General features: G+C 40.0%; 1 protein-coding gene across 5 annotated transcripts; it reads right to left on the bottom strand.

Annotated features, from left to right (window-relative positions):
- Positions 1–13,998: 13,998 nt before the first annotated feature.
- On the bottom strand, positions 13,999–47,669 carry HMGN3 (high mobility group nucleosomal binding domain 3). 5 transcript variants are annotated; one of them, XM_036317099.1, is made up of 7 exons: positions 47,475–47,669; positions 28,512–28,562; positions 21,139–21,168; positions 16,272–16,322; positions 15,009–15,122; positions 14,791–14,890; positions 13,999–14,476 (listed from the first exon to the last, which is right to left on the bottom strand). In XM_036317099.1, exons 1-7 carry the CDS (start codon positions 47,487–47,489, stop codon positions 14,463–14,465), a joined length of 375 nt encoding a protein of 124 aa, XP_036172992.1. In that variant the 5' UTR covers positions 47,490–47,669; the 3' UTR covers positions 13,999–14,462. The 5 variants fall into 5 exon arrangements, with proteins under 5 accessions (XP_036172992.1, XP_036172990.1, XP_036172991.1 ...); XM_036317097.1 differs by having other exon boundaries at positions 14,798–14,890; XM_036317098.1 differs by having other exon boundaries at positions 14,804–14,890; positions 47,475–47,668.
- Between the last annotated feature and the right edge of the window lie 4,128 nt (positions 47,670–51,797).

Here is a 51,797-nt window from a genome sequence, read left to right as displayed (position 1 = left end):
TGGCCCAAGGAGATGACTGGTTCTTGGAAGTCAAAGAGGTAGAGTTTCCTTCCAAAGTGACTTTTATCCCATTAGGGTGTGACCCAACTAATCCTGGGGAATAGGAATCCTGACTCCCTCAGAACTGCCCTTGACTACCTGACTTGACTTTTCACTTTACCTTAAACTGTTTCTTTGTGATCAGGCTCTTCAGTGCTCTTCCAGATAAACAGCAGTACAAGCTGATTGTTAAAGTTCTTCCCTCTGCTGTCATTGCTGAGATTTAAGACACTGGTAGCCATACATCTCAACTTTTACTCCAGAAAGAGCCTAGGAATTCCCCAACTAGGGCTCTCCCACTCAGGGTTAGAGTATGTGATGCTGGAGATTACAACATAGGAGTTAGGAATAAATAATAAACAAAATCCTCCTTTTGTTGAAAAAAAAAATGTCCTCTTTGCCTTTTGACATTTCCCAATTAAAAAAAACTTCATTGAGATATAACTAACATATCATGAAACAGTCTCATTTTAAGTGTACAAGTCAATGATTTTTTAATAAATTTACCAAGTTTTGCAACCATCGCTAAAATCCAGTTTTAGAACATTTAGGACTGTTCATTGCTAGTATATAGAAATACAATATAATTTTTTATATTGGTCCTATATCCTGAGATCTTGCTGAATTTTTTATTTTTAGTTCTAATAGTTTTTGCATGTGGTTCTTAAGCTTTTCTATATACGGGATCTTGTTGTCTATGAATGAAGACAGTTTTACTTCTCTTGAAATTTTTAATCCAATAATAGATATCAAATCTAGTCTCCTTATGAGAAAGAGAGATGCTGGGAGGAGGTACATATAACTTTTGGAAGGTGTCTGTGTGGCAAGTGATAAAACCAAGAACCTAGTTCTTGGTTTCAAGAATAGGCTACCACTTCACAGTTTTTTATTTACTAGAGTCCCGGTGCACAAATTCATGCACCAGTGGGGTCCCTTGGCCTGACCTGCGGGATCAGGCTGAAACTGGCTCTCTGACATCCCCCTAGGGCTCCTGGATTGCAAGAGAGTGAAGGCCAGGCCAAGGGACCCCACCCTTGTATGATCAGGGCCGGGGAGAGACATGAGAGGTAGGCCAGCCAGGGAGGGACCGTGGGAGGGCTCCAGGGTGTGTCTGGACCAACTTGCTCAGTCCAAGCTAACCTACTGATTGACTGTCTGCTCCCTGGTGGTCAGTGCACATCATAGCGAGCTGTTGAGTGGCTTTAGCAGATCATTAGCATATTATACTTTGGTTGAATGGACGACTGGGCACTTAGCATATTAGGCTTTTATTATATAGGATAAAGGTGATTATTATTATTCTATCTAATAATAGACAAAGATTGAAATTGACCATACCTTTGCTACGCCTCCCATTGGCTAATCAGTGAGATATGCCAATTAACCGCCAACAAAGATGGCGGTTAATTTGCATACATAGGCTCGAAGTGGTGGAGCGAAGACTGAAGGTGGCTCTGGCCGGAGCAGTGAGGGCTGTGAAGGCGGCTCTGGCTGGAGCGGCACCGGTTTTCCTCCGGCACCCGGGACCCAGGCCTATTGCACGAATCTCTTTGTGCAACAGGCCTCTAGTATATTATATTTATGTATGTATTTATAATTGTGGCTATTTACAGAGTTGATGATGGTTTTTTCCTTCTTAGGTTAAAAAAGAAAAGAAATGCAAGACTGGCCATTCAAATATGTTTTGATGGTATTTATGGATATAATTTCTAACAGGAGTTCATTGCCATTACTTCTTCCTCAACTGGACAATGTAATTGTTCCCCCTCCTCCCCAAAACAAAACAAAACAAATCAAATCAAAACAAAACTGCCTACTCTTTCTTTTTCTTCATAATTTTTCAATAGCACTTTATTTGATAACTTCATAAACTCCTGCCAGGGTTGACTGGCAGACCCTGGACGATGGATGAATGATTACTCTAACACACGTTTCTGTGAAAGAGAGGGCTAAGGCACTACTTGGCTATCGCCGCCAAGTAGCCCTGTTCGCCTGCCTCCTTAGGTTTTTATTGTCATAACAGCTTGAACTAAAATTAAGCTCTAGATACAATTAGCAGGTTAAGTATCCTTGAGAAAGCACATGCTTCTACAAGGTCAGGTCTTTAAAGACTAAACATATAGAGATTCTTGTTTGGAAAAGTCAAAAGTAGGGGCTGCCGCCTTTGGCAAGGTCCTCTCAGAGGCCCCCATCCTTTCAGAGAATCCTCCTTACAGACATTCCAACCAAGTCCTGTGCTTCCCCACAAACTCCCTTCAACTTCATATCCATTACTAATTTATTGCTAAATCCTACTCTTTCTCTTACCATATTGCTGCTGAAGGCTTATCTCTTTACATTGTTCCTCTTTTTCTCCTTGACCACCTAGAAAACCAGAAATAGTTTCTCTGATGTTAAGCTATTCAACATTCTTCCAGATAAAATATCAATCCACACATTTACAATTTCCCCATCACCATTAATATAAACTGCTGTTGGCCTTACTCATAAGTCACTTCCATTTACTGAAAATCATTTTCCATCTTTGTTTTTGCCAGAACACACCTCTACTGGCCTCCTCTTTTGTTAACTCCATTCCCCCCTCAAGATCTCCACTACCTTATGAATTTAGTTTGTCTTTCATGTGTATCTGTTTCAGTCTATTCCCGCTAATCTTTTAAGTTTTAATGTGCAAAGCAAGGCAAATCTGAGAGGACTTTGGTCTCTGTGTAGCTATCCTCCTGAAATCATTGCTCCTCTACCCATTTCGGAGAGTAGCACTCATGCATTCTCATGGTTACCAAACAGGAGGCTTGGACACCAGCGAATGTGTTCTGTCCAGTCGCCTGTGCATCCCCAGCACTTAGCACAAAGATGCCTCTTCACTGTCCTGGATGACTAGCACCTTCCATGTGCCTGATGACCTGCGGGCTCTAGAGATAGAAAGTAGAGCCTGGCCAGGGCTTTAATGAATCAGCTCACGATCCAACTTCAGGCAGCACGAAGAGAACAACTTACAATTCATCGTGAATAGTCCCATAGATACATTTGTTATTGAAGCAAGATTGAAAAAAGTATTTTCAGAACAAATATTATAGACTTGAATCCTGTCTTTGCTATTTTACCATGTGTTCTTATGCACATTACTTATCTATGTTCCTATTTCCAATGTTTGTTTGTTTTTTAAATATATTTTAAAATATATTTATATTGGTTTCAGAGAAAAGGGAGGGGGAGAGAGAGAAACATATGAAAGGAATTTTAGAGATAGGACAGGCAGTCAGGAAATAAAGAGGTTCCATGGGAGAGGAATGCATATGTGGAAGGCAGGAATAGCTGCAAGACACTTTTATGCTTTCACAGAGATATAAAGAAAAGTCACAGGATACCAGGAAGAAGGAAACATATTTTCACAGAGGACAGGGGAATGTTGCAAGATGAGGGGAGAGAAAGACAGGGGCACCATGTGGGCTTTGGACTTTGAAACTGATACCATGTAGCAGAGTGACCAATGAGGAAAGCACAGGGGTCCTAAATCAAGAGGAAGGGTCCAATTAGAAAGGGTCATGTTCAGACAAAGAGCTACAGCCTATATAAACCCGAGACAAAGGGACAAGAGACAGATTTTGTATTTTTTTCCCCATTAGAGAGAGAGCAGTCTTTTCCCATTTTGGGGGGCCCTCCCAGGGGGTTCTCTTTGGGGATCCCTCCCCAGGGAGAGTTTGTATATGCTTACAATAAACTTCTGCATTTTTACTAAAGAAATCTTTTAGTCCACAAATTTCCTCTTCAACTTCGCCAGACAAGGACCCACGAGAAGAAAAGCCTGTACCCTGAACCCCACGTTTCATATAAATGATGACAGAGAATCATTGATCGGCTACCTCCTGCACTCCCCAAACTGAGGATGGAGCCCACAACCTGGGCATGTGCCCTGACAGGGAATCCAACTGTGACCTCCTGGTTCATAGGTCAACACTCAACCAATGAGCCATGCTGGCCGGGCTAAAGTGATATTTCTTAATGGGGGTTGCACTAGGCCCTCAGAGGCTGTTCTGGCTTTCTGTGGAGTCATTAGTTGTCAAAATGACCAGAAGTGGGGAGGTGGGTGAGGAAGGTCTGGAGGTGATTACTGGGTTTTCCTGGGCAGAAGCAGGGATGCTAGACATCCTGCAGGGTGTGAACAGTCCCACACAATGTAGCATTGCCTTACTTTTCTCAGGGTTCTCACCTGTCCCACTGGTGAAAAATCATGCAGATTTTTCAGAAATCCTATTTATACATTTCCAAGCCTAGAATCTAATTCTGTTTTAACATATACACACTGAATACTCTGAATACTTTCTGCATAGTTTTAAATATTGTGCTTAGTTTGCAACTTTAACAAGTGGTGTGCTCCATTTCAGAAAGTCACATCACCAGCAACAGTGTAGTCTATAGTCTTTGAGCCTTCCCTACAACTATGGCGGTTGATCACAGTGTTTCCATGCAAACCTACAAACATATTTATCCCCTATTTTAAACTTTAAAGTATACAGAATGTTGATAATTCACCGAATGTCTTATTTTTCTTAAATCTAAACTTATTTTGTGCATCTATCCACTCCATTATGTCTTCTTGTAAAGTCACGCCCAAACATTCACACATTGAAATAGTTTGTTATAAATTACTTTAAAAAAATTATTCTTCATTTTGCAGTTAGAACAGTATGTTGAATTTCTGAAACTATCTATGAGCTTTAGTTCAGGAAAGTAAAAGGGATGGTAACAAATATTTGTTATACAAGGTGGGTGAATCTGATGGGGTCCAGTACAACTGCTTTAAGGCCTGGAAGTTTTTCTTTGACCTGGATCCCTCCTGTCGCTGCAAAATGTTGTTTTTATTTCCCCCTTTTCTTTGCAGACAGAAAAGAGCTATTCAGACCACCTTAACATTTTCTTCATCTTTTCAAGTCCCAAGCGTACATGATGTGATATCTTGAGCTCACCAGGTTTGGTATTCCAAAGCCTTCTGGCTATAAATATAATTTTGCATGGCTCAAAGTTAAAATCTACAGTCCTATGGAATCAGCCAAAAGATGGCAGCAGCTCTTCTGCAGTCTTTTCACTGTGGCCTCTCGAGTGCCCCTGACCAGCTGTAGGACTGGTCCTGCTTCAGGATCTGTGGGGCCTCATGTGTCTCTACCCCCAGAACTGGGGCCTGCTGCACTCTGCATTCCAGCCGTCACACTAATTCACCAAACTAATTAGGCTAAAGGTCCATAAAGGCAGAAATCTGTTGGAGTTTAGTCTCATTCATTTCTTTCAGAAAAACTTGCAAGGAAGCTCCTGTCTGCTTTTGGAACGGGGACAGAATCTCAAAGGCTTGGCATGAAAAACAGTTGAAGGCGCCAACCTTCCAGGCCAAAGATTCTAGTCACAAAGACTCCCAATTCAACCTTTTCCCTTGAGGCAAACTTCAAAGTATGCAGGACCCAAAAAAACCCCTCATCTAATGAAAATAAACCAAGGGATAACACACTTAGCTGAGACTTGCTGAAAACACTTTTCTCCCACCATACCTCAATTCTCTCTGCCTCCAGACTACCTCATGGCACTTAATTACTTGTAAGGAGGACAAAGGCAGGTTTTCTAATGCTTACTTGCTTCATTCCACTTGGACCTGCAATGTTTTTTGTTTTGTTTTTTACTTGTGTTTAAAAAAAGTTGTTAAAACAAAGCTATAGCTTACTATGTGCCAGACTCTGTTCTAAGCACTTTAAAATATTAATTCATTTAATTCTAATAACAACCTTGAGAGGCACTTTTCTTATTCTTATTTCACAGATGAGGAACTGAGCAAACACTGTTGCCTATTTTCCTTGAGTGGTGGTTTTTCCCCTTTGTTTTATTTTATTTGGTTCCCTTCCCTTCCTTCCCTTCCCTTCCCTTCCCTTCCCTTCCCTTCCCTTCCCTTCCCTTCCCTTCCCTTCCCTTCCCTTCCCTTCCCTTCCCTTCCCTTCCCTTCCTCCCTCCCCTCCCCTCCCCTCCCCTCCCCTCCCCTCCCCTCCCCTCCCCTCCCCCTTCCCTCCCCTCCCCTCCCCTCCCCTTTTCTTTGTCTCTCTCTCTTTCTACATAAGGTCCTAGGAGAGTGCATAATTATGTTTCAGAAACATTTTTAATGATTGAAAAAAATCAGAAAATGATTATAGTAGAGATCAGAAGAAAGCATAATCTCAAGACACAATGTTTGGAGTTGTCTTTTTTTCTTTTTTGTTTTAGGTGAAATATAAGCCACTTAGGGAAGTCCATAGAATGACACAAATAATACCTCTTAGAGATCCTTTTGGCCATTAGGCTTAATTTAGCAGAATAAAGCAGCTAAATAAACCAGAGGTTTGATCTCTTAGGTTTCTCTTGTTTTTATATGCTCTTGGCATTGCCTATCCCTCACACTGTACCCCCCCCCCCCCACTCCCGCAACCCCCCTCCCCCCCTCCATTGCTTACCTCCAGGCTTTTTGGGAGTGGCAAGAATAGCATCCTCACTACCTGTGTAAGGGCATTGTTCACACCTCAATGCACACACTCAAAGAGCAAGTGCCCAAATTTGGTGACTACCGCAGAGCACCATTCACACGTTTTGCTTGCACTTATACAGTACCATTTATCTGGAAGCTTTTGTGATATTTTGATTAAAATTTAATGTATATTCAGCTAATTGGTTTAGAAAATGACCAAAGTGCTTGCAAAATCTTGAAATTAGTGGCCTGTTAAAATTAGAACTTTCCTATAGGAGCATTTTGAATTTTGCAAAAGGAGAGTATAGAGGAGGAGCCCTTGTTACACAGATCTCCCCTTAAATAATTTCTTTAGGGTATTGAGATTTTCACCAGTTTTATTTTAGAATTCTGAAGCACATGTTATTAGGTTTGGATTATTGTCAATTATCAATTAGTGGCGAGAGGTGTGGGACTGCTCTCTCTCTCTGAAAGCATTTTTTCCATGCCACTGGAATTGTACAGCAGCCTCCTATTAACAGGGGATGTGGTGGTCTTGTTACTTGGATAAGGGAAAAGTTGATGAGAAAGCCCTTTCTGTCAGAACTCTTGGACTTCTTTATAAAATTAATTAGTCCGCTTAATGGCCTTAGAAAATGAAGTGTGAAAAGGAGGACCCATGTAAAACTTTCAACAATAAAAATTTTTAAAAATTAAAAAAAGAAAACAAATTGTGGAGTATCCAACATCACTGAATCTTTCAGGGCACTGTGTCTTCTTTTGCCTCAGGGTCTTGATTCGAAAGTTTCATTATTATTGTGCAGAGCGGCAGTTAGAGAATGAGGGAGACAAGACGCAGCCTACATTGCTCCCTGAACGACTTACCCTGGGATTCTTTTCATTGTATATCCCTGATACAAGCTGGCTTTCTTATCAGCACGATGCACAAGCTCTGGGGCAGTCTGCCAGCGTTTAAATTCTACTCACTGTATCACCTTGGGCAAGTTCGCTATCTATCTGTTCTGGAGTTTCCTTATCTGTAAAACAGGCAAAATGGTAGGTCCCACCCAACTCATGAGTATTAAATATGCATGCAAAAGGAGAATGACATACTTGGTGTTAGCCAACTGCAAAGTCTAAGGGCACAGTCCCCAAGACTGTCATCATTTCTGACATCAATCACAAGTTCAGGGAGTTCTCAAAATCAACCCCAGGTTTGATAATGCCATAAAATTGGAAGGAGTCACAGACCTCACTGAAAGCTATTACATGTGTGGGTAAGTACAGGGAAAGGATACATATGAGAACACACTAAAGGAAGAGAGACATGGGGCAGAGTCTAGGAGGATTCCAAAGGAAAGCTTCCATTGTCCTCAGGACGAGTCATCCTTCTGGTAGGAATGTGTGACAATACCCATGGACTACTGCCAACCTGGGATGTGCATCAGAGTTTTGGAGTCCAGAGTATTTTTACTGGGTCTTCATTACATAGGTGTGATTGATTGAGTGATTGCCCAGGGGTTTGAACAAAGTCTCCAGTACATCTCCCGCAACCCCTACATTCCACCTCTGTCCAGAATTGAATAACATGAATAACAAAGACACTCTTATCACTTGGGAAATTCCAAGGGTTTAAAGATTACTTTTCAGGAGCTAGGGCCTTTTGAGCTCGGCGTGTCAGCATTTTGAAAAACCCTAACTTAACTCTGGTGCCGTGTCACATATAGAAATTTTTTGATATTTGCAACCATAGTAAAACAAAGATTTATATTTTTGATATTTATTTTATATATTTAAATGCCATTTAACAAAGAAAAATCAACCAAAAAAATGAGTTCGCTTGTCACCTCTGACACGCGTGTCATAGGTTCGCCATCACTGAGCTAGGGACAAAGCCTGGGTCAGGCCAAATTCTTTACTACACAGCCTGGCACAGGGTAAGTACGCTCCTGATGTGTATGACTATCATCATTAATTGTCCTCTTGCTCTGATAAGAGGATTAAAGAACAAACATTTCCCCCACTTCTTTTCTAACCTTTTCTTATGAAAATATACAAGCATACAGAAAAGTATAAGGAACCCTTGTATACCTACCACAAGATCTAACAATTAACATTTTGCCATATTTTCTTTATGCCGATGGTATATGTGCACATATGTTGCATATATGTTATGTATATAATTATTTGAAAGTAAGTTCCAGCTATCAAAACCCTTCACTCCTAAAAAAAACTTCAGCACACATTTCCTAAAAATAACCATAATTACATCTTAGAAAAACTAACAATAGTTCTCTAATATGCAATATCCAGACTATATTCTAATTAAAGGGACTATATAGGTTGATTGAGAGATCCAGTTAGCTGCCAGGCTCCTCTTCCCTAGACATCATGACCATCCTGCCTCTTCCCTAGGGAAAAAAAATCTAGGGAGGCTCCATGTTTCTTGCTGAGTTAAGTACAAATACTGGTGACCAGCACTCAAGGCTTCCTGAGCACGTGGATCTCTCATTCCTAGCCTACAACATCACATCCCCACAGGCATTTACATGACATTCTCCAGTGCTGACTGTGCTAGGCATGGTCCTGAGTCTTAGATGTTCCCAGTCCATTCCCCTGCTTCCCACCATCAACTTTTTACTCCAGCCATGGTGTCCCTGTCTTTCTGCACAAACTGTGCACATTGATGGTTGGGCAGAGTCATCATGCCACTCAGGCCTTTAGATATCCGGATTCACTGGCCTTCACATTGTGTTCTGTTGGTCCAGCCAATGAGCCTTAGGAATGGCCTCAAAGGGTGAAGTCATGGCCAAGAAAGTGTGTCATCCGCACCCTGGAGGCCCCACCAAGAAAGAATGATTGGTATCCTATGGCTTTAAAAACAATGGTTTCAACAGCCATTATCAAAATCCAACCCAATCATTTTACAAAAGAAATGGAAGCAGGAGACAGTGAATGGATTTGCTCAGGTATCTAAAACACGGTTCTGCGCGATGAACCTACTCCAGGAATGTTTCACTCCACATACTTCCTCCGGCCTTTATAAAGGCCGTTACTTGTCTGAAGGATCCTTCAGCTCCTTTCTGACTCGCTCATACCTCCTTCAAAAACGGGAGTACTATGCTTTCACCACCATTAAATCTCTCCCCTGCTGCTCAAGATGGTTCTCTTCTCTGGTCTCCTGGAGTCTTTTGTCTGAACTTATCACATTTAACACTTAATTTTGTACCCTGGAGTTTTCTGTTCCTTTTTTATATATTTTAGTTTTGCCTCCCTCAGAGATCAGTAATACTTTGAAAGTTGGGAGAACAACGTGGACTTACAATTAGTTCATCTAAACATTCCATAAACATTCATTGAGTAACTACTAAGTACCAGGCACCAGGTAAGTACATTGAAGATTATAAGGAAGAAACTCCCTGCCTGAAGAGGCTCAAATTCTACTTGAGGAAATAAAAAAGAAACATTGTTTTACAGATTCGGACAGAATGAAATAAGTACAAAATTTAGGTCAAGAAAAGTGCTGTGTGAATGCAAGAGGAAAAGCAACTCATCGTGTCAGAGAAGATCAGTGAAATTCTCATTTGCTTCTCTCCACCATGGGGAACAATGTAGACACTCAAGGATTTTACTGTCTCAGTTTTGATGAATCAGTATTAAACTTTCTATTTAAAAAATCTGGAAGTGCATATGGCCAAAGGCCTGCCTCATCTCATAAGAACAAAGCCCAAAATGACATCTTTTCTTGGGGTTACTATTACTTCTCCAGCAAAGTGCTCAGAACACAGTAGCTGGTTAACAGTCGCTAGTTAAATGCAGCTGTGGGACTTAGTATGTGCTGAATAAACCGGTTTTAAAACCATTTCTCAAATTGAATTCCATCAAAAAGAGTGAATGCATATTTTTAAATCATCTTATCCTGATTTAAAGCCTACTATTAGAAAACCTTGAAAATTTCCCAGGGGGAAAAAATACACCAATTCTTTTGGAATTCAAAGGAGACTCACCTCTAAGAAGGAAAGGACATCAGATACTCACAAAGATCTATCCCAGTTCTGTGATCCCCAACTCTGAGACCCCCTTCCTCCCATCCTCTACTCCCCTCAAATTCTGTTTTACCTGCCAAGTCATTCAAATTCCTCAGGTCATTTTGTGACAGACTGGACTCTTCTAGTCAAAAAGACAGCTGTGTAAGAGCCACAGAAAATACTCAGAACCAATTATTTCCTGGAAGTACAACTGAACTTTCTTTATACCAAGTCCAAATTGTCATTTGTTGGTACTCTATAACAACCAAGTGAATAATACTTAAAAAGCCATTCAATAAGTTAAGTTATTTAGTTTCTTGTGGGTTTGTGGCTAAGATCTTTCTAAAATGGACTCCATTAGAGGTACAAGAAGGATTTACTGTGGAAGAGGTTAGGCTTCAGAAACAGCTCTTATACATTTGAGAAGTTGAGACAACCTCCCATGCCTGCTAGGGCTGACAACCTAAGGAACAGCACTGTTCCTCTAATCAAGAGTGAAGTCCTTGCCTAGCCAGTGTGGCCCAGTGGTTGAGCATTGACCTATGAACCAGGAGGTCACGGTATGATTCCTGGTCAGGGCACATGCCCAGGTTGCAGTCTCAATCCCCACTGTGGGGTGTGCTGGGGGCAGCTGATCAATCATGCTCTCTCATTATTGATGTTTCTATCTCTCCCTCTCTCTTCCTCCCTGAAATCAATAAAAATATATGTATTTTTAAAAAAGAGTGAAGTCCTCTAAAAATTGAGGACAAGGAAAATCTTTTTTCCATGACCTGTTTCAAACTCCTTAACTGTGTAAATGTACATTCAAAATTTTATGGGACAGTTCACTAAAGTTGGACCAAGGTCTTGACTTTTGGTTCAGATTATCTTTTCACAGAATTTAAAAATAGGAATTTCAGGGCATTTGCCTCTCAAAGCCCCTCTCACTCCACCACAATTTGTGGGGCAGTCTCCAGGAAGGATTTGAGGACATCACCTATGATTGTACAAGCAGTTCACTGCTTAACAACAGGGGTGCCATGTAACGCAAAGTCATTATAGATGCAAAGGGCTATTACAACTTTCCAGCAAATGAACACACATGTTTGGAGAAGGGGATCCTTTTCCCAGCCTGCATAAATCCACTGAAGGAGTAGCAGTGTGGCAGTAATGGGTACCTCCCGCCTTCTATGTGTTTGCAGTAAGTACATCCATTCAAGTACTGGGTTACTTTGGTAGCTGTCTGCTTTATAGTAGCCCCTTGTTTTGTCAATGCGGTAATAATACCCATAAATTTTAATAGACACATATCCATGGCCTGCAGAACCCATGTTTGAAATAAAAGTAATGGCATCAATGGACACTGTAAATAATAATGATTTAAAACAGCGACTTCCCAGTAAAAAAAATAGGGGGGGAAAATCACAATTCACAGAAGAAATTCAAATGACCATTAAACATATGAAAAACTCATTTTACTTGTGGTAAAATAAATTTAAAATTAAAATAGTAAGGCATTATTTTTCATTTATGAGACTAAAATAAGGTAAGAAGAGATGTCATTTGCACGCTGTTGACAGAGTGGATGGGCACAATGCCTTTGGCAATAGTCAAATGCACCTTCCCGTTGACATTCCGCTTCAGACATTCCACTTCTAGGAACTTATTTGAATAGAAATATATAAGTAGGCAAAGCTTTGTGCACAAGAATGTTTATTGTAGTCTCAATGGCAGCATTGCAATATTTGAAATCTGTCTCCAATTACAATTTATTGGTTGAATAATTCTAGATAGGATGTATATTTCCTTCCTTTAAAAATCACGTGTACATGTTTATGTATGCGCGTATCTGCATACACACGTATGCATAGTCATAGAGAAAATGGTGTGCAGGGATTACCTCTGGAACTCACGAATGGGGGAAAGGAAAACTTTGACTTTTCCCTTTATTTATTACTGTAATGTCTGATATTTTTAAAAACTACCTGTAGCACCTTTATAATTTTTAAAAAAGTCTATGGAGTTTATATTCCACTTCTGAATTGGAAGCTAGCCAGCAATGTACCAAAAATTATTGAAAATATTTTTATGAAGTGCTCACAGGATACCAGCTATTTTTTCTTGGGGGTAAAAGTGGTTTTCAGTACATATAACACTCATGAATTAAGGTACACTGCCTAATCAGAAGCAAAGGAAACTGAATGAGATTATTCTGTGTACTAAGGTTGTTATCTGCAGTAGATTAATGCTAGATTAGGGACAATGACACAAAATACAAGCATGATGGAGGGGCCTGTGTTTGTTGATAACCACAACAGAAAAGCATCTGAGGCTCTGAGGAACAACAGCCTTTTGGTAAGAGTCCCTCAGCAGCACAGGCACTATTCACATCCTAAAAATTCAGAAGGTCTTCATCTAAGAGGAATGCCTAGAATTCAGCTTCCCTGAGTGCTCATGCAGTTACTAAACTTCTCAGGAAATGTAAGCGAACAAAAAAATTTACAGTAATAAAATAGCTCCTCTGTTCCCAACACAGCCATGGACTTCCAGATACAAAAGGCCATCGCTATGGTCTGAATGTTTGTGTCCCTCCAAAGTTCATGCTGAAATCTTACCACTCAAAGATGATGGTAGTAGAAGTGGGGCTTTGGGAGATGCCTAAGTCACGAGGGTGGAACTCTCGTGAGTGGGATTAGTGGCCTTATGAAAGAGGTCCCAGAGGCTCCCTGACCCCTTCTGCCACCTGAGGATACAATGAGAAGTCTGTGATCTGGAAGAGGACCCTCACCCTACTGAATGGCACCCTGATCTCGACTTACAGCCTCCACAACTGTGAGAGAGAAATTTCTGTTGTTTATAAGCTACCCAGTCTGTGATATTTTGTTATAGCAGCTTGAACAGACTAAAATAGACACTATGTATACAATTCAAAAGACCAGGTTCAAGTTCTGTTTTTTCTTCTTCCCATGGGCCTGAAGTAAGTCACATACTCTCCATGTCCCTATTTCTTAGCCTAGAAAGAAGCTCTAATAATACCTATGCCAACTCCCTTCTCAGGCTGCTCCAAGGCTGAAATGTGGTCACGCTGGGTAAAGTGTTTTCAAAGCTGCGAAGTCCTCAAAGAATGTGACTCGGTATTATTTTGAAAGTGGGGACTTTTCAAGGATGAGCCTGAGTTTATGGTTTTTCACAAGTTTGTGGTTTAGCAGAACACTATCTGTTTATAAGGACTTCAAAAAAGTGGTGTCTTATTGTTTTATATATGGTAATCATTGCAGGCCACTTCTGGTATGAAGTGTTTTAGATGTGATTCCACACTGGCACTCACAGATGACTTTATTAAAATAGTGGCATTCTTAAACGCCAGAAAATTAAGAAACAATCCTACTTGACTTAGTAAAGATACCCTCAGGGCACAGACTGTAGAAATTCTTTACATCTTCTGCAAAAATGAAACACTGCCTAAATTTAGTGAAAACACTAAGAAGCAGGTATTTTGCAGGCAAGAACACCTTTTTATTTTAAACCACAAATAGTCAGCAGGTGGCCACAACTACCCATGTTTCAATAAAATCACATAGACCTAGGTACAAAAGCACCACTGATTATTGCTCTAGAAAAACTGCATGAAAAATTCAAATATGCACAGTAAAAACACCACAGTATGCACAGGACTAAGTTTTTAAAGCGAATGCATGGAATGCTGAATCAATTTTACACACAGCTTCCAATATTAAATTTATTTAACTTGAGGATGATGGAAATCTCCAAAAAGATGTATTATAAGAAGGTAAAATGTCCATCCTTATATATTTTTGTATGCCAACTAGTTGAGTTCTAAAAAATTAGCATTTACAAAAACTTGGTAAAAATAGCTTTTAAAAGTTGTCCCAAGAGGTACATAAAATCAACCCCAATTTTTCATGACAATTCATTCTCCCTCGTTATCTACAGATTCAGTTTTCTGTGCCTGTGGGGGGAAAAAAGGGAAAAAAACATAGTTACTATTAAAACTACTATAAGCCAAATAAAAGTCCACCCCGCCAACACACACACTTTAGAACATCTGTTTTTTAGCAGCTCTACCCCAAAACCTATTTCAACTCTGGGTGTGAGACAGACAAGGCAGGAATATATTACGCAAACACTTTGCTGCATTTATTGCTTTCTGCTTTTCAAACGACCGCAGAAGCTTTCCCTACAAGCTCCCACTGCTCCGAAGACACAGCACCACACCACTATCTAATTCTAGTCACTGCACACATGCAGAATTTTCTACTGTACCCTTAACTCTCACTGTTTCAATCTGCCCCTTTCCTGACAGTATGCTGGGTGGGGTACCTCTGGAGGTTGAGACACTAACAGTTGAGCGATAGATGTGGATCTGCAATAACATTACAGGCAATGAAAAGAGACATTAAGAACATGCTACCAGCAGCTGAAGGATCCAGCAATTTCTCAAGACACTGATTCAATCAGTGGGAGGTATTTATGCAAAGTACCTCTTCAGCTTTAGTTTCACCATTTTCAGATGGAGCAGTACCTTCCTTTCCAGCTTCCTGCTTCTCCTCCTTCTTCCCTTTAGCACCTTTGTTAATCTTTGTTCCAGGTTCTTTCTAACAGAGAATCAAAGCACAGAGTATGTTAGACACGGTGTGCTGTCAGCTAACGTCAGTCAGTCTCCGTCCAAACACAAGGTAAAGCACAACCATGGCCAACTCGGTAGCTTTTGGGGGAAAATGGGAACCCAGTTTTTCTGGGCACCAACTGAGTTCTGTGGAGTCTCTGAACATGTAACAGGCTGCTTCGAGCCCACTGGACCTTCCCTTCTGCGAAAACATGATGATTCCCCTCGTGTATTTGTTTGGTGGCCCTCCTCTCCTGATGAAGTGGGAGGTGGTTCTGGCATGGAGAGATCAGCAGCAGCTGGTGAAGGATGAGGCAAAGCCAGGGAAGAACCCAGCACATGAAACACCTCACGTGGGGACATGGGCTTGAGTGACTACAAAGCTGAGAGAGAACTTGAAAATGAAGACCTAGATCCTTGTTTTAAGACCAAGCCACAGAATTGAGTGCTGCTTCAGCATCACCTACTCACACCACAGCACAGTTTAAAACAATTCACAAGAAGGGACAAGGCTCTGAAGGGCAGAGTAGAGTTGAGAAAAGCCACTTTGGGTCAGTTTCTGTGCTTTAGTTTCCCCATCGGCAACACGGGCTATTTGCACCTACCTCAGTAGGACTGATGTGAGGGTTATATGAGAAAAGCAGTCAGAACAGGGTCTGGCTTAGTATAAGGGCCATATCAATGTTTGCTGGTGTTAGTTATTTGCTAGTATTAGTATGTGATTACTATGAGTTAGACTGGCCGACTAAGACCATTGATATGAAGTCAGAAGCCCTTTCCTGAGGTCCTCCGCTCTCGGCAGCAGTACTGCCCACGGCCAGGCCCACCCTTCTGAGCACCGTGTGAACAGCACGCTCCTGAGGAAGTACCAAACCCCCATGGACATGAGGCTCCTCAGAGCATTGTTGGCTGACTTTCTTCGCTTTACTAACCACATGGAAAACACATCCCTGGTAAAAGTTACATTAAACTGTGCTTTATGCCTGTTGAGAAAGCCTGTAGCAGGGGTAACAGGTTTTTAGTCAGTACATTTAGCCTGAAGCATTAAGCGTGATCTTTCCTTGGATGACTTTTGGATATGAAATTATAATTTATTCATTGTTTAAAAAGCCAAAGTGGGAGTGGGAGCACCTCTTACCTTAGCAGATGTTTTTCTTGCTTTAGGTTCAGGTTTTGGTGGAGCGGGTTTCTGCAAAGATAAATTAAATTATGCCAATACTGACAAAGGCAACCCTCAGTACAACCCTCTCCCCTCCCCTCCCCAAAAAAACCCAACAAAAAAACTAAACCAGAAAAACACAAAAAGGCTACAAAAGACAACAGTGCATTTTGACTATGATTTTGTTCATTTAAAAAATATTTCGTTCTATTTTCAGCATCAGCTAACAGCATAAAGCTCTCTGCAATTTCATAACTACTTTCATCTGGGTCCTCAAGTGAACGGCAGGTGAGATTTAAAAGCCGACTCATTATTCCTGAGTCCAGAATAGCTCTTCTCCGGGAACAGGTCAAGCTTCTATCTCTGATGTCTGGTGCTTCCTTTTATCACAGCACAGCAGCAGGAGGAATGACTCAGGCTCTCGTCCAAATGACTCAATGAATTCAGTCACACTAGCCTTCCCAACAGCCTAGAAGTCACAGCATAATCACAGGCAAAGCCCATCCGGTAATGAAGACTGCTGCCTGGGAAGTATTTCAAAATCATTTCCAAATCCTTTCACCCCTGATGTAGATTTCAAGTTCTGGAGCCAAGCACCTTCTTACTTTCGTCTCCAATGCCAGCTCAAGGTGAACAGAATCTCTTGCCCACCCAGATGATGGCTCATTTTGCCCCTAGAGCTTTCTATTAAGAACACGATTGTAATGACGAAATGTCTACTGTTAGCCCCCGAAGTTTAAGATTTTTCCGCCTTGGCCTGCTTTCCAGGGCCCTGAGAATGGGTGGCACATGAGGATGCTGGGGAAAATAACCAGTTTAGACCTCTAGTTTTCTATAGCTATTTTTGGAAAAGTATTTCTCTCATTCAGCTAGAAAAAATGCATGTACATCTCTTCTGGCACTAGGGAGAATGGTTTTTTTATAGAAAACACGGGCCAGGGTCTCCCCCTGTGGAGAAAAATACATGTTCCTCCCCAAGGCCTCTAGTTGCTTTTCATCAAGGGCATAAAGTAAAATTGCAGACAGTTCAATTCCTGAAGGCTGGCTGTTAGACATGACCTTTCCAATGAAAAAAGAAAACTGAGCTTGAAAAGTCAGGAATGTTTTTATTCATCTTCTTACCACTCTAAATCTGCGTCTGTTCCCCAAATACAGCAGCTTGCATGGCCCCCAAACTGTCAGGATTTTAAGTTTTATTTTTAGCTTTGATATATTGTATTAATATACATGTGTTTTCTCAATTTACAGCAAAGAATTTCCCTTTCTAGTATTTCTGTAAGACAGCTCCCCCCCCCACCCCCGCCCCGCCCCCAACTCAGCATTCACGTGTTTTGATGGGACAGGAAATGACGAGGTTTCAGTCTGTAACCCCACTGGCCTCTGACGCGGCTCTGCGTCAGCACCGGCAGCGATGATCTCAGTGGCACGTGCTTATATTGCCGGTTCCTGGTGCTCAGGAAAAGCCTTGTTTTAAGATTTGGGTATTATGTGACTTACATCCCCTTAATGGGCTAGAGATCCATGGAATACAATGGCTTTCAGTAAAATCTATAGTTAAGCTAAAGAGCGTTTAAACTCACTTCTGAGCCTCGCTGAAAGTTACTCTCAGATAGAGCACACCATCTTTGAGGGGTTTCGGGAGAATCTGGAATAACTATGTACACACATAACCGCACCTCCCAGCTCTCCCTCTGATACCACTTCCTTAGGCTGGGACTCGTGTGAAACACTGGCTCACTCAACTCAAACCCAGTTACACTTCGGAATTTGTGACTGGTCCAACTCAAACCCAGTTACACTTCTGAATTTGTGACTGGTCCTAATATACATTTCTGCTTTGATTTATTAACCTGTGCCAGGCACGGGTATTGGCGGAGGATGAATTCCAAGCTTCCTCAAAGGCCAAAGGAGCTTGCAGCTCCTGTACGATCTAGTATGGTGATATAAACTGTCAGCTGAGGTTAATGCCTTTCCCCTACATCTCAGTGGGCAGTGTGGGCTGCTGGTATTTTAACCCAAATCCTCTACCAGATAGCCAGGCTGATCTGTCTTCGCAGAATGAAGACCAGACACCAATCAGCAGCAACAAGGAGGAGCACAAGAGCCAGCGAGGAGCCCAGTGTGGTGAGAAGAGCGGGAGCGCGCATCACCAGGCCTGGCATACTTGCCATCCCTGCTTTAATGATCTAACCTTCACCTCTTCCCTGGGCCTGGCCCACAAAGACAGACTCCAAGTGGCAAAGTGGAATCATTACTTTTTCAAAGATTCTCTAGTTCTGAAATGAGGCTAAAGCATATGGAGTCATAACTTTCAGAACATTTTGACTAAAGTATGCATTGTAGACAGAGAATCAGAATTCTTGTCCACTTTAGCACATCATAGGCTACGATTTTGCTTAACATATTTCCTTTGTTTCAGAAATCTAGCAATGTCAAACAACTTCCTGTACTTTATATTCTTGGTAATGGGGCTGGGCACTGTTTTTCACGGACACATCTGATCAAGGGAATTGCTTGGCAATAATGGTTGAATTTGCTATTTATTGTGTGCCGGGAGCCAGTCCATGCTTGCTGTTTCAAGGGACCTGGCATATATGGCATACTGTTCTTAATATGTTTGCTCACCTTCTTGGCACTATGTGTTTTAACCAAGGTCTCTGAGAAAGGTTGTTTCCCCAGGTAGGGATTTTCCCCTGAAGTTAGGGAGGGAATAAAACCTCTTAACTAGTGCCAGGCGGGTAATTAATCACTTTAACTACGAACAATCATGCTTAAGCTACATAATCTTTACTCCCTGGAATGGAGATAAGAAACGCCCTAACCTTTGTAATAGAGATTGGTAGGATTGAATCAACTGGTATAAATACAGATGTAGTAAGACAGCAAGAGACAGAACTTAGAATACGGAACCAAGAGAGACAGAACCTAGGCACAGAACCTACACAGAACGTTCTCTAGAGACAGAAGAACTTCGCGGGAGAGAACATGGCAAAAGATCCTGGACAGAAACTGGCCTCAGAACCTAGAGACAGAACCTAACGAGAGAACATGGCAAAAGATCCTGGACCGAACCTGACTACAGAAACTGGCAAGAGAACCTGACTAGAACCTAGTGACTGACTGAACCTGGCTGGAGAACCTGGACAGAACCTGGCTGGAGAACCTAGCGAGGGAACATGGCTACAGAACCTGGCTGGAGAACCTGGAGAACCTAGCAAGAGAACATGGACACAGACCCTGGCAGGAGATCCTAAGCAGAACCTCTCTGGAGATCCAGACCAGAACTTGGCTGGAGATCCTGGCTGGAGATCCTGGCTAGGCTGCTGATCAACTGAACGCTGCCCCCATGTCATTCCTTCTTTGCCGACTCCGTCCACACCTTTGGGAACCCCTGGAACAGGATTCCCCTAGGTAAGCCCCCCCCCCATTGAGAACCCCCACATTCGGGATGGATAGGACTCCACCAGGGTGCTGCAACCCCCCCTATAGAGGATAAGTAGGGTAAGAAGGTGGATAGTACAGAACTTAGATTGAGAAGATGTGCCATACTGAGTCCAAAGAAAGAAGACTCTGTATTGATCTTTTAACACATATGCTTGCTAGCAGAGGAATTAAGGTTACTCCCAGTCAGACAGAACGTTTTATACAAGAAGTATGTCCATGCTTTTCTGAGGAAGGAAAGGTAAATGTAAAGGCATGGGAGAAGGTAGGCCCAAGGAGCCTTATCCTTAACCCCACTGCAGCCTTTCCACCCCGGGAAAGTGCAGGATTGGCAAGCTCTCCCTGGGGTGATAGATCAGGACTCAGGTAATAGCGGAAAGCGCCAATCCTACTCTTAAAATGGATACAAGAGAGCATTTGGGGTTTTTCTTTTTAATGCCTGCATTTAAAAAATAAAAAAGGGGGAATTTGCCGGGAGCCAGTCCATCCTTGCTGTTTCAAGGGACCCGGCATATATGGCATACTGTTCTTAATATGTTTCCTCACCTTCTTGGCACTATGTGTTTTAACCAAGGTCTCCTCTCTGAGAAAGGTTGTTTCCCCAGGTAGGGATTTTCCACTGAAGTTAGGGAGGGAATAAAACCCCTCAACTAAGTGCCAGGCGGGTAATTAATCACTTTAACTACGAACAATCGTGCTTAAGCTACATAATCTTTACTCCCTGGAATGAAGATAAGAAACGCCCTAACCTTTGTAATAGAGATTGATAGGATTGAATCAACTGGTATAAATACAGATGCAACAAGACAGCAAGACACAGAACTTAGAACACAGAACTTAGAACACAGAACTTAGAAGACAGAACCTACACAGAACTAGAGACAGAAGAACTTCGCTGGAGAGAACATGGCAAAAGATCCTGGACTGAACCTGACTACAGAAATGGGCAAGAGAACCTGACTAGAACCTGGTGACTGAACCTGGCTGGAGAACCTGGACAGAACCTGGCTGGAGAACCTAGCGAGGGAACATGGCTACAGAACCTGGCTGGAGAACCTGGAGAACCTAGCAAGAGAACATGGACACAGAACCTGGCTGGAGATCTGAAGCAGAACTTCGCTGGAGATCCAGACCAGAACTTGGCTGGAGATCCTGGCTGGAGATCCTGGCTAGGCTGCTGATCAACTGAACGCCGTCTCCGTGTCATTCCTTCTTCGCCGACTCCGTCTACACCTTTGGGAACCCCTGGACCCGCTGGGGTTGGACCCCGGCAATTGTGACCCACGTAATTTCCAAAAAGCAAATAAAACACTCAAGGGAAACAATCTTCCTTCTGCTGCTCAGCTCTGGACACGGGGAACATGAACTCAGAGGAACTAATACCAGGGAGTTTGAGAGTACTCACCGCTGACAATCTGGCAGACCGTCTTGTGGGCTACAAAGGAAATGGAAAAAGACATGTTTTTGATGATTATGATGCCACTGTGATAACCTGGTTATTATTTAACAGGACAGGAGGGAAGGGAAGACCGACAGATGCATGCTCAGTAAAGTCTGAGTGACGTGGGAAGGCACTTGCCTGTCAGTCACACCTGGAATCTAGTCAGTGGCCAGATGGGCGTGGCCACTGCCAGTGCGGAAAAACCTGAATATTCCAACCAAAGGAAGTTCACTCTCTTTCTCTCTGGTGCACAGGGTTCTAAGCTCTCCCGTGGCATGGGATGATGCGCTCCCTCATAGCCATCTTGGACTACACAATGGACTGAACCTGGAGTTTAATTAGCTTGGATGCTGAACTACACCCAGTAGCAACATGGAACGAAAGCTCTGGACACTGGCCTTACTTTTGGCTTTGCTGAACTCCCAGTTGCACCTTTCCCAGGACTGGCTTAAGGGCAGGGGACTTTGGAACCCAAGAAAAGTAACTTCATGCAAATAAGGCCTTTTCCACATCCCATCCTCTCCTGGGGGCTTCTGAAAATGCATATTTCAGCAGTACCCCAAGAACCTCATTCCCATTCATGAGTGGGAAATCTGGCCTAGTAAATCCTCCTGCAACAATTATACACAACCAAGTTGATTTTAAAAAATTCTTTCTTGATGTCTTATATTTGTGGAAAGAATGTAATGTATGGCTCCCATCACCCTCTCCAGGTGAGTTCAATCACCCTGGGCACCCTAAAGCTCAAGAGGAAGTTTCTGAAGGGGTGTGGGCACACTGTTCAAAGAAATGGCCTCTCCCATTTAATAATTTCACTAAGGGTGTGGCGACTAAGGAAAGAAAAGGAAGATGAGTTTAGGCTCCAAACCATAATCTCTATTTTTCATAATCTCTACTTTTGTGATAAAATTGACAGTGGGAACATTGAGGTGCTATTTAAGAACTAGCTTCCAGTGTGACTCTTGTTCCTTACAAATGGAACTAAAACTTTTAAGTTAATACAAGAGACTTACATAATTGTGTAGAAATCAAAATAATAGGACTCGGCCTTGTTATATGTTAGAAAAGAGAATGACAACAAGTCTTAGGCAGTTAATGAGAAATGTTTCCTTTAAACCAGTGGTTCTCAACCTTCCTAATGCCGGATCCTTTAATACAGTTCCTCATGTTGTGGTGACCCCCAACCATAAAATTATTTTCGTTGCTACTTCATAACTGTAATTTTGCTACTGTTATGAATCATAATGTAAATATCTGATATGCAAGATGTATTTTCATTGTTACAAATTGAACATAATTAAAGCATAGTTATTAATCACAAAAACAATATGTAATTATCTATGTTTTTTCCGATGGTCTTGGGTGACCCCTGTGAAAGGGTCATTCGACCCCCAAAGGGGTTGCGACCCACAGGTTGAGAACCGCTGCTTTAAACTGAAACAAAATAAACACATTTATGTCTCTACTAAATGTATATGTTTAAAGATTTAAATAGTTTCACTAATATTTTCCTTTAATTTGGAAGTTTATAGAATTTAGAGAGAAACCGTGCTGAGAATGATGTGCTTCAGGAAATCTTTTCTTCAGTGATGGTGCAAGTTAACAAATGAGATGGCAAAGAAAATTTAAGATAACAGAACTCTTCCAGGCATTTCAGAAATAAGCACACAGAATTGATATTCCATTTACCACCAGCAAAAGATGGCTCCCCAAGGGATTTCACATTCTACAAGTACAACTGCCTTTCTTTGTGTGTCCTAGAAATAAACACTCCATACTTTTTGTCTGTTTTATTCCCTGCTCTAACTCTATTAGAATAATACGCCACTTAACATATTGTAGATGCTCAATAACATTTGGTCAAAAAATGAACTCAAGCCTTTTCCTAATTCTTGCTGCCTTATGCAGACTTTGTCTCATTCCAATAGCTTAAATGTTTCAAATAATTCTTTAAGGGGTTTAGCAAAAATGATTAGTAGCTGCCCGTGCCATAAGTGCAAAGAATCATGAAATTCTTGAAGCTGTGCTTAGGTCAGTCTAGGTCATCTGGTCAGGCCAAACTGGAAGAAATATTTCTTGCCATCTCTAGATCTAAGAAATTTCTTGCTGAAAATAGCCATAGGAAGCTAAACTCATCTTTCTTTAAACTACAGAAAAAAAATGAAGGACCAGAGCCTTCATGAATAGTTTTAACCCTGGGATCTCAAGGAAAGATCAGAACTGGACTTTAGGCGGCCAGCAGAATGTACCGGGACTAGGGGGCTGTGCAGGTTAAGTGGTGGCTGTGATAGATTCACTGCAAAGGGAAAGAGGATGTACCGCTGGGCATCCTAACAGCACAGGGGGACTGCCTGTGTCAGATGCTCCATGGGGAATACCACTGTGTCTGTTAGGATTATCACGACAATGCACCACGTCGCACTGGAACCATAACCCAAAATCTGTGATGCCTTTCCCAGGATGGGGAGTTGCATAAATTGGTATGATGGAAGAAAAGGCAACATTATCAGTTAAACCAGGCAGCACGTGGTGAGTTGTTCTTCAATGCAGAGTCAGAGCATGGAGGAGCAATGAGCACCCGGCAATTACCAAACAGAGCTCAGCACTGATGCTTCTGTGTGGCCTCAAGAACTACTCACACTGTCTCAAAGTAAGGCCCAGTCAGCATGAAAGTGCTTAGAAAGATAGTCTAGGAGAAGGAAAGCGGCAGCCTCTACGTTAAAGAGGGGTGAACGGACCTTGCGGATTCCTCTCCACTTGTGTACTGCACTGGCCTCACTGTTCTCCTCGTCTCTCTCACATCTGTGTCCCTCCTGCACAGGACCTTCCTCTCTAACAGTAGCTCCCGTGCCTACTGGGCCCTCAATAAATGTGGAGGTGAACACTAGAAATGTGCAGCAGTGTGAGCTGGGGAGGGGTGCTACGGTCACCACCTCATCTTACTGCACTTTGCAGATGATCGTTGTCATGAACAGCGAGGCAAGGCCCTTTACCGGCACAAAGATTATGACTCCCTGAAGGCTCCAGTGATGGCTAGCATTTTTGGCAATAAAGTCTTAAAATTAAGGTATGTACATTGTGTTTTAGGCATAATGCTCTTGCACACTTAATACATTACAGTATAGTGTAATGTATTTTAAAAAATCTTCGCCTGAGGATATATTTTGATTTTTAGAGAGAGAAACATTGATCAGTTGCCTCCCGTATAAGCCCTGACTGGGAATTGAACCAGCAACCAAGGTGTGTGCCATGACCAAGAATCGAACACACGACCTTTTGGTGCATGGGACAACGCTCCAATCATGAGCCACCCGGCCAGGGTGTAAATATAACTTTTATATGCACTGGGAAACAAAAAAACTCATATACTTGCTTTATTATGATATTGCTTTATGGTCTATCTAGAACCAAACCTGCAATATCTCTGATGTATGCCTGCACTCAGTCAGGCCCTATTCAGTGCAGGGCCTGAAAGGGACTAAATATGTTAAGCATTACTCATAACCTTCTCCCTAACCGCCAACTAGCTGTCCTGATAATCACTGAAGTGAGGCCAAAGCACATAAAAATTCCCCCACATTTGCTATCGCTCCTTTCCTCCCAATGTGAACACCGAAACACCCGAAGATGCGGGGTGACGTCAGAGAGCCCTGTGGGATTTCCAGAGAGACATTCCAGCCAAAGCACTGCTCTGATGCAAAGGCTCCCTGCCCTTTTATAATCCAGGCCCACTACCAGAGCTGGAAAATCAAAAGCCTAGGTCAGGAAATTAAGGCAAAAACAAAGTTTTTTCTCTGGGCTGTGTAAGTAACTAATTTCTAAAAAGCACATCTTTTACTGTAAAATCACTTTATGACTGCCTGCCGACAATTTCCCAGCTCTTCTTTCTATGCTATTAAAAAAAAAGAATTTTCTTAAATTTTCCTTTCTGGGAACCATCAGAAGAGATTTTCTCTATCACTGAAAACAGTGGAGGCCAAGAGAAACCTTTCACTTAATCAGCAGAACTGGGTACATGTGCGAGTTTGACATGCTTGGTGTACACCTTCCTGGAAAGTTCTATCAGCGTTCATAGCCTTAAAGTCTGTCAATGATTGGACTATATTTACTGAACATAAAATAGACTAGACTGCTATTTCTTTCCTCTTTGAAACACTCGAATTTGAAGTATTCATTTGAGACTCAGGTTATTGAAGTATTCATTTGAGACGCAGGACCGCTATGAAAATAAAGATAGTAAGAATTTCTCTTGATTTGTTGATTGTGAATCCTCAGGAAAAGTGGCCAAAAGAATGGTCCTCAAAGAAGGAAGGAAGACTTTCAGAATGATAGGTCACCAAGAGAGCTACAGAAAAATGTGAGGATTTGTCACTGTGGTATATAGGTGCTGGTCACCATGGAATTATTCAGTATGCAATTACTAACTAGCTTATCATTCCCTGGGTTGGAGACAATTCTGGTGAAGGCTACTCTGAAAGACATGGATTCTTTTACTTTTATGTCCTAGAGGCAAAAGCAACATGGAAGTCTAACCTTGTTATTACAAAGTTCACTGGGATAGAGATAGCTAGATTCAAGTAGAATCTTTGGACTTTGCTGAATACTGCTTGAAGTATATGGGTCATTCCATTGGAATTTGTAAACATGATTATTTTTTATGAGATTTCTTCATGCTCCTGAGTTTGACCAGGAACTTTCAAACAAAACCAAAATTCAAGCTGCTTTTAATTCCCCCAAACAAACGAGGAACTAAATAGAAATGACCTTTGCAAAACTGGGAGGTAGGGAAAGATGCCTTGGCAGAGAAAAAGCACTGGACGATCAGAGTTTTACGATTACCACAAAAGGGGCATGAGGACTGAGGACTTTGAAGCAGGACATGCAGCTACCTGTCCTGGTTCTGCAATTCACAGGTTGCGACACGTGGGGAAAACCATATATGTCTCTGAGGACATTGCATTTGTGAAAATGAAGACAATAACATCGCCTATTATCAAACAGCACTTCTCTGACATTCGCTATTCCCTCCCCTTGTTTTATTTTTCTTTATAGCAAATATCCAATTGTTTTATTTTACTCTCTCCCCTGCTAAAATGGAAGCTCCATGAAGGCAGAGATTTTTGCTTCTTTTGTTCACTGAGGACTCTTGCAGAGCCTAGGACAGCACCTGGTGCATAAGGGTGCTCAATACATTTCTTTCAAGGAATGAATCTGTTTTGCTCTCATTCCAGGGTTATTGTAAGGTTCAGAAAAAAAGAATGTATGCAAAAGGGCTTTGTAAACGGCCAAGTGTAATGACTGTAATATATTGTTTTGGTCATTTATTGTCCAAATACTAACCTGCACCACACCCTGCAAATATCACGGAAGGAATAGAAGCTCTTTAAATCCTTGGTACCTTCGCTATAGTCAGGGCTGAGCACACTCAGTGGCCTAACTAGAAAATCTAAACAATTCAGTGGGGGTAAAATCAATAAATAACTGTCTGACAGTTCTTACCCTAAACCCTAACTCACTAGCTAATCCACTAACCTTTTCACTTTTCAAACAATTGTGTTGATATCTTGAAGGAATATCATGAGTTTTAATTTGGTTTTAGTTTAAATGACAAGTAGAGTCTTGTCTAGGAAATATTTTGGTTAACAATACTATAATACATATAAATATATAAAATAGAATATTAAAAATAATAATAATTAAAAAAATAATATAGGCATACCTCTCAGAATACTTCAATAAAGTAAATATCTCAGTAAAGTGAGTTGCACAAATTTTTTATTTCCCAGCCCATATAATAGTTGTGTTTACAGTCTATTAAGTGTGCAATAACATTATGCTAGAAAAACAATGTACATATTTCAATAAAAATACTTTACTGCTAAAAGATGCCTAACACCATCTGAGCCTTCAACAGTTGCCATAAACCTTCAATTTGTAAAATATGCAAGATCTGCAAAGCACAATAAAGTGAATCACAAAATGAGGTGTGCCTGTAATATAAATAATAAAAATTCCAGGGCCAAAACAATATGTATGAGACAGCTGTAGAAGCAAAATTCTTATACATATATTCTAAGCAACTCTATTGCTTTTAGTGAAGAGGGATCGGAAAGACTGTTTTCACTATCCAAGATCTATTGTGTGCAGTGCTTTCTAGATTTTCTGACTGACAGATCAATTTCAATAGCAATCCCTAGGGAGAAACCCAAATGCATTTCATGCCCAAATCTAAAAACATTAACGTTCGTTACACGTAGCCAACTGTCCTACAAATTATATTTTCAAGAAAATTCAAACATTCATAATTTTTGGTTGGTTCTAACATTAGTATAGTGACTTGATTTTGGATCACAAATTTCACCTCTCAAACTGTTAGACTGAATGCTTGGTAGGTGGATGGTGGGGATGTGGTTATAGGCAGTTTTGTTTTGCTTTTAAATTATTTCTTTATAGATTCTGTTAAAGGTTTTCCACTTGGCAGAATGAATTTCTTTGTACAAATCCTCTGTAGGGATTTTACTACCACGATAAACTCTTCTGGATTATTATCCTCAATATGAACCACCCAATCAAAGAATCTGTAACTAGACATTGTTTTTATCTAGCTCACGACCCATTTTAGTTTATAAGTTCACTGCAAACTCTGTGCAAAAATGAATGACTGTCACCATAGTTACCATCTCACTTGCTACTTTTTCATCCATCTCCTTTAGAAGTTCATGATATTAGCACAGCGGGTCAAATGCAAGGATTTCTTCCAAGATCCTAGCTGTTTGGAGGTTTCTGTATATCAATACAGAGCTTCTTTGAATTATTGCCTAATTAACTATCCTAAGCCCTAAGACTTTTTCTGATGTAAAAAACCCAACTTTAGTATTTTGACATCTTGTGTATCCTTCCATAGCTTCTGGCTTCAGACACGACTCCTTAGGCAAATTTCAGAACCTAAAAAGTGATATATAATTCACTCACTGGAGCAGAGAATTTATTAAATCAACAGTCTTTGATTTCCTTGCTGTGAAAGGCAGGCTTTGTTCTCCTTGATGAATTTACCTATTATCTCGATTTTTGCCCAGAAGGAATTCTCAGTATCTGCTTTAATAAGACAGCAGGACCCACAGGTAGAAACATAAGCAACACAGTAAGTGGAAAATGACTCATCTGTGAACCCGACTGAAATATACCTAGGCCAAGGGAGACTACACAGTGACACTCTCTGGCTTATGTAGTCTCAACAACCTTGTACAGGAATAGTATTCATTCAGATGCAGACAATCATAACAATATTAAAAATTCCAGTTACATAACTGAATACAGGATATCAAAGATACACTTACCTCCTGTTTAGTTATTTTGGATCCATCCTTGCCCTCTGTATTCTCTGGAGACTAGAAAGAAAATATTTCAGTAAATTGTATTTAAATTGGGAAACACACATTAGATGGAGTTTTTTTTTAAGCTATTTAAATTCTCTGGACCACATATACCAACAGATACCTTGTGGGGAAAAAGTAAGTTTATAAGAGAATATGTTGTTTACACACACACACACACACACACACACTGCATAACTGCTCTCATTTTTAAACGAGGAGTGGTGCAAGAATTGATATGAGTCCCTGTTCTCAATGTACATTCAAACAAAGCAATTTTCATTCTTGTGAGTTAAAGAACAGAAACCCAGTAGTCAGTGGCAGGGGTGCCTGCGATCCACCTGCATGTTCCAGTTGCTTTGATTCTCTGAGATGAGGGCAGGATATCTCGCTTTGATTTCTAGCCCATTTCCTGATATCACTTGACTTGATACTCATAATTTTTTTAAAAATATTACTATTTTTTGCCCTAGCTGGTTTGGCTCAGTGGATAGAGCGTCGGCCTGCAGACTGAAAGGTCCCAGGTTCTAGTCCAGTCAGGGCACATGCCTGGGTTGCGGTCTCCATCCCCAGCAGGGGGCCTGCAGGAGGCAGCTGATTAATGACTCTCTCTCATCATTGATGTTTCTATCTCTCTCTCCCTCTCCTTTCTTCTCTGAAATCAATAAAAATAAATTTTAAAAAAGGTTACTATTTTTCCATTATCAACTCCAGCATCTCTCCCACACTCCCAGTTTCACAGGAGAGCCAAGAGCCCTGCCACCCGAGCTGATTTGTTCCCTGATTTTAATCCAGCCCGTGCAGCGCCTACCCACTCCTGTGACAGTTAAAACCTGCTTCTTTTATAGGCTTGCATACAACGGGGAAAGTATATTTAGATTTACATGACATACGAGCTACCCCTATATATATATTTTTTTTAAATGTATTTTATTGATATTTACAGAGAGGAAGGGAGAGGGATGAGAGTTAGAAACATCGATGAGAGAGAAACATTGATCAGCTGCCTCCTGCACACTCCCCACTGGGGATGTGCCCGCAACCAAGGTACATGCCCTTGACCAGAATTGAACCTGGGACCCTTGAGTCCGCAGGCTGATGCTCTATCCACTGAGCCAAACTGGTTAGGGCAACCCCAATATATTTTTATATACCCCAATATATTTTTATTGGCTAAGACAATAAGATTAAAACAATCAGAAAATTAAACTACTTAAGATATGAATAGAGTTCCCATTAGAAAAAAAATACAAATAGCAAACCAATGTTTGGCATAACGTTTGGCTTAGCAATATAAAGCAGCTAATGCCTTATCTAATATGAGGGGGGAAAAATAAGATCATAAAACCCACTGTTTGGTGGGGCAGGAGACACTGTAAATTAATATAATATTTTCAAAGAACAACTGGGAATATGAGAAAGATACATACAACTAATCATATAATAACCCAATAATTCCAATTTTAGAACCAGGACTCAAAGAAAGACTCTGAAAAAAATATGGTTTTATTTGTATTTTTTCTAATATGAAATAACTGGAAACGACTTACTGGAAATGTTTAAATACACTATGTAACTATGAATGCAATGAGATTAAAATATTTAGACTATGTGACTACATAGAAAGAACACATAAAATAATGCTAAATTTAAACACAAAATACTATATAAAACATAGGTCAGAAGTATATAAAGTCTTTGAAAAAGACAAAAGCTTTTCTTCAAGTCAAAGGACCTAGTAAATCTTCGTTCTTCCTAGGGTTTCCTGCTACCCAGTAGTTCAACCTCTCTCTAGAGCCCCCTAGACCTATGGAGTTCTCTTGTTTTCCAAATCAATGAACTTTTTCCCCTCCTCCAAGGGACCTCCCCTATCATAAAGGGAAACTGAGCCTCCCTTTTCTGTTCTCCACTCTCTTGCACAGGATTGTCTGGTTCACAGATCTAGTGCTACATCAGTCAGCCGAGTTAGGGAGGGCAAGTCTGAACACATGAAGACAATCCCCAGATGGGCTATTCAGCTGTGCTCACATCCTCGGCTCACTTCACAAACTCGACCCTTCTGGTCACAAACCAGACCCTCTGTTGTCAAGGAGTGCTGGACTGCCCTGTCAGGCCACTAGGTAGATTTAAATCTGGGGTACTTCTACCTGTTACTGATAGGCATTTAAATAAGCAGCACATAGCTATTGATGTTAAATGATATTAAAAAACAAAAAATGATTAAATGACATTATTTTCAATATTTTTCTAAGAAGATTAGTGACAGCAATGTGACTGAGAGATGACTCTAAACACTGACCTAATAATGTTTGAATTGGATGTAAGTTACTGAAAAAGAGAAACTTGAAAAGATGCACCATTAAAAAAACAGGTGTAATTGAAAATATTAATGCCTTCAGATGAATGAACATAAGACTAGACATGTGAAGAACTACAACTCTAGGCAAAGCTGGTTTCTCTGGTAATCTCTCCACAAGTGCTTTCTACTAACACAGCGGTTCTCAACCTGTGGGTCGCGACCCCTTTGGGGGTCGAACGACCTTTTCACAGGGGTTGCCCAAGACCATCAGAAAAAACATAGATAATTACATATTGTTTTTGTGATTAATCACTATGCTTTAATTATGTTCAATTTGTAACAATGAAAATACATCCTGCATATCAGGTATTTACATTACGATTCATAACAGTAGCAAAATTACAGTTATGAAGTAGCAACGAAAATAATTTTATGGTTGGGGGTCACCACAACATGAGGAACTGTATTAAAAAGTTGTGGCATTAGGAAGGTTGAGAATCACTGTACTAACAAGCAGGTAACAAATCTACAGTCAGGAACAACCCAACTGATCTTTACCTTGGGATAGTGTGGTACTGTGCTACGAATGCATGTCAGGACACCAGCTTAAAAGTTTCAGTAGAAATCCTAGATCAGTGCTGTCCTATAGAAATATATAATTCTGAATTTTCTAATAGCCACATTGAGAAAATAAAAAGGAGATGAAATTAATTCAATAATATTTTATTTAACTAAATATATCTAAAATTTTATCACTTCAATGTGTAATCAATACACAAATTTTGAAATATTACACAAACTTTTCTGTACTAAATCTTCAAAATCTGACATGTATTTTATACTCATAACACATCTTCATTCAAGTGCTAAGTTTTCACCAGGAACACCTATTTATGTATTTAAAGTTCATAAAGTTTATAGTGATTTTACATATCCAGGTTGTTTCAAACATATTAAAATTTCCAATAACTGAATCTAATATGTTTTTTAGATTTAAATAGATTAAAAATAAAGTTTTAAAAACTGAGCTTATTTTTTTTATGTGGTTAATAGCCTCATAAAGCTACTGGCTACCATAATGGACAGCACAGTTCTAGACAATAACCACCACAAAAGAGGAGAGTAGAATAGATCAGAAGTCAAAGGTCTTGGTTTTGTTCTCAAGGACAATAAAGACAGAACAATTTTAGGCTTTGTTAAAATAAAATTTAAAGACAGTCCTTAACATTTTTAAGACAAGAAATAGGATCTATAAACTTACAAGTCAGGAGAAGTGAAAATAAGCAAATTTTACAAATAAAAGGCAAGGAAGAAAAAAACAAAGCAAGGAAAAATACAGGAAAATAGAAACCACAAAGTAAGATTAGAAAAGGTCCAAATACATTAAAAATCACAATATAACTAAGCAAGTTATACTAAATCTTTACAATGTCAAGTGACAGAAGAAAAGAAGAAAGTGATTCCACTTTCACAAATTTTAAAACAGGAACAAATCAATATTATGGATTTGTATATGTCATATATAACATATATCATAAGTGCATAAAATTATGGACTGAAAGAATACACACCAAATTCATAATGGTTGTCTCTAGGGAGGCTGACAAGAGAAGGGAAACAAGGATGTTTCAAACTTGAACTTTATTGCTAACATTTTATTTATTACAAATATCTGAACCAAATATGCTAAAAAAATAAGTCAACTTTGTAAACTCTGAGCAGTGGGTAAATGGGAATATTATATTATTTCCTGGATTTTTCTGTATTAATTTTTTTTCAAACAATATTAAAAATATTGTGGGGACAGGGCGAGAAGTAAAGCCCAGTTTAACAGTGCCACATCTATTCTCTACTACAAATTCCATGACTGGGTTTACTCATAGCATATTCGGTGTTTTTTCAATAGCTTATAAATCTGGTTCATACACTGCCTCTTCTTTTTCTGTTCAAGACACATAATTCATAATCGCTTCATCTGTGCTGATCTGAAGGAACTGGAGTCAGGCAATACTAGAAGCCTCTGAAGAATGATTCAAAACTCTCCCTCTCGCACTAGTGTGGGAGGAGAGTGGGGCAGAGAGAGCATGGATTCCTTCAGCAGCTGGCCAATGGTACTGTACCCTTTCTTTCATTACACAGAGATGCCTGGGTTCTGCATCTGAGGGCACTGCAGTGTACTGAAGGGGACACAACTATATTTTCCTTAAGACTACAACAGGACCAGCAATCCTTATCAGGAAAGCAAGAAAAGAACTTTGGAATTTTTATTCTACAGACTAGGGGTGAGGAATCTTTTTCTGCCAAGGGCCATTTGGATATTTATAACATCAGTTGTGGGCCATTCAAAATTATCAACTTAAAAATTAGCCTGCTATATTTGGTCAAACATTTAATTAACTCACCCCTAATGCATTGGCAGGGCTAGCCCAAATGATTTCACGGGCCTTATATGGCCCTTGGGCCGGACGTTCCCCACCCCTGCTATAGATCATCCATATGGAATCAACAGGAAAAATTACCCAATTGCTGAGCTTCTCTTTCAATAAACAGCAGATACCACTTTACAGAGGGCACTGTGGGGGTCATGAGCCCAATTTTCTCCCTCCAAACTCAGGAAGGGATCAGAGAAGATGAGAAAATCCTTTCAAGAGTTACTCGAGAACACTTCCACATGGCAATAGCCTGTGGGTTTGCAGAGGAAGATATACTGAGGGTGTGGCAGGAAGCTGGGAAGTGTGAGTCTAGTACCCCTGGTACCATGTTTCTCATTCTCACACAAGAAAGAGGAGAGTTCAGGATTCTCAGCAAAGTGTGCTGGACCTGATATTAAAGTTCCCCAAAGTCTTTCCTGATAAGTATAGGCTCTCAGAGTTTTACTTCTAAATTTTTACTGACAGAAGCTATTGCTTTATAACTTAAGTGAATTAGTTGCATTATTATAACCATTTGCCAGCAGCCATAGAACAAATCCAGTCTCAACAACTGGGTTATCCATGCTAATCTGGAAAAGCTGGGAGTAGCTATAACCAATAATGACTTCTTTTAACCTGGGAATGTATTACTTGGAGGTGATTTGTCTTTAATTTGTTGGCTAATATTTTAAAAATTATTATTTGAAATTTCTTTTAAAGTTAATTTACAATTTTTATTACAAATGCAAGGCTGGAGAAAAAAATGAACTGTTTAGCAAAGGACAACCATTCTAGGACAAAAAACCCAAATAACCAATCCAGAGAAGACTGAAACGTGTCTGTTAAAAATAACACATAATTCAACTACTTGAATAAAGCAATGTTAATTTCCCTCTACATTGTCCATGAAATCTTGTGAGGTTTTTCAAATAACAGTTCCCTTAAATTCAAATATTCCTATAATACATGAAATAGACACTAAAAGTTTTATTCAAAGCCATCAGTACCCTTGTTTTACATTAGTATGGCTGTTTTTCATTCATCCTAAAAGTGTATTTTGGGACCTTCCAATACTATACTGCTTTTTTAAAAAAAATTCTTTATTGGTTAAAATATTACATATGTCTCCTTTTTCCCCCATTGACCTTTCCCCTGTCGTTCCCAACCCCCGAACATTTGCCCTCACCCCCTACTGTTTGTGTCCATGGGTTATACTTATATGCATGTATACAAGTCCTTTGGTTGATCTCTTACCCCCTTCTTCCTCCACGATACTGCTTTTTAAAATAAATCTTTAAAAATCCAATACTGGAATTGAGAGATCATATGAAGAGGAGTAATAATCAAATACATGCTAAATGTTTGCTACTTCCTCCTTTGCTTATATCAATTGATTTCATCAACTTCTATAAACCCAAATTGTACTTTGAAGTCGTATCAGCCTTGTGTCTTCCCAAAGTAATATTTTGTTGTTTAAGATAAAAGTAACTGTGTAATAATTTTGCTTTAAAAGACTTTGGATGAATGGAAATAAACAGCAGCTCTCTCTTTTCTGAGGGATACTTTTAGGAAAAATATCTCACATTTTAAAAGATAATTGAAAGTAAAGAAAAAGCCATATTCAACTAGGTTCAGTGAAATTTTATTAGCATAAATATGCATAATTCAATAATGGGAGTATATTGTTAATATGAAATAAATAACTCAAAATATTTTACACAACTCTTTGTTATGAATTGCCTCTTTCATGAGAGGTATCTTTTTCCATGTGTTGTGGTTCTGTATGGGATGAGCTTATGGAGGAAACACCTGACTGAGGTCAGAAGCCTGCATTCTATATGGTCTCATATCTCACGTGTGGTTGGATCATTGAATTCTTTGAGTTGTCTAATCTTGCTGGAAATCACTTGATGTTTGAGTGGCTGCTGAAAGGAATTTAAAAGCCTTGCAAGGATACAATTGCTAGGGAGGTTAATAGGATAACTATGAGGAGAATAATAGGTAAGGAGTGAAAAATTTCCCAGAGCAAAGATTCCCAGGAGCCAAGATTTAAATACATCAACTGGGTTACAATCAGATTCAGGTTTTACACTTCTAAGTCAGTTTACATTTTTGGGAATAATGGGTAATTGGGTTTCAATTTCTTCTGTTATGTACATCGCACAATATGACGTATTAGCAATTGCATATACTCATGATTACTTAGGACAGGATGAACATGAGGATATTTCATTTCATTTCATTTCATTTCATTTCATTTCATTACATTTCATTTCATTTCATTATTTCATTTCATTTCATTTCATTTCATTTCATTTCATTTCTCTCTCAGAATTGATGTTTGGTGTTGCAGGTGAGCTTCCACCTAGATTAAGCCTGTAATCATGTGAGCAATCAGGTAATTTAATAAGAGAAATTTCTATGGAAACAGAAGAAAAACAAAGGTTAATAGAGTAAATTATAAACTCAATTTCTGAGTTTGGAGAGCAGTCAATTGAGAAATATTTAGATTTGAGTACAAAGCATCTATAGATGGTGGGATGAGAATAGCAGTTTCAACCTGATTGAGTTTTCTGGTTTGCACTTTGCCTGTCTTTGATGATGCCCTTGGGTGTGTGGTGAGTTGCCCATGCAACAACCATGAAGGTTGTCTATACATGGTCTGTTGTGGTGATCCTCTGGCTTACAGGTAGATTAAAAAAAAATTCCAAGATAATGAATAAAACTAGAGTCTGATAACAGGTGTACTGTAGTTTTCTATTAAAACATTTTTTTGCCCTAGCCAATTTAGCTCAGTGGATAGAGTGTCCGCCTGCGGACTGAAAGGTCCCGGGTTTCACTCCAGGCACATGCCTGGGTTTTGGGTTCGATCCCCAGTAGGGGGCATGCAGGAGGCAGCTGATCAATGATTCTCATCATTGATTTTTCTATCTCTCTCTCCCTCTCCCTTCCTCTCTAAAATCAATTAAAATATTTAAAAAAGAAATAAATATTTATGAGAAGTATTATGGAATGGTTAAGAGCAAAATTCCTGAGTAAAAGAGGGCTGGGTTAGAATTCCTGATTCTATCACTTCCTAGCTGTGTGACCCAGGGGAAATGCCTCAATCTCACTAAATCCTAATATTCTTACTGTGTATGAGAAAGGCCGAGGGCTCAGTGGTTAAGAGCACAGGCTCTGGAGCCATGCTGCCAGGCCCACAATCCCAGCTCGGCCATTCACCAGCACAGGGGCCTTCTGCAAAATGGCAGTGTGAGGAGTACACACCTTCCTGGGAGGATTCAGTGCATTAAAGCAAAGTGCTCAGAACAGTGCCTGAGCTATAGAAAGCTACCTAACTGTTATTTATTGTGACTGTCATATCATTATCTGTGAGACGAGGACAACCTCAGAACTGTTGTGAGAGTAAAATGAAGTTATATGAAATTATACCTTAATACTTCCCACATATATTTTTATAACTTCACATATTTTTTTATTAAAACTAAGGTGCCTAATGTATATAAAGTCCATAGCTCAGGACTGGTACATACAGGCATTCAATAAATGGCAGTTATTTAAATTTTAATAGTAAAAAATGTATTTATATGTTGTTACTGATGTTCATTTCTCTTCAAATATTAAATTTTAGAACCAACTTTGAAATTTAAAGTTGTTTTCTCTATTCTTTACTTGTGAATATGCATATCATTTACTTTATGGGCGACTTAATATGCATTTGCTTCGAGCATATTTAAATGGCTGTTTCTGGACATGTCCACAGATATACGAATATTAGATTCTCTAAAAATCCTGACTAGGAATACATGATTTGACTGAACTTTTCTGAGAAGAAAATGAAATGTACAATAAATAAGCAGCCAGTGAAAAAAGAATTCAACATTTTGATTTGGTTTGTTATCTTCAACACTGAATTTTAAATTACTCAGGAGACTAACCTCATATTTCAACATACTAGGTACTATGAAAGCAGTCAATTTAAATGATATTTATTTCAGTCACCATTTCCAAATTGTACCGTGAAGAAAAGTGGAATACATTTAATTTTGGTGTAAACAAAAGCAATGTTTTAGGAGGAAAATATAAGAGAAGAGGATCACATGATAACTGATTTGCTAAGGGAATTTTAATGTTATGTGAAGATATTTTTAAACACATTTCTTTTCTGTAAGAAAATGAACCAGATTAAAGCTTATGTTCTTACAAAAGTACTACATTTTTATTTGGTTGCTGAACACTTACTCCTATAATTGCAGTAAATTAGACATCCAGGGTGAGATGCTTACTCCCTATGCACTGTGTGTGCCATTTGTTCTCCTACAAAATAGAAGGTTGAGGCTTACTACAAGCCTATTATTTCACAGTAGTTCTCTTAATAATTAAAAATATCATTATCCCATAACGAATATCTCTACTGTTTTACATGTGCCAGGTACTGTGCTAAGAACTCTGCATTCACTATGTCATTTAATTCCTCCAACAACCCAATGAGGTAGAAGATAATTCTATTCTGGTTTTATAGATGAGGAAACTGAGTCTTAGAGATTTAGGAACTTAGAAGCTTAGGAAGAAGTAACCTTCCCTAAATCATATATCTAGTAAACTGTAAAGCCAGACTAAATTGGACAATCTCACGAACAAGTATATGAAATAATTAAATTTATACTTAAGTATAATTACATTTATACTTATTGAAAACCATTCATTCATGTACTCATTCAACAAACAGTTACAGTACCTATGCTAGGAGCTATGGGAATAAAAAAGATCAGAGCCATCAAAGACTTCATGCTAAAGTGGAATTAGGATTACAAAGTTAATTCAAAATTAGGTAATAAATCAAATCAGGTGAGCCAACTTAGAAACGTGGTCCCAGACAACCACCTTTAAAACACAAGAAGGTCATTAACAGAAAGGCATAGGGACCAAGAAGTCACTGAATCTCTGAGAAGGATGGCTACTGTTCACAATCCAATCTCAACTGTACTAACAGGCATTGAATTTAACTTCCTCAAACAGCAAAGAAATACTTCATAGAAAGACCAATGACAGATGACCTGTAGTAACAAACTAGCACTCCTCCTCTTAAGAATAAAAAAAAGAAGCTATAACCCCCAACCATTTAAACCAGCCGTGGGCAAACTACGGCCCGTTTGAAATGAATAAAACTAAAAAAAAACCAAAAAAAAAACACCGTACTGTTTTATGTAATGATGTTTACTTTGAATTTATATTAGTTCACACAAACACTCCATCCATGCTTTTGTTCCGGCCCTCCGGTCCAGTTTAAGAACCCATTGTGGCCCTCGAGTCAAAAAGTTTGCCCACCCCTGATTTAAACCAAACAACTTTTGACAGTTTTTTGTTTTTGTTTTTTTCCCTTTGGACATGTATTCGGGTCAATCCTTGAAATGCTCCATAGCTCATAGCTTTTCTTGTGGCTTATTATCACTTCTTGTCATGAATTATAAATACTTGCATATGTATATAACCTACCCTGTCAGACTGAAAGATCCTTAAAATAGGGCATTTATTCATTTACTTTAAAAGGATTGATAAAAACATTAATAACTTTCCTGAAGTGCTTGCATAAAGATGATGCTCAAGAAATGTATATTTAACATGGAGTGAGTGAATCTATATATACAAAAGCCTAAGTGACTGAAAGACCGAATGATTGAACGACCGGTCGACCGGTCGCTATGACGTGCACTGACAACCAGGGGCCAGATGCTCAATGCAGGAGCTGCCCCCGGTGGTCAGTGTGTTCCCACAGTGGGAGCGCTACTCAGCCAGAAGCCGGGATCATGGCTGGCGAGGGCAGTTGTGGCGGCTGCCTCTGTGGCAGCACTACCAAGCTGCGGCAGCAGCAGACACAGCGGGCCTGGATGAGCAGGATCGGTGCCCGACTCAGGCTTGGGCTCCTCCCTGGCCACCTGCTGCCTCGTGCACTGCTACACCCCCTGAGGGGTCCTGGATTGAGAGAGGGCACAGGGCAGGGGCCCCACAGGTGCACAAATCCATGCACCAGGCATCTAGTAAATAAACAAAATGAACAAAGACTGCCATTTGGGAGTCTTTACTCAAATATAGGCTCCATATCAATATTAACTCAAATTCAGTAAGCACTTATGGATGGCATACTATCAGTCAGACCCTTTCATACTCAGACCAAGAAACTCAATATAGCTAAAATGGCAATTCTCTCCAATTAATTTATAAATGTAATTAAATTTCCATCAAAATCACAACAGGCATTTCTGTAGAAATTTACATGCTGCTCCTAAAATTTATATGGAAATGTGAAGGACGTAATAGCCAAAACAGTTTTGAAAAAGAAGAACAAAGTGGAGAATTGACATTATTAGATTTCAGATCTTACTATAAAACCCAGATAATGTGGTATTAATGTAAGAATAGACATGGAGAGAATGGAACACAACTTAGAGCCCAAAAATAAACCTTTACAATCATGATAAATTGATATTCAACAAAGGTACCTAGGCAAGTTGTGGGAAAGAATTATCTTTTCAACAATTGGTGTTGGGCCAAATGGATATCCACATGTCAAAAAAAATTTAAACCTTTATCTCACACTATATCCAATATTAACTCAAAATAGATCATAGACCTAAATATGAGATAAAAAATCTAGAAGAAAATACCTATGGCCTTGGATTAGGCAAAGATTTAAAACTCTGTTCTTTAAAATATATTATTAAGACAGGGTTTTTTTTTTAAAAGACACAGACTGGAAGAACATATCTATAAATCATACATCTGATAAAGGACTTGCATCCAGAAAATACAAAGAATTCATACAACTCAATAGTAACATAAGCAATACAATTCAAAAATGGGCAAAATATCTGAATAGACATTTCACCTAAGATATACACTGTGCTAGTAAGCACAGGAAAAGATGTTCATTATCATTAGTTATTATAGGAAATCTAAATTACATTAATCAGAATGGCTATAGCAAAAATACTAACAATACCAGGTATGAGCAAGGATGTAGAGAAGCTTGAACTCTTATGCACTGATGGTACAATCACTTTAGAAAATAGTGCAGAAGTTTCTTAAATGTTAAAGACACTTTCATGCTACCACCATTTCTACCTTTTAAAAACTTCCCTAGAGAAATGAAAACATGTCCATGAAATACTTATATAGAAGTAATCCAAATGTCTATCAAACTGTGAAAAGATAAACAAAAAGTAGTAAATCCACCCAATGGAGTATTATTGGGCAATAAAAAAGAATGAATACTAATATGTGCTATAATTAAAAAACATTATGCTGAATGAAAGAAACCAGACACAAAAGACTACATGTTGTTTGATTCCTTTTATATAAAATTTCCAGAAAAGGCAAACTTAAGGAGAGTAGATTAGTGGTTGCCTGGGACTGGGGTGGGAAAAAGGACTGGCTGCAAACAACGTAAGAGACTTTTTTTGGAGTGATAGAAATGGTTTAAAACTGAATTATGGTAATGTTATACAACTCTATAAATTTATTAAAAATCATTGATCTGTATACTCTGAAAAGATGACTGAACTTTATGGTAAGTAGATCATAGCTCAATAAAGTTTCTTTAAAAATATTTTTTTTATTGATTTCAGAGAGGAATGGAGAAGGAGAGATAGAAACATCAATGATGAGGGAGAAGAGTATCATTGATCGGCTGCCTCCTGCACGCCTCCGCTGGGGATCAAGTAGGCAATCTGGCATGTGTCCCGACCAGGAATCAAACTCTTGGTTCATAGTTTGATGTTCAACTGGCTGGATAAATTTTTTTTTAAAAGGAAATTATACTCCAAACACATTGCTTGAGAGTTGCATGGAGTGTCAATATCACTCACTCATGGGCAGTGGTACTTTCAATCTTTTTAAAAAACTGCATCTCATTATTCTTTTTTTTTTTCATTATTCTTAATAATATACATTTCTTTGATTTATAGTACAACTAAACATTTTCATCTATTTGAGCCTGTTATTTTCTTATAAGAACATACATCTTTTCCATAAGGACATTTGAGACTATCAAACTAACAAGTCTCTGCACAGCAAAAGAAACTGACAACAGGCGGCCAACCAAATGGGAGATGATATTTACAAACAGTAGCTCTGACAAAGAATTAATTTCCAAGATATATAAAGAACTCATAAAACTCAACACCAAACAACCCAATAAAAAAATGGGCAGAGAACCTGAACAGACACCTCTCCCAAGAAGACATATGAACAGCCAATAGATGTACAGTATATGAAAAGATGTTCAACCTCACTAGCAATTAGAGAAATGAAAATCAAAACTACAATGAGATACCACCTCACACCTGTTAGAGTGGCTATTATCAACAAGACAAGTAGTAACAAATGTTGTAGAGGTTGTGGAGGAAAGGGAACTTTCATTCACTGTTGGTGGAAATGTAGACTGGTACAACCACCATGGGAAACAGTCTGGTGATTCCTCAAAAAATTAAGAATAGATGCCCTGACTGGTTTGGCTCAGTGGATAGAGCGTTGGCCTGCGGACTCAAGGGTCCCAGGTTCGATTCCGGTCAAGGGCATGTACCTTGGTTGCGGGCACATCCCCAGTAGGGGGCGTGCAGGAGGCAGCTGATCAATGATTCTCTCTCTCATCGATGTTTCTAACTCTGTATCCCTCTCACTTCCTCTCTGTAAAAAATCAATAAAATATATTTAAAAAAAAAATTAAGACTAGAGCTACCATACAACCCATCAATCCCTCTCCTGGGTAAATACTCGAAAAACTCAAAAACATGTATTTGCAAAGATATATGCACCCCTATGTTCACTGCACCATTAGTCATGGTGGCCAAGACATGGAAACAACACAAGTGTCCTGTGATAGAGGACTGGATAAAGATGTGGTACACATACACAATGGAATACTACTCAGTCATAAGAAAGGATGAAATACTGCCATTTACAATAACATGGATGGACCTCGAGAGTATTTTGCTAAGTGAAATAAGTCAGTCAGAAAAAACTCAGAACCATATGATTTCACTCATATGTGGGATATAAAACTGAAACTCATGAACACAAACAGCAAGCAGTGTGGTGGTGCCAGAGGGAAGGGAATGGGGAATAAAGGGGCCCTACTATATGGTGATGGGAGAAGATTTGACTTTGGGTGGTGGCACACAGTGCAATATACAGATCTTGTAACATAGAAACCCACACCTGAAACGTGTATGATCATATTAACCAATGTCACTCCAATAAATGTAATAAAATTTTTTTATTAAAAATAAAATAAAATAGCAAACTTTTTTTCAGTGATATCTGGTACAAATAATTCCCCCAGTTTTTCATAAGTTTTTAAATTTTAACAATTCTTCTTTTGCCATATCAAAATATTCCTTTTCATATAGTCAAATGTATCTGTATTTTCATTTATATCTGTCTCTGGTGTTATAACCTGTGGTATTATTATGAAAGATTAATCAGGAATCTTGAGTATTATTAGTTAAGCATCCCCTGTGCCAAGCCCAGCACTACTGCGCCTTTCCATTTTAAGAAAAACAAAAACAAACCTAATTTCATATTTCAAAACAGGAGGCAGACAGCCTTCCTCCCATCCCCTTAACCCTTTATTTAACACATTGTATACAGGAAACGTATTTATATGTTTTACGTATTTATACGTTCTACCAGTGTAGTAGAGCGCGGGACACATATTAATACGTTTTTTTATAGACTAGCAGTAGAATGCAGGTAACGTATAAATACGTAAACTGAAGTTATCATAATTTTACTGAATGTTGCCATTTGCGCAAAAAATTAGCAAAAATGGCCCACGCCACCTGTTAGCGCGTGCGATAAAAACTACCCACAAACAACGTGTTAAGTATAAAAAAACACTAGTGTTTACATCCCAAATTCATGGAAAATCTTCTCATGACAGAATTTCTGATGTGAAACACTAGACATCTATATATATAAAAGCCTAAGTGACTAATACGGCAGAACAACCAGAACGACTGGTTGCTATGATGCTCACTGACCACCAGGGAGCAGGCACTCAATGCAGGAACTGCTCCCTGGTGGTTGGTGAGCTCCCATAGGGGGAGTGCCACTCAGCCAGAAGCTGGGCCCACGGCTGGCGAGCGCAGCTGCGGTGGCAGGAGCCCGTCCTGACTCCGCAGCAGTACTACCAAGTGTCGGCGGCAGGTGCAATGGGCCAGAATGAGCACGAGGGGCGTGGTGCCCAGCACCAGTTTAGGCTCCTTCCTGGCCGCCTGCCACTTGGTGCACTGCTACATCCCCCAAAGGGGTCCCAGGCTGCGAGGACTTCGAGGAGAAAGAAAATTAATACCTGGGTACATTAGAGGGAAACGACAAAAAACAAAACAGAACAAAACAAAAAAACAAAGGCAGAGAACATATTAAAAACAGTCAGAAGAAAACCGGCAGGCGGACATCCCCCGAGTAATCCCAGACTGCGAGAGGGCACAGGCCAGGCTGAGGGATCCTCCCTTCCATGCATGAATTTCATGCACTGGGCCTCTAGTTTCTAATAACTGTAGCAATGAGGAACTGGTGGGAAAAAAAGAAGGATGTGAAAATGTGTTTGCTATTGCTAATCATGCCAGGACTCTAGGCCTGCCTGGCTGATACTCTTAACATCAGATCATAACCAAATAACGTGACCACTGCAGACATTCATGGACATCTGACCAGAACAGTCTAGAACTCAGTCACACACTATCCCACCACCACCTTAGTCCACGAATATTGTCATTTTCCCTGCCATTCCACTCACTATTAATGAGTAGTAACCCATTGAGCCATCACCCATTAGGCAATAAATATATGGGAAAGTCAATTTTACTTAAATCTCACAAACTCAGAAAGAGATTTAATATAACTGAAGAACTCTTCACTGTTGAGTGATGTACTACTTAAAAAAAAATACTACAGCAGTAATAAAAAGCCAATTGGTTTAATGTAGTCATCACATGCAAAGATACAGATAAAATAAATATATGATTAAGAAATGTAAGGCCTGGCTGGCGTGGCTCAGTGGTTGAGCGTCAACCTATGAACCATGAGGTCACAGTTTGATTCCCGGTTAAGTCAGGGCATATGCCTGGGTTGCAGGCTCGATCCCCAGCGTGGAATGTGCAGGAGGCAGCCAGTTTATGATTCTCTCTGATCATTGATGTTTCTATCTCTCTCTCTCCCTCTCCCTTCCTCTCTGAAATCAATAAAAATATATTTAATTTTAAAAAAAGAAATGTAAGAATGTTTTACATTAATATAGATATTATGGGCTTTGAGTTGTGTGACTAAGGCCTTATCAAGTTAAGATACAATCTGAAGAGGCATTCAAATGCCTGATAACAGAGAATGACTGTTTTTTTCTTTGTATATGAGTTCTACCCACATTTTCAAGACCAGCCCAAATTCAACCTTCTTTCCTTTTCTATCCTACAGCTTTTAGAATCTATAATACATATTCTAGAACATATATATAGGCTTAATATTATTCAATTGTTTTGATTCTGCCACTCCCGTCACCTCATTGAATTAAATATAAGCTCCATGAGAACAACCTGTGCATCCCCATAGCATTAAAGCCGTGCGAGGACTCCAGATGTTTTTTTATTATTGTTAAATTTTATTATACTTTTATTCCAGATGGTTTATGCCCCTTCTTATTCTGCAGAAGCCTAAACATGTGCTCATTAAATAATTTTTCTTGACTTCTGGGAACAGGTTAAAAAAGAGGTCAAGATGGCAGAAAGTGTTGTGAGGGCACTTTTAAAACTTATTATAATGTAGAACAGGCAGTCCTTTAGTAAAAACAACAACACTGAGTATGTAAATGTTTTGACAGTTACTCCAGCTTTACAGATCTCCAAAAGCTATGGATGGATTATGTCCAGTTCTTTTCTTTGCGTCTAGGCAGGCTTTACCTAATGACAATGGCTTCCAATATAAATTCCAGTGAACTCCAGGATTTCATGAGGCAGCTATAAAGTTGAACTGATGGATGGAATGGCCAAGTAGCCATATTTAATTTGTGGCTGCTCCTCTCCAGGCCTTTGAGCTCTAGGTGCAAATGAAGACCTTTCTATTAATCAAGGAGAAGTTTGTCATCTCTGAAGAACACTCTGAGGTCCTGAGGGATGATACACAGGTGCCTGTACAGAGGTCTGTCCCTAGTCCCAGAATGCCTGGCTAGCTTCTTCAAGGGGTTCGCTGCCTTCCAGAGAAATAAAACAATAATCAAAAGCCAGCTCTTCTACTGTTTTTCTTTCCTTTCCTTCTATTTTCTTAAGAGAGGTGGACAATGAGGGAAAGAAAAAGTAATGGTTTCACCAACTCTGGCTCTTGAACAACAAGGATTCTACCATGTCAGGGTCCATTAAACATAAAGGGTTTGTGAACACCTAACCTACTGTTTATCTAAATTTGTTAATAATTCTAAGGAAAGGAAATGGCGCCAACTAACCCTGTAGCCCATTTCTTGATGAGTAGTTCCTTTGACTCTACTAGAATTCCAAGCATTGTCATTAAAGCTCAGATAAAATGCTGAAAATGGTGAATCACTTTAATATCCTTATTTTTAATACAACAGGGCTGGAAAAAAATACTTCCATAAAAATTAAGTTCAAATAATGAATCTCAAGTATTGGCACTCTCAACAAGCCATCCATCTTCTTAGGCTTGAAGTATCTTGGATTTCCTAAATTCCTCTAGACTAAATGAAGAGAATGAGTAAATAATGTCTGAAGGTAAGAAATTTGGACCTACGGAATCTAATTAAATCTTTGGTACTAGCTATTGGTTGGTGAGACAGTGGGTACTTCAAGTTTCTAATCCCCAGTACAACGGTGATAACACCCCTCAAGGTGTTTGAGGATTAAATGAGATAGATAATGCAAGTCAAATATTCTCACAGTAAGAGGCACACAGTATGTGCAAAATAAACTAAGATTATTTTTAAAAAACTGGTTTAATTAATATGTTTTTAAAAAAAGGAGTAGAGACAAGTTTTCATCAAATTTTCAATAATGACAGATAATGCAAAAGCTGCTGTATTTTTTTAACTTCAATATTTTTAAGGAATGCATTCACTTAAACACACAAATCAGTCCACAGTCTTCAACGGATCAAACAGGATATTATTTGTAATTATGCTTCAAAGGTAGTACCCTCACTGGCGGCCACTGGCGGGAACATGGGCGCAGGCAGGGGGAGGGCGCAAAGCCGCCGCACACCTGTTTTCTCCGGGCGGAGGGACGCCTTCCCATCCCTCCCCAGGACAATGACAAGTCGCAGCGCGGACTCCGAGAGAAAGAGACGTCCGCGCGCGAGATACTTGGTGTCCGGTGCCCGCGCGGAAGGGGACATAATAGTCCGCAAGCAGCAGATGAGACTGGGGTGACCCCAGTTCCCTCTGCGCACGGAGGGGGGCCGGAGAGGGCGGACCCCGCCTTCCCCGACGGTGGGTCTGGGTCGCGGGGCGGACCGGGTGGCCTCTGCCCTTGGCGGCCACGGTGGGTGACCCGGGGCCAGGCGCCGCCCGTCTGCACGGCGCCAACTCCGCCGCGCTCTCCGCGAACTGCGGCCCCGCCTCGGCGTCCCCGGCCCTGATTGACACCGGAGTTGGTACATACGGGTCTGCCGCGGAGCGAGCAGGGGGGTGAGCGCTATTTTAAACATGGCTTTCCCTCTGCCGGAGCCGCCGGAGCCCTGGCTGCGCACCCGCCGCGGGCACGGCCCCCTTGGGAAGAGCCCCAACATCTGCCCGACTTATCTTTTCCCATCTCCTCGTGCGCGTCCTCGTTCCCCCCCTCCCGCCGCTTTTCCGCCACACGAGCTACAACCGGGCAGTTTGCAGAGGAGACTCCCCTCCTGGAAAGGGGAAGGTAAACCGCGTCTGCTTCTTGCAGGAGACGGAAACCATTCCGCAGAGAATGAGTTCAAAAAGAGGGGAAACCGCGTCGCCGGACAGAAAGTAACATTCCGAGACCGATGGGGACGGGCGGAGGGAGAGCAATGTCCACAACCAGCATCTGAAAACACGCGTAGGGAGCGAAGAGATTCGCAATCGCCGACTTAGTACCGGGCGCATTCCGCGCAAGCCATGGCAATGACAAGGTTTGCTGGAAGCACAATTTGAAGGCCTTTGAAATCTTTTTTTTTTTTTTTTTTTTTTTTGGTAAGACTTACCTTTCTCTTCGGCATAATGACTATGTTCGTGCAGCTAAAAAGTAAAGTCACGGGCTGGAACTGCTGGCACCGCCGCTGGATGTTGCCGCCGCCGCTGCTGCTGCTCACGCGCGGGGCACGGCCTCTCCGACCTGCACCTCCACTGCTCCCTCAGGGGGCCCTCTACTCTCTGGCCTCCCGGCTCCTCCAATGAGAAGCGCCGGCAGCTGGCCGCGAGGCCCCATTGGCTGCGACAACGTTCTAAATTCCACGAGGGCACGCCCACCTCTGCGCGCTCAGTAGGAGCTGTTGTAGTTTCCAATTCACGGGAAAAAATCTGCCTGGCGACTGAGCATGCCCAGTTCTACTAGTAAACCCCAAGCCACAGGATCCTGGAGTTTCATTGTTTTGCTGCTCCCTCTTTGGATTGTGCCAGTGTGGGCGGACCTTCCTAGGGAGGAAAAATATTAAGGATGGACACGTTAACTTTTTAATGTAAGTATATACACAGCAGACACATTATACGTTTACGACTCATAAAGGCTTGTAAGGAATGTTATATGATGGAGACCTCTAAGTGTGGGAAGGTGCTCTGTTCTGGAAGTCTGGCAATCTCTAAGGGTCTTGGTTTTCCCCTCTAGATATCTAGTGACATTAACCCCTAAAATTGTTTAGCTCTTATTTCCTAAAATCTGTGATTACAAGAACATATATGCATAGCCCATGGGCACAGACAGTAGTGTGGTGAAGGCCTGGGAAGGTGCGGGGGCTGGGTGGAAGGGGACAAGGTGGGAGAAAATGGGGGACATCTGAAATACTGTCAACAATGAAAAAAAATCTGTGATGATAAATCACTCACTAATCCAGGCTGTTTCAAACTAGGCTTGAAAATGAATAGGATATATTGGTAATGGAAATTTAAAAAAGAATGAACAAGGTCATAACAGATTCTTTTATATTTGAAGCATATATTTTCATATACATGATTTAAATATGCATAGTTTGATGTTTGATCTCAAAGATCTGCTAGGCATTAAATGGGCATTACAAAAACACTTCCAAATTTATTTTATAAGATCAGTTTTACCCTGATACCAAAAGCCACTGCATGGCCATTTCTTTCTTAAAAAGAAAAGAGAGCTAAGACCAATATCCTTTATAAACACAGACATAAAAATCTTGAACAAAAACTTTAGTATATCAAACCCAACATTTAAAAGGATACTACATCTTGACCAGGGAGGTTTATCCTGGGAATGCAAAGTTGGTTTAACATCTGAAAATCGTCTAATGTAATTCACCATATTAATAGGATAAAGGAAAAAGCCAGCATGATCATTTCAACAGCTATAGGAAAAGCACTACTGAATGGGTAAACAAAGTGTGGTAAACACATATGATGAAATACTACTCAGCACTAAAGAGGAACAAAATTTCCTACATGGATAAATGTCAAAACAAAATGTTGTCTGGAAGAAGTCAAATACAGAAGACTATACTAATAATTTCGTTCATGTGAAATTACAGGAAAAGCAAAATTAGGCAAGGTTAGTTTCAAAATTATATTGGGAGACAAAAGTTTCCATCACAGGAAAGTATATTGAAGCCTTATACTGTAAATATGACCAAATCCACTTTGGTCACACAGAGGCTGTAAATATGTATAAAACAACATCATAAAGTAATTTTAATGCTTGATTTTTTTCTTGGTTAATTTCAGAATAATTGGTATCCTAGCAAACTCCAGAAGTGGTCAATGACTTTCTTTTTTTATACTATCTCAAGGAACCTGTGGATTTTTATATATTTGATCTATTTCAACCTATTGCCATTATTGCTATTTTTTATGCTCATAATGCCTCAATATGAGAACCTTTTCAAACTAGTGCTTATAGATTCTTTGCTTTCAGTGGATGGCAATGTACTCAAAAGAACTGGGATAAAACCAGTTCTTTGCTCTAAAACTGGATAGAAACTTCAAGGTTAGTAATTTTATGTAAAAATCCTATTTATAATGAAGTTGTCTTAGAAGAGAATTAATTTTCAAAGTGCTTGATGGTTTTTAAAAAGCCATTGAATACATGTTTTCATAAGATGTGTATGGGAAGGAAACTGGTAGCAAGTGAAATCTGGGTTGAATTGTTGTTTTTCTTTAGTTATTTTTATTGATTTTTAGTGAGAAAGGGAGAGGGAGAGAGAGAAACATCAATGTGAGAAGGGAACATCTATCAGCCGCCCTCTACCCGGGATGAGCCACCAACCCAACATATGCCCTAACTGGGAATAGAACCAGCAACCTTTTGGTGCACAGGACAACACCCAACCAATCAGTCAGGGATTTTTGTTTTACTTTATGGAGATAAAAAGGTGTCACAACAAAAATGGGGCTAGGGTGAGTTTTTTCCTCCTGTGATGAAAAATGACTCATGAAATTGGCTTCTTTTATTTTTCAAGACTAAACACAATCAAGAGCAGAGAAAAGTGTGAATGCTTTTACTACACATAGTAAAGTGGCTGCAGTGAAATGAAGCTTGCTACCTGGATAAAGAAAGTTGATTGTGGGAATCTTGGGTCATTTGAGTCTCTTAGTTCATTTACACATGATGGAAATAAGAACTTTAGCTGAAAATAAATAAGAACATCGATTCTCTTTCCTTTGAAGTGGATTGCACGTCCCTGAGCTGGACACTAAGGAATGGAGGGTTCTCCCTGTACCTTCAGTAGCCTTCAAGGTCTAGGAAAAGAAGTGCCAACCTCTCTGGCAGCCCTGAAGGGAAGAGGAATAGGCAAAGAGAATGGTTCGGTGAGTAACTAGAATTACAGGTTAGGCAATAAAAGAAAAATGAGACTGCCACATGCAAGACAGCGAGGAGGCCAACCTGGTAGGAAGTAAAGACTCCTTTTCTTATCAGTATATTCCCCTGAGCATTTTTCCTGCTTTGATATATCAACTCTAAGACTGAAGTCTTCTCTACAGGATGTGGATACTATCTAAGCCAAGATAGACAATGGATGGACGAAGGGAGTTACTGCCTGAGGAAGAAAGAAGGACAAATTCGTGAGCAAGCTTCTTTTCCAATTCCAACTCCTCTCCCTTCTTTTCTACTCCAAGAGGCTAGAATCCTACACCTACCTCAGCAGTTTTCAAACAGCAGGACAAAATCATTCATGTTGTCCTGACTATCATTAAGGAAGGTGGGGGAGAGAAAGAAACAAGAGAGAGAGAGAAGAAAAGGCAGAGCATAGAAAGAATCAGAATGCATTCCACATGGTAAGTAGTGTCTTATAAAATGTCTCCATTTGTCCATACATTCCCACATAAACATACACTACACACAAATACATATACGTACGTAGCGTGTTTGTTGTGTATTTTATAGGTTGTGACTTGAAATGTACTTTTAGGATGGGTTCGTGGACAAACTTTAAAGCTACTTCATAGCCCTAATGAATCTTCTGAATCCGTGGGGCTCCATCAATATGTTCCTCAGAAGAAAGGTCCTTAATCTTCAAATCTTGAAAGGAAATTTTGAAAGGAAATGATCACTTGCAAATCACCTCCCTCTTGATTTGTCCCTCCTTCTCTATTTCAAGGAGGCTCACTAGTAGGATTTTGCTCTAAGTAATGACAAATTACTGGAGAAGTCAGATTTAGAATCTATATACTGTTGCTCTGACAGGTGTGTGATTCTGGGTTATGTTACTCTCCAGTAAACAGGCCAGAGGTGAATAAGATTAGGAGTGTAACAAAACGACAGCAAAAGCAACAAACAAAAGGTGGCAAAAGAATATTCCATTTTATTTTTATTTGTCAAGTCTCTGATTGGATGCTAACTTTTGAAGAATCCACATTTTGTTTTTACAAAGTCATTAGGATAGTCTAAGAGCCACCCATCCAAAGTCACAGGAGCTGCCTGATAATAATTCAGAGTCTTTATGGCTGGACCTAGGAATCTGCATTTCAAACATGCGGGTATTTTTATACTAGAATTTGAGAATTCTGGACTAGGCCTTAGCTCTCAATAAATATTTGCTGAATGCTGGTTCTTCAATTCTAATGATGTATATCTGCGAAAGCCTCTTGATTTCTTAGCACACTTTCAAAGCAGAAGCATAGTTCTGTGGGTGAAACTCCCACAGACCTCACTTTGTGCTTGTGCTTTATCTCGTCTTAATTCCAGTTTTGCTTGGCACTACCTGCTTCCTTCACATTCTTCTTCCTCTTCTCAACTTGCAAGGACCCTGAAGGGTGATTAAAAACTGCACACCTCAGATCCCTAGAATAGCACCCCTTCCCATCTTCCCAGGCAGCCCTGCAGGAGGCTTCTGGAGCCCCTGACAAGA

This window comes from Myotis myotis, unplaced genomic scaffold (assembly GCF_014108235.1).
Source record: "Myotis myotis isolate mMyoMyo1 unplaced genomic scaffold, mMyoMyo1.p scaffold_m19_p_7, whole genome shotgun sequence".
Classification (NCBI taxonomy): domain Eukaryota; kingdom Metazoa; phylum Chordata; class Mammalia; order Chiroptera; family Vespertilionidae; genus Myotis; species Myotis myotis.
This window is presented reverse-complemented; position numbering and strand designations above follow the sequence as displayed.

Excerpts from the sequence above, each read along its gene's own strand:
- HMGN3 (XM_036317097.1), bottom strand. Across the intron at positions 16,323-21,138 it reads GGTCTGCCAGATTGTCAGCG|AAACCCGCTCCACCAAAACC; the intron begins GTGAGTACTCTC and ends TTATCTTTGCAG. Across the intron at positions 15,123-16,271 it reads CAAGAAAAACATCTGCTAAG|AAAGAACCTGGAACAAAGAT; the intron begins GTAAGAGGTGCT and ends ATTCTCTGTTAG.